Genomic DNA, 71,882 nt, shown 5'->3' on the forward strand with positions numbered 1-71,882 from the left:
GACTGGAGTGAGGGATGTTGGGGCATCTGGCATGATCAGGACACTCCAAAGAAAAATTGTCCTTGGGTGTCAGTGCGGAATGGGCACCACTAAATACTAAATCATGGCAGAAATATGGGGGGGGGGTTCTGACATTCACATGAATACCCCCAAAATTATCATCCCTAATCCCTGTAATTCCTGAAAAATATTAGCTGGATTATTTACTGTAGAAGGAAATTCCCTCTGCATGCATAGGTTCAAAGGTGCATGCCCCAAGGCTCAGACCTGAAAACAAAACGCTTCTGTCCTGGGGATTCTTGAGAATTAAATTAGTCTTGGAGATTCCAGCAAGGGAGAGGTGAGGCCATTCTTGTAATCCAAAACTGCAACAGACTGGCTAATGTGAGGCAAGATGAGTGGCACACACCCCTTTAGGGTCTCAGATTACCCATTCAAGGGAACAGAGTATGTATGATTGCTGGTGTTCAGCAGCAGCTGAGGGCAAATGGGTGAAAGTCTTTTTGTTCTCCAGAGATCCCACCAGAGATGCCACATCTCATTCCCTGCCAGCAATTTTGTTTGAGGAAAGAAGGGTTACATTCTCACAAGGAAATGGGCCCAAGGAGGAGCTCTGGGGACATCTTCATCATCACTGCTGGCAAACAGAACAAAAGCAGCTTTTACAAGGGAGTCACCTGGTCATGCTTCAGCACAACGTGCCACCTGTACAAATCTGATCAATCAAGCTGAAGAGCTTAGAAATTTGCTCTGGCAGATAAATGTCTGGAACAGGGGATGCAACGGCAGAAATGTTCCCAAAAAATAAACAAGGATTGACTGTTGTCAAATCTCAATGCCGGTTCAAGTTCCTGTTGCATGGAGTAGCCCTCCCACCCATAGGCTGTGATTGCCAAAGGAGCAGAGGGCAGGGAGGCCTGTTCCTTTCATAGAGATTGAATGGGCAGAAACTGGTAGCTGAAGCTTTCAGGGAATGGAGCTAAATAACGTATCCTGATCATTTCTTGCCAATCAAATTGATACCCAATGGAAAGCTAGAGGGGCCAGTTTGAAAGCTGGTAGTCCTAGGGATGACACGTCCGTCCGTCCGTCCGTCCGTCCGTCCGTCCGTCCATCCATCCATCCATCCATCCATCCATCCATCCATCCATCCATCCATCCATCCATCTATCTATCTATCTATCTATCTATCTATCTATCTATCTATCTATCTATCTGATTTATTTCTCCCAGAGACTGGCTCAGTGTGAGTTACAATATTTGGTCCCACAATAAGATAATAAAACACACTCATTAAAACATTCCTTCCCAGGTGACAAAAGCAGTCCCCATCCCCCTCATCACAGAATGCCACCTGCTGTGTCACAGGCCGTAACAGAGCCGTGTGTTTTCCCTCTGCCGGTGGTTACTAAGAATTGTTGCTATTATGTCAGTTTGACAGCAAGAACTCCATGCCACACATGACTTGTTAAATTCATGTTGGGAGGATCACCCAGAATGGCAAGGTAACATCAGCTAGCCAAGAAATTCCTCCCTTCCCTCCACAAAAATCTCTTCTTTTTCTTCTCCCTTTTCCCATGCAGCCACTGCCATTCTATATGATTGCCTCATCCCTGTGACTTGGTTCCTATCTCAGTCTTCATGGATATTACACATTGTATGTTCTTTACCACAGTGCTGCTTTTCATCTCCTGTCCTCAAATTCCTTAATCGGTTGCTCACAGTCCTGGCCTTAATATTAGTGAGATGCTCATTTTGTCTTCTCATCTTCCTGTTCTGGGACTGATATCACTTTTCTAGACATTTGCTTCTACCTCAGTTGATTCCATGTTGCTACCGGGAGGCTAAAGGTGAGTCCCAGGCTTTGAAAAGTTCAAGATCAGTGGCAGAGAGTTCAAAAGAGAGTCTTAGATCAATTCTGCACAGAGGGAAAAGGCTGGCCCAGCATTCATATGGCAGTCGGGCTAATCCCCGCTGCCACATGAAGTCATCACCAGCCCTGCCCCCTCCTGGCTCTGGCCCACTTTAGTTCCTCCATTGCCCCATGGGAAGGGAATGCAGATATTTCTGCATTTCCTTTTTCAAGAGAGGCACCAAGGGGACCTATCAAGGCACAGGCCCATGTGGATGAGGAAGAGCTGGGCCTTCCAGGTCCTCCCCACCTCTGGTGTCCCAGCAAGGACAAAAAGTACCCCAGTCATCTCCACGGCATTTCACAGCAGCACAGGGCCAAATGCAGCATTTTAAAAATTTGTATGATGGTGGGGTTATGTTGTTATGCAATCCCACCTTTGTGTAAATAAAGCCCCCCACCACTGCATGGCAGAAACTTTTCACCCCAGCTGCATTGCGGGGACACAGAAATCCGGGGTGGACAGTGTGCACCACCATAAACAGTCCCCCATAGGGACACAGGAAGTGGCAGGGCATGCTGCTCTGTCACAACAAACTGGTGGTGGCCCAGCATGGTACCACCAGTGCATAATTGGCCCTTCCCCTCACTGACTTGTTGAAAATGAAGGGTAGTGGGGAGGGGCTCAGAAGCTGGAGGCCAAGCTGCAATGCTGTCAGCAGGCATTCGGGGAACTGAAACGGTGATATATCACAGAATCCATTCTTCAATAAGGCAACCCTGCACAGCAGTTCATTGTACAGGTCAATTAAAGTGATGTGGATATGGGGGCAGTCCTCCTCCAAAAGGATGAGAAGGGTGCTTACGCCCTCTGCCTACCTGTCCAAAATGTTTAATGATGCCAAACAGAAATTGGCAATTTTTGGAAAGAGGAAGTGGCCATTAAGCTGGCCCTGACCACCTGGCAGCACTGGCTAGTGGGGGAGGCAGTACCATTGTGAGTCTGGACAGACCACAAGAATTTGCAGGCTCTAAAACAGGGGTAGTCAAACTGCGGCCCTCCAGATGTCCATGGACTACAATTCCCAGAAGCCCCTGCCAGCAAATGCTGGCAGGGGCTTCTGGGAATTGTAGTCTATGGACATCTGGAGGGCCGCAGTTTGACTACCCCTGCTCTAAAACAATCCCAGAAGCTGACAGCCCAATTTCCCCCCCACACTTTTCCTTTACTTTGAAACATTTGCCAGGTAAATGGCTTTCAGTGCCAGCCTGGCAGGTGGGGGATCAAGTGCACATTTCTACTAAACACCTAAGATTCCAGCAACCATCCCACAAGCAGGGGGAAGTGGTTTGTAGGACATTCTCCCATGTCACACATTGTCAATAACATCATGGTGAAAGTTCAGCTCTCTAAAACTTACGAAAATGTGCACCCTGTTTTCCACAGCTGTCTGCTCAAGAGGACACCACCTCCTGACCAGTGACACCCAAAGCCTGATGCTCTGATTCCTGTTTTTGTCAATAAACACACACACTACAAAATGGCCAAGATCCTGGACTTTCGAGCCCCTGCAGGGAATCTGCAGTACCTTGCAGACTGGAAAGAGTTCCAAGAGGGGGAGAGGGAATGGGTCATAGAATCATAGAATCATAGATCATAGAATAATAGAGTTGGAAGGGACCTCATGGGTCATCTAGTCCAACCACCTGCACTATGCAGGACACTCACATCCCAATCGCTCATCTACTGTAACCTGCCACCCCTTTGCCCTCACAGAATCAGCCTCCCCATCAGATGGCTCTCCAGCCTCTGTTTCAAAATTTCCAAAGATGGAGAACCCACCATCTCCTGAAGAAGCCTGTTCCACTGAGAAACCGCTCTAACTGTCAGGAACTTCTTCCAGATGTTTTTCTTTTGAATTAATTTCATCCCATTCATTCTGGTCTGTCCCTCTGGGGCAAGAGAGAACAATTCTGCTCCATTCTCCATATGGCACCCTTTTAATGCTAGTTATGTGTTGGCTCCCAGGCTGGCTTGGGAGTTTCACAAGTGACACCCCAACAAACCAATACCCAGCTGAAGGGGGGGGGGTTGCGTTGGAGAGGCTAGATGTCAAAACCATGTATCTTTGCTTTTGCCATTTGTTATATTCCTAGCTTTTCATTCGGTATAATTGATTACCTTAGGTGTAGATTGTATTGAAGTGTAGTTAGTGCCCAGGAATTCCAGCTGTGTTACTTTGATGCTTGGGAACATATTATCTCTCTCTTCTACCTTGGGGCAGTAGGTGCTGGTTGTGTCTTTCTAGGCAGCTATGGGGGTGGCATCTGGAAAGTTTCACATCCAAATGGACAGGCAAGGGGAGATGAGGGGATGAAGGTTAATACAGATTCTGGGAAGTTAGTCTTAGCAAAGGTTTTGAGATGTAAGCATCATTGTCTTCTTCAATAAAGAGATTTTTATCAACAAAGTCTGCTTATTGAGGAGAATGTTTTTATTCTTATGAGTGACGCAGAAGAAAATAGGATAGAAATAGAAGAATGCTGGACAAATCCCATGAGAGAATTAGCATCACTGGAATCACATGTGTCCAGGCCATTAGTCTGATAACCTGGAAAGAAATGAAAGCTAATTTGTCATTTGTGTCTGAGAAACATGGATCAGGTCTAATGATGCGAGTAGCCCATGGGACTCTAGAAGGGGAGGCCCATCTAGTTTTATGTGAAGAGGCCCCAGAAACTTCTGCCTGTCCCCTTCTCCATCCATTTCCTGGGTAACAACATTAATGGGGACGTATTTCCTCAATTTATCTGCTTCATATACAGATACTCCACCAAGGGGAACATAGCTCTTGGTGTAGTAGTTAAGAATGGTGGCCTGTAATCTGGAGAACTGACTTGATTCCCCACTCCTCCTCCACATGCAGCCAGCTGGGTGACCTTGGGCCAGTTACAGTTCTCTCAGAGTTCTCTTAGCCTCACCAACTCACAGGGCGTCTGCCTTGGGGATAGGAAGGATAGGTGGTTGTAAGCCACTTAGAGATTCCTTTGGGTAGTGAAAAGTAGGGTATAAAAACACAACTCTGTGTCTTCTGAAAATTAAGCTAGGTGCCCCAAAATTGGCTGCTTCAAAATAATCACGAAAGTTGCAGAGCCAAACATGAAGCGATTCCTGGGCCACACAAACTCCATAAACTCTCACCAATTCATGACCCCAAATTCCTCACCAATTTGACTGTTGGGCAAAGGTGCCTCCCCTAGACATTTCCCAGGCATTTAGTCCGATTCAGGGTTCGGGCCACTTAAACCTAACAACTGATCAGGGTGGTCATCTGTAAGGTTTACATGCCCACAAGCCATTTAAACTATTTTGCTTTTTTTTCCCCTCCTTCCAAGAGGAGGAGGTGAAATGGAAGGTTGAAATGGCTGCCAATCATTTAAACCTAACAGCTTAATATATTGCCCATCAGCTGTTAGGTTTAAATGGCTGCCAGCCATTTCTGCTATCAGTCTTGCTCCATACCACTCAGTAGTGGGGAGAAGTGAGATGAAACAGCCTGAACCTGCTGGTTTGTTTCTGAACTTTTGGTTTTGTTGGCTTCAGGGGTTCCGTTTATGAACACCCCAAACCCTGAATCAGACTTAAATTTTCCAGTTCGTGCCCATCCCTAATCCTGGCACAAATTAGCTCCACGATGCCTCTATACAATTTGTAATGGAAGCAAAGGTTTAGAAAGCATCAAAGGACACAGCATAGCCATTGGGTGCAAAATATCTCCTCTGTGATAAAACTAAAGGGGTTTAAAACCTCCTTGGCCTATCAGTCTGCATTATGCGGTGGATAGATTACTGGACTATGTTTGATAAAGTCCATTGTTGAACCTCCATGCTGCCACGGATGACCTTGGGTCAGTCGCATAATCTTAGCCAGGTCTGTTGTGAACACAAAATGGAGAATGGGAGAACAATATCAGCTGCTTTGGGTCCCCACAAGCAGCATAGGCAGGCAGGATGAAACTTATTCTCTCCTTTACAAGAGGGTTTAAGAACCTACCTCAGCTGTCACAGCCAGTGTGGGGTAGTGATTAGAGTGCCAGACTAGGATCTAGGAGAGCCAGGTTTGAATCCCACCGTGGGACACAGAGTGAACTTGGGCCAGTCACATGCTCTCAGCTGCATCCGCCTCACAAAGTTGTTTGAGGAGGAATTGGTGGAGAGAACAATGTGAAACACTTGGATCGTTTACGCACTGGAGGTTTCATGCTGGGCTGCAGGCTGGAGTTTTAGTCGCGGCAGGTTGCCCCACCTCTTCCTGCACCCACACGGGGGAGCATTTGGCCTGGTGCACCTCATCCGCCCCCGATCTGAGCTCCTGACAGGGGGGGTGGGGCAGTGAAGTTCCCAGTGCGCAAACGGTCTTGAGGTCTCCATTCAGAGCGAAAGGGGAGTAAGAGTTCTGGTATAAGTCTAAGTTTGCCTACAGCTAACCAAGGAAAGGCGATCGCCCTTGCTTTTGCCACATCAGCAACTCTTTTAGCAGGAGGCGGGTCTGCTCTTTTAGTATTCAAATAACCATTAAATATTGTGAGTGCAAAGACCTCCGGGGTTGACAAAGTGGAGCCAGCAGAAGCAAAACACCCTGTTGTGCTAAATGAAAAGAGTCCAATAAATGGAAATAAGTGAAGGAAATGAAAATACTTACTTTGCAGATTAAAATAGTGGAGATAGGCACTTATGACTTTTGTGAACATCCTTTTTTCCTATCTGGGGGGAAAATATCAAAATAAATTTTGAAAATTCTAAAAAAATACATGAAAATGAGGGAGAACATTAGGGAGTCGGCTTGTCCATTCAGTCTCATTCAATTGCCCTTCTCCCCTCAGCCATATGACTTTTTGTCTATGCAGATCCCATAATCCCCACTATAGCCTTGGAGGGGTATTCAAAATGGGGCCCCTCCTGCATTTTTCACCAGGAGAAAAACTGGCTGGATCCTAACCTGAAATCTGTAGGGGCTGGTCTTTTCCTCAACCAACCAAAGGGGGGAAATTAGAGCTCTTTTTACCCCTTCATATTCAGCTCCCACCTTTCTGCTCATCCAGTGCCTCTTCAAAGGACACCCATAAACTCTGTCACCTTTCACCTCCACGGCTTCTCCTACCTGAGAATTCACAATATTTCCACTTTCTGTCTGTATCGTAGTCGCTGGTCAGAGAGCACCATGACCTTTTCCAAAATGACCCATCTCTTGTACAGGATAAATAAGTTTTCCCCTTGTAGTTGAAAGGAAAGACGCATAGCTTATTAACTGGAACCCCTGGAAGAAGATAGAGAGAAAGAGCACAAGCTATACCTCTGGGGCCCACGTGTACATCTCACTTATCTATTGATTACACCAGGGGTAGTCAAACTGCGGCCCTCCAGATGTCCATGGACTACAATTCCCAGGAATGCTGGCAGGGGCTTCTGGGAATTGTAGTCCATGGACATCTGAAGGGCCGCAGTTTGACTACCCCTGGATTTTCTTCTGCACCATACCTAACATATATCACCTTTACTAAATTTCGATGGGCTTTTTCGAGGGCCCGGTTCAATGCATTTCCATCAGCACTGCTAAGTGGAAGACTGCAGCGTGTGCCCATAGAGGACCGATTATGCCCTTGCAATTCAGGTGTAATTGAATCAATTGCCCACATTATATTATACTGTGACTTTTATAAGGTTGCCAGAAGCCATTTAATCTTGCCCTTGTTATCAAGGTTTCCTGGATTTACAGATGATCATCTAATTAACATCTTGCTTGCAGATAAAGATAATTCGGTTTCTTACATGGTGGCCAAGTTTTGCTATACTGCCAGCAGAGTGCGGAAATCTTTGGCTATCGTTGATGCTGAATGACCTGACTGTCAAATTGCTGTATTCATGTTTTGTGCCTTTGTCAACTCCCTGATGCCAAATGTCCTGTTAATGTATGTCTGTAGATACTTTGATGCTGGTCAATGACCGTAATAAATAAAACAAACAAGACTACCCCTGGATTACACCATCCTTTCTCCAAGGAGATCAGGGTGACAGAATACGTACAATTTCCGCACAAGGAATTTTTCGTGTCGTAGCCTCCTAATGCGTCGGCTTATTGAGCCCCCTCCAAATGATGTCGACAACCTTTTAAAAGCGCAATGTGGTAAATCCAGGAAAGTGGATTTACCACCCCCTATCGTGCGTCCCAGGGGTGAGCAAGCAGCCAGTAGCCAGGGCTAAGAATGTATGGAGGGGGGAATGCGCTATAGACTGCTGAGCACTGTCCCACCCTCTCTGCTTACTCACCATTTATTGCATTAGTTCAACCATCATCTAAGTAACCGCTGCTGCTGTGGCCATCTCACCACCCAAGCTGTCAAACCCCCATCCCTTCCGCTCCTCTTCTTACCCCCAACCCACTCCATCCCGCTGATCCAGCCGGCTGTCACTCAGCCTTCCCCACTTGCCTTGGCCCTCTTCCTCCACGTGCTTGGGTGAACTTCGGAGGCACACGGACCTATGATTGGTTGCTTCCATTGATTGACAGGCTAAAAGAGCGTGTTGCTCTCACTAGTGCCTTTTTCACGGCCAGTGAGTAGGGGGAAAGGCAAGCAGAGTGTGAAGGGGAGAAACTGCTGAATTTATTATAATGGATTTGCAGGTAGGAGACATCATACAATTGTGTCCCATGTGTGGAAGTGGTTACAGTTCTTCCCTCTCCTGTTTTAGCACAGAGCTGGTAAGGGGAAATCACTGGTGGGAAATCAGCAGTTACCAGAGAGCTGTGGGTGAGCTGAGAGTGCCTAGATGAATGGAACTGTGGCTAGCAGCTGAAAATGGCATCCCAGTTCTCCTACCTGAATCATCACAGTATGTCCATTTTCCATCCTTATCATAGCTTGGTGTAGTGGCACACCATGATCTCCTATTGGGGTCATCTACACGGGTGCAGCCATTGTAGGTCTTCTCCTTGTATATGAAGGGTATGACACAGGTCTCACCATTAGCATTCCCTCCTAAATCTGTAGATGTGGAAAGACAAAAAAGTGCCAAAGGTAAACTTTACATCACGTGCCCTAAGCAGCAAAGTGAAAGGAATTAAAATGGTCTGTGTTCAAAGTAGGGTTGGCCGCCATCAGGGTTGCCAACCTCTAGCGATCTCCCAAAATCACGATTCATCTCCCTACTACAGAGATCAGTTCCTCTGGAGAAAATGTCTTCTTTGGAAGGTGGACACTATGGCATCCTCTCCTCCCCAAACCCCAGGCTCTGCCCCCCTCCAAGCCTTCAGGAGCTTTCAGACACCGACAAAGACTGGATAAAGGCAGGGAAGGTGACACTTGGAGTCATTTAGCCTCCCTCTGGAGTCAGTTCAGAAGACTCTTCTCTCCCAGTTGTAAGTCCTCATACTACTTCTTTTGTGTTCCACCCTCAGGATTCCACTGGGGGGAAGTAGAAGAAGAGTTGGTTCTTATATGTTACTGTTTTCTACCCGAAGGAGTCTCAAATCGGCTTACATTCACCTTCCCCTTTCCTCTGCCCGCAACAGACACCCTGTGAGAGAGGTGAAGCTGAGAGAGATTACTGCTCAGTCAGAACAGCTTTATCAGGGTTGTGGCGAGCCCAAGGTCACCCAGCTAGCTGCATGTGGAGGAGTGCAGAATCACACCCAGCTCCCCAGATTAGAAGTCCACACTCCTAACCATTACACCGTGGAGGAGGAAGTCCCTTTTGATCAACAAAAAAGGCTAAGCTGGGACCCTGGGATGATTGGTGAAACAGCATGTGTGACAGGAACTGAAATAAGGAAGGTAATTGGGCAGGACTGAATGAAAAAGCTGCCTGGTTCCAACATTCATGCTCATTGTACCTCCTGGGTTGTCTTCTCCCTCACTTTATATTCTACCCAAGTTTATTTACTGGCTTCCCCACAGATTCCTAATCACACGTCTTCTGCTTTTGAGACTTGGCATGCTGTGAATACCACCAATAGTTAGAGTAGTAGTCTTTTGATTTGATTTGGAATTCTCAGGGTGGGATATTTCTAGGTTTACCAGGCCTCCTGCTATAGCAGGAGAGCTCCCGCTGGCAACTCCTCACCCCATGCCACCAGCTGCCAAGATGGGGGAGGGGGGAGGATGTGAAGGAAAAAACACCATTATGTCAACAGCATGATGTCATTTCTGGGGTGAACCTGGAAGTGATGTCACACCACTTCAGGATGTCACACTGCTCTATCTAAAACCATGGAGTATCCACTGAAACTGAGAGTGGTATGATGTCATTTCTACTTTCATTCTAGAAATTATGTCACACAGTCAACTCAACAGTGACCATCATGCCATTGCTCCCACAAGGCACCAGCCACCAGCTGGCAACCTCAGTTGTTTCTTACCACCCAAGCAGAGTCTTATCACATGCAGATACCTCCTTACCTTCAAGGACACATGTTCTCCATTTCCTGTCTCTGTCATAGTTTGAGGTTGTAGCACACCACATTTGTCCATCATGACTTCCATCACTGGTGCATGAACAGTATTTTTTTCCCCTGTAAATGAATGGAAAGATGCAGCCGTTTCCTGAGGAGGAAAAGTGGGGAAGATTGCATGAAGATGGGCAACATTCAGAGGGATTGCTTCTATAAGATGAGAAGTAGCCATGCTCAGTTGATTTCTGCTACTGGAAACATCAAGAGTAGGATGGCTAATTCTGGCTTGGGAAATTCCTAAATATTTTCTGAGGAGTTTGAGGAAGAAGAGGAAGGAGGGAGGAGTTTGATGATGGGATGCAGCCCAACTGGGATGTAATTCCAGAGAGTCTTCCCTCAGAAGTTTCCTTTTCTTCCAAGGGAAGTGATCTCCGTAGTCTGGAGATTAGCCATAATTCCAGGAGAAATCCCTGCATGGAGGAGGGCAACCCTGTGTGCAGACCAGCCAGCTGCAATGGAAGTTGACCAAATGCATTAAATGATGCTAAAATATCTCCAAACTTCCATTGAGTTTGCCCAGAATTACAATTGATCTCCAGACTAAAGAGAATAGTTGGCCTGGAGGCAATGGTAGCTTTGGAGGGCAGACTCCGTGGTATTACAGAATCAATAAGAAAGAGGAGTCCAGTGACATCACATCTACACTGAGCTTGCTCCTTCCCCAATTCCATCCTCCTCAGGCATATCTCCCTAATCTCCAGCAGTTTCCCAAGCTGCAGTTGGCAACCTTGCCATCGTTTTCTACAGCAACTCCAGTTACCTTGACAATTTCTATTGTCCATCTTTTCCTTCAAGCAAGTAAAATCTGCCAAAGCCCAGTCTTGGGCCTTTTCTGTGGTGGGCCCACAGTCTAATTTTCAGAGGTCTTGTAGTTCCAAGCCAGGTTTTATTTATCACAGTAAATAAACTGATGCTAGGCAAGGTGCTTTGAAGGGCACTGGTAGCCCTGGTTGAATAAAGTTATATTATGTTTGCCTAAGAAGGCCCTTGGAAAGAAGGTGACACAGTATAACCTGATCTTGTCAGATCCTGGAAACTAAGTTGGGTTGGGACTTGGAAGGGAGACCACCAAGACAGAAAGCCATTCCTTACTAAAAATCCATAAAGACCACAAACAACAAATGACTGTACAACAAAACTTTTTGGAGCTTGTCAAAAAGGACAAGTATTAAAAACAAATAGCGAGGGGGGAAGCCTTTTTAGCCAATTAAAGCTGTTTCAAACTTATTATTTAAAAGAAATTAAGAAAGGGATAGAAGAGGAAGACTGTGAATGCAAAAACAGAATATTGTAGAGATCACAATCTGCAATCTGCAATCTGGATTTTCAGATAGTTAAGTGGATAGGGAATTGGTTAGAGAACCGCACTCAAAGAGTTGTTGTCAATGGTGTTTCATCAGACTGGAGAGAGGTGAGTAGCGGGGTACCTCAGGGCTCGGTGCTTGGCCCGGTACTTTTTAACATATTTATTAATGATCTAGATGAGGGGGTGGAGGGACTACTTATCAAGTTTGCAGATGACACCAAATTGGGAGGACTGGCAAATACTCCGGAAGATAGAGACAGAGTTCAACGAGATCTGAACACAATGGAAAAATGGGCAAATGAGAACAAGATGCAATTTAATAAAGATAAATGTAAAGTTCTGCATCTGGGTCAGAAAAATGAAAAGCATGCCTACTGGATGGGGGATACGCTTCTAGGTAACACTGTGTGTGAACGAGACCTTGGGGTACTTGTGGACTGTAAACTAAACATGAGCAGGCAGTGTGATGCAGAGGTAAAAAAGGGAAATGCCATTTTGGGCTGTATCAACAGGGGCATCACATCAAAATCACAAGATGTCATAGTCCCATTGTATACGGCACTGGTCAGACCACACCTGGAGTACTGTGTGCAGTTCTGGAGGCCTCACTTCAAGAAGGACGTAGATAAAATTGAAAGGGTACAGAGGAGAGCGACGAAGATGATCTGGGGCCAAGGGACCAAGCCCTATGAAGATAGGTTGAGGGACTTGGGAATGTTTAGCCTGGAAAAAAGGAGGTTTAGAGGGGACATGATAGCCCTCTTTAAGTATTTGAAAGGTTGTCACTTGGAGGAGGGCAGGATGCTGTTTCTGTTAGCTGCAGAGGAGAGGACACGCAGTAATGGGTTTAAACATCAAGTACAACGATATAGGCTAGATATCAGGAAAATATTTTTCACAGTCAGAGTAGTTCAGCAATGGAATAGGCTGCCTAAGGAGGTGGTGAGCTCCCCCTCACTGGCAGTCTTCAAGCAAAGGTTGGATACACACTTTTCTTGGATGCTTTGGTATGCTTAGGGCTGATCCTGCGTTGAGCAGGGGGTTGGACTAGATGGCCTGTGTGGCCCCTTCCAACTCTATGATTCTATGATTCTATGATTCTATCACAGTAACTGAACAGTACATTTTGAAGAGTGTGAGAAATTTCAACTCCAACGCTGTGAATAGTCCTTCCAGTGCCTGCCCACCAGTATATGATCCAAAGCATTTCCTGAGTTACTAAAAAACTTATCTTCTGTTTCTCTTACCTGAAGCTGCACAATAAATCCTCTTACGGTCCACATCATAGTTCTTGGTCTGAGAGCACCAGGGTTCCCCATCAGGGGAATTATCAATCACACACGTTGTGCGAGATATGTTTTCATATATATATGGAAAGACACAGGGTTGACCAGTTGATCCTGGAAGGGATGGAGAGAGGTGAGAGGGAGCTCTTGGCACTTTCCCAGTCCCACACTTGAACCCCATCAGAGAGCATCTTACATCTGATTTGACTGGGATCAAAGTGAAATATGAAAAACGAAAGAGACTGATTGGTCAGTAGTCAGCCGGCAGCTAAGTAGGTGTTAGAACCTGCATCTTCCCAATCCTCATCCAAGATTCCAGCCACGGCTATTCACTGGCTCTCTGAAGGGACATTTCCAGCTAATGTTGGAAAAATATCCTCCTTGTGCTCAATCCACAACCAAATCTCTTGCAACCATCCTGAATTCAAGCTCAGTATACTTACTGGTGTCAGCGCAGTAGCTCCATTTCCCGTCCCTATCATAGCTGCCCGTTGTGGCACACCAGGCATACTTAGAATTTTTAGTGGTACAGGTGTAGTATGTACGCCCCAGGTAGATGAAGGGGAATTCACAGGGTTTGCCATCAGAATTACCTCCATACTCTAGATAAAGGACAAGAGTAGAACTTACACATAGTCTTGTATATATTTACAATTTGGTTCCCTCCTTTGTCTACTTTCAGGGAGAAAAAAACATACTGCATGTAGGTGCTTCTTCTGTCTAGGATGAAAAATATTTTATATCACTGTGGTTTTTGTTCTAAAATGGTCTTTATTTATTTACGGTCATTTAGACCAAAATTTTATATGCACTACTATACAATAGCAGTTTTTAAAAGGGAGAGTAATACATTAAAAGGTTAAAAATGCATCAACAATAAAACTTAAAACTTCTCCACCATAAGAGCCAACATTTAGAAGCATTAACTGCCATTGACTATTTTACACGGATAAAATGAGCCATAAAAGCAATAAAACTAGTAAAGCTGTTAAAATATAAAACAAAAGACAAGATTAAGAGACGTGCAATAATATCTACTAATCAAAAAAACATAAGTTCTATGGACCTATTACGGCTATACATGAGTGACCCATTCTTTCCTAATTCTTAAAGCTAGCCACGCAAATTTTGCTACTTTGCTAATTAGCAGATTATCTGTATCTGATAGCAATATTTGCAGACGATGCTTTCTCAGGTCGTGAGGGCATTCTATAAGCATTGGTACTAATGCACCTGTGCAAATATGATTATACAGCTTGCTCTCAAATAAGACGTGTTCTGTGTTCTCTACTTGACCCTCATTGCAGATACAGAGCTGATCCTTGAGAGGGAGTCCATCAAATTTCCCACTCAAGTAAACAGAGGGTAGACTACCCCTGCTCTAAATCCTTGGGTAGTAAGAATGAATACCACTGAGACCACTGCCCCTAAGCCAAGATTTTGAGTGTCCTGGAAGGGTTTGCCAACTGCGGGGGAGTTAATTAATTTTTAATATATATATATTTTTAAATTTGTTAAACATTTATCAAGTGATATGGCTATGGATAGTCATGTCAAACTGGCCCCCCTCCCAAAATGGCCAAGGATGGGCCTGGAAGGGGTGAAAAGGAGAGGGGTCTCACTTGAGTGTGGCCACAGCTCTGCTTCCCAACCATATTCTGCATGATTGCCCCACTTCTGGGGTGTCTCGAAGCCTGAAGAATGTTTCAGGGGTTTCTTAATGGTTAAAAAGTTGAGAATATTAGTGGTCCATCCAGACCTAAAAAACGGGAAGAAATGTTCTTTATGGAACACTTGGACCGATAGGGGGATTTTTTTACATTGGAGCAATTGATAGACTGTGATGATGGGTTTTTGTCATTTTGTCAGCTGAATTAAAAGGGAGCTTGGTTCCTCTCCCCGAGGGTCTCTGATGCAACCAGTAGGGCACCCAACATCCAGGTGGGGACTAGAGATCTCCAGGAATGACAACTGATCTCCAGACTACAGAAAGAGAGCCCCTGGATGAAGTGGCTGCCGTAGAGGGCAGATCCTATGGCCATATGCTCCACTGATGTCCCTCCCCCCTGGTAAACCTAGTAACCAGATTGTTATGCCCAAAGGAGACCATTAGGATATTCGTTAAAATATTTATACCTTACTTTTCCTTTGGACTGGGGTTTGAAGTCATTTTACAACTAAAGTGGCTCTTCCATTCAAGGGAGGCTGTTTGGAAGATGGCTGGATCACTCCATCCTTTACTTCTGAAAGTGAGGGAAATCGCTGCAGTTGCTCAGAAATGTATATCTTGGGCGTCAAATGTCCTTGTTGTTGTTTTATGTTTAAGAATAACTTAGGGAAGAGCAATTGAAGGTAATGCAAAGTATTAGAAAGAAGGGATCTTTAACCTTTAGCAATTGCCTCCCTGAGAAGTCTTTTCCCTGCTGGATTCCAAATGTATTTTTCCTGTTGGGAACAGAATCACAGAATCATAGAGTTGGAAGGGGCCATACAGGCCATCTAGTCCAACCCCCTGCTCAACACAGGCTCATAGAATCATAGAATCACAGAATCATAGAGTTGGAAGGGGCCATACAGGCCATCTAGTCCAACCCCCTGCTCAACGCAGGATCATAGAATAATAAAATCATAGAATCATAGAGTTGGAAGGGGCCATACAGGCCATCTAGTCCAACCCCCTGCTCAACGCAGGATCATAGAATAATAAAATCATAGAATCATAGAGTTGGAAGGGGCCATACAGGCCATCTAGTCCAACCCCCTGCTCAATGCAGGATCATAGAATAATAAAATCATAGAATCATAGAGTTGGAAGGGGCCATACAGGCCATCTAGTCCAACCCCCTGCTCAACGCAGGATCAGCCCAAAGCATCCTAAAGCATCCAAGAAAAGTGTGTATCCAACCTTTGCTTGAAGACTGCCAGTGAGGGGGAGTTCACCACCTCCTTAGGCAGCCTATTCCACTGCTGAAATTTCCTGATATCTAGCCTATATTGTTGTACTTGTATTTGAAACCCATTACTGCGCGTCCTTTCCTCTGCAGCCAACAACTTGAGATCTGACATTTCCGGATTGCCTGGCCAATAATGCTTGGAGACCATGGTGGACTAGCTCAAGCAGAGTCAGCCAAATTAAATCCAGCCATGTGGAGAGACAGTTGATGCATATCCTGGCTCCTGGCAGAGTCCAATTAACATTGGTGCCTTCGATTAGAAGCCTGGGCATGATTCTGGATGCCTCCCTTTCAATGGAGGCCCAGATCATGAACAATGTTCACAAGGCATTTTACCATCTGCACAAGGCATGACAACTTTTTCCCTGTTTCTCAGCACTGGACTTAGCCAGGGTGATCTATGCAATGGTCACCTCAAGACTAAACTTCTGCAACTCTCTCTATGCAGGGCTTCCTTTAGCACTAATTTGGAAATGCCAGCTGATTCAAAATGTGGTGGCTCAGGTCCTCACGAGGATCCAATGGAGGACACCTATGACACTAGTGCTCTCCCAATTGCATTGGCTCCAGATTGGTGACCAGATCAGGTTCAAGGGATTGTTATTAATCTTCAAAGCCCTAAACATTCTGGGACCAGTGTATCTTCAGGATGGTCTTTTCCACTACAACCCCAAAGAGCATTAAAGTCATCTGACCAAATCTGCTCAGGATCCCTGGCCCAAAAGACTAGCCTCAACCAGGGCCAGGGCCTTTTCAGCCTTGGCCCTGGCCTGGTGAAATGCTCTGCTGAAAAAGAGATCAGGGCCCTGTGGCACTTTGTGGCACCACAGGGCCTGTAAGACACAGCTGATCCATCAGGTCGATGGTTGAGGCCCAAAAGAATTTCAAGAAGTTCTGGCCTCACTGCTAAAAACAGATGGAAGATTCGTCTTCCAAAGATTTTGAAGTTAATAGTTAAGGCATGTGAGGTCCTTTGTGCATGTACTGATTTCAGAATTTCTTGGCAGCCTGAAAAAAGGGGACTGTTGACCGATATATGGACATTTTCCATCTGATCCATTTTGATTGATTTTGCCATCCTAAAAAAATAAGTTCTCATAATTTATTTATTTTACTGGCCACTTTCTGTCGTTTATATCTTATCAATATATATTTGTCAAAATTAGGCCTCTGAGGAAGACCTAGTGAGGGTCAAAACATGTCATGTCTAAAAAGGTCTAAGATTGTACAATGCATATGATAATTTTCTATAATGGTCTATGGGCTTTGTGTGTGTTTATATCCTTAAAGAATGCTTTTAAAGTTGCACACAATACACGTTCAATACATTTTTGTAGCCTGTTGTACAGCTTGCACAGACATCCAACCTTTCAGCGCCTAACTAATTCCAGTTAGGTTTCTTGTGTTCTGTTCACACAAAAAGCCAACTCTGGATGCTTATGAAATTCTCCTGATCCAAATTCATTCCTGAGCCTATGGGTTCCAAAATCATGTTGTCTTGTTTCTGGAGCAGATATTAGCAATTTTCAAGTCATCTGCTTTTTTATTCCCAGGCTTTGTTCTGCCCACTGGACAGTCTACCATCAATGGAGGGTCTTCCCCGCCATGACCAGTCTTTCGGCTTCTAGCCTCAGGCGAGTACAAAGAAACTTACCAGTTTGGGTGCAAATGACAAATTAGGGAATAACAAATGACACATCTAGCTCAACGGCCTTTCTAGTGACAGTGCCTGGCTATGACTTCATTATGGCTCACAAGTGGAGCACATGGAACTCAACTGGTCGATCGATGTCGGTCCTGCCCACTCTGACTAGCAAGCAGCTAGGGGAGGGGCCTCGGTGCAGTGTAATGCTATGGGGTCCACCCTCCAAAGCAGCCATGTTCTCCAGGAGAACTGATATCTTTAGTCTGAAGATGAGCTATAATTCCAGGGGACTAGCTTTCCTACTGGCACTGCATTTTGAGAGGCCCTCACATTGTCACTGAACCCTTCCCAAAAGCCACCTTTGAAAGTTATCGATCTCTTGGGGCAATGATTCCTGCTTGCTGTGAAAAAATTCCTTCCTTTTGTTTTAAACTCATCTATACATTTCAGTAGAGGATTCTGTGAAAACTCAAGTTTGTCACAGTGGTAAAGAGATTGAAAGGCATGAAAATCTATCCCTAGGGGCAAGGTACAAGAGATCAGTAGGCATTCGTGATGTGCTGGCCCAGCTAAAAGGAGCCAAAAGAGAAACGTGGCATGATGGACCTTACCTTTCTTCGCAGCAAGTAGTGGCTGGAGAGCACAAGCGGACATGAGGAAGACTATAGCGGAAGCCATGTTTCTCCCTCTCTCTTACAATCTGGGGACTTGACAGAAATGAAGGAAGCTCTCCGCTCTGCTGTTTTTATATGCCTTGCCAGGCCACTTCTTCCTCCTACAAAAACAACAGAAGGAAATAGCTAGATTCTGCCATCATTAGGAGATGAATAAATAAATAATGGGCTTAATCTTGACCTTTCAAACAGCAATCAACAACTCCTAGATTCTTATCAGCAGCATAAACAAAAAAGCACAACTAGACATGAAGGCAGGAGATCCGCAGATCCATTATGGTGGACCCACGGTGCTGGATGAGGAGCATAATTTTTTTTTTCTCCCATGCCATTTGCTCAATTTAAAGTTTCTGGCAGAGAGACAGGGACTGGCCCACTTTTACCCAGCAAGCTTCCATAGCTAAGTGGGGATTCAAACTTAAGTCACTTCAGATCCTGGGTAGATGCACTAACCATTACACCACAGCAGGAACCATTGCCTTCATCAGGAACCATTATAGGGCAAATAGTTTTATCCAACACTTCCTCCAAGGAGTTCAGGTCAGTAGACATGGTTTCCCTTTCCTCATTTATTTATCAAGGTAAATACTGATGAAACTATTTAGCTTGAGCTAGTTACAAGAGCCAGTTTGGTGTAGTGGTTAGGAGTGCAGACTTCTAATCTGGCATGCCGGGTTCAATTCTGCACTCCCCCACATGCAACCAGCTGGGTGACCTTGGGCTCCCCACGGCACTGATAAAACTGTTCTGACCGGGCAGTGATATCAGGGCTCTCTCAGCCTCACCTACCTCACAGGGTGTCTGTTGTGGGGAGAGGAATGGGAAGGCGACTGTAAGCTGCTTTGAGCTTCCTTCGGGTAGAGAAAAGCGGCGTATAAGAACCAACTCTTCTTCTTCTTCTTCTTCTTTTTCTTCTTCTACTTCTCCATATACACTGCACTATTGCGTTTCTGAGACTTAGTTCAAATCCAGTTTAAAATTTCACTCGTTGCTGTTGCCAAATGATGAGAAAGGGAGTCCAGCATAGATTGCATAAAGCAGGGGTGTCAAACATAGGGCCCGTGGGATGGAACCAGCCCATTCAGGGCCTTTATCCAACCCACAAGCAACCTTTATTGCCATCTGACCAAGACTGTGTGTATTATGTCCCTGCATACTGTCCCAGTGCTAATAAGTAACAGGCAGTGGAAGTGGGAGGGTGAGCACCAGACCTTTTCTGCACAGAGGATGCAAAAGTCATGCTGCTGCCTGATTTTTGATCCAGCTGTAATTGCTCTGAGGTTTCCCACTTCCTAAGGGGAGCCTTTGACATGCTTGATCCCCTTGTCGCACCAGACTTGTGCTGCTGCAGGAGGCAGCTGGTGGATCGGGAGCCAGGGCTTCCTGCCGTTCATTTAACACGTCAATCATTGCGATGTGGCGAGAACTTCCCAATCACCTTCCAGCGCCATTTGAGCCCCCCCTCCAAGTCCTAAGTCAGTTGAAAAACATGCTCAACTGAGTCTCGGTGCATACAGGATTTTCTAACATTTCCCTTCCAGTACTGCAGAAGGCAGGATCTTACTTCTTGCTAATGGAAATGGCCTTCTGTTACTGATTCCACACTGGCAGCACTGCTCCAGACCACTGCCAGTTAATTGTGATGGAGCAGCATGCCCCACCACTTCCTGTGTCTCCGTGGAGGACCATTTTTAGCGGTGGACCCTGTCCGCCATAGATTTCTGTGTCTCTGCAACACAGCTGGGACAGAAACGTTCTGTTGCACAGGGGAGTGTGGGGGGTTATTTGTAAATTTTTAAAATGCCATTTGGCCCTGTGTCACTACAAAGCTCCATGGAGCTGAATGGGGCATTTTTTGTCCCTGCAGGGACACCATAGACATGGTCGTTGATGGCACCGACAGCAAAAAATGGAACGTGGAAATATCCATGTTCCCTTCCCAGGGCAACAGAGAGTCTAATGTGGGCCAGGGACAGGAGAGGACAGGTCAGCATCGATGTCATGTGGAAGCAGAGATTAGCCCCACTGCCTTACAAACACTGGCCTAGCCTTTTCCCCCTGTGTGGAATGGCACCCCTGTTCGTCAGAGAAATGCAAGCAGAGAAGTCATTAGTCTTGACCATTGTCTTGATCAGATGCGCAGGAGGCCTGGTTCTGGTATTAGCTTTCAAGTAATCACAAGCAATGAGCCTCTTGTGGCGCAGGGTGGTAAAGCAGCCAACATTCTGCCTGAAGCTCTGCCCATGAGGCTGGGAGTTCGATCCCAGCAGCCGGCTCAAGGTCGACTCAGCCTTCCATCCTTCCGAGGTTGGTAAAATGAGTACCCAGCTTGCTGGTGGATAAAACGGTAATGACTGGGGAAGGAAATGGCAAAACCACCCTGTATTGAGTCTTCCAAGAAAACGCTAGAGAGCGTCACCTCAAGGGTTAGACATGACTCGGTGCTTGCACAGGGGATACCTTTACCTTTACTTAATCACAAGCAATCCAATCCTGGATCAAGCTGTCCTTGATCCTGGATCAAGCTGTGTGTGTTTTTTTTTAATCTTCCTTAAAGGAAAAGGGGCTTTTTGGGATCATGATAATGGCCGCCCATTGGCTGCTTGACGGCCAGGGGCGGGACGAGCTCGGCAATATCGCTTCCTGGCTAGCGATTTTTGCCGAGACCGGAAACCTGTGGGAAACGATAGAAACGCAACTGGATTCCACTACAAAGGCAGGTATGCATAACGACGAATTCCACTATTTAAAATGGCGTTTTTTCGTTCTGCAACCAATTTGCCACATAGATCTTGGTGCGGAATGGCCCCTGGTGTTTTCTTTCCAAAGTTTCAGTGACAATCACTTTCTTGTCCAGCAATCTAGCATTGCCAACTGGCTGGAGGTTGTGGGGGGTGGGACAGGAATTAAGAGACATTAAGTAGAAAATCCTTATTCTGGAAAAGGTATTGCCCCCAAACTGTTTGAAGATGCAATGTTTTGAATATTTGTTACACTTTAGAATAGACTTCTTTGATCCTCATGGGTATTCTTGTATGTGTTCAACTAAAGAATAATAGAATCATAGAGTTGGAAGGGGCCATACAGGCCATCTAGTCCAACCCCCTGCTCTACACAGGATCAGCCCTAAGCATCCAAGAAAAGTGTGCATCCAACCTTTGCTTGAAGACTGCCAGTGAGGGGGAGCTCACCACCTCCTTAGGCAGCCTATTCCACTGCTGAACTACTCTGACTGTGAAAAATTTTTTCCTGATATCTAGCCTATATCGTTTTACTTGAAGTTTAAACCCATTACAGTGTGTCCTCTCCTCTGCAGCCAACAGAAACAGCATCCTGCCCTCCTCCAAGTGACAACCTTTCAGATACTTAAAGAGGGCTATCATGTACCCTCTCAACCTCCTTTTCTCCAGGCTGAACATTCCCAAGTCCCTCAACCTATCTTCATAGGGCTTGGTCCCTTGGCCCCAGATCATCTTCGTTGCTCTCCTCTGTACCCTTTCAATTTTATCTATTTAATTATATTTATATCCCACCCTCCCTGCTCAGGGCAGTTTATATTGAAAACCTACCCTCTCAACCTCCTTTTCTCCAGGCTGAACATTCCCAAGTCCCTCAACCTATCTTCATAGAGCTTGGTCCCTTGGCCCCAGATCATCTTCGTCACTCTCCTCTGTACCCTTTCAATTTTATCTACGTCCTTCTTGAAGTGAGGCCTCCAGAACTGCACACAGTACTCCAGGTGTGGTCTGACCAGTGCAATGGGACTATGACATCTTGTGATTTTGATGTGGTGCCCCTGTTGATACAGCCCAAAATGGCATTTGCCTTTTTTACTTCTGCATCACACTGCCTGCTCATGTTTAGTATACAATCCACAAGTACCCCAAAGTATCGTTCACACACAGTGTTACCTAGAAGCGTATCCCCCATCCAGTACGCATGCTTTTCATTTTTCTGACCCAGATGCAGAACTTTACACTTATCTTTAAGTGTAAAAGACATGCAATCCTGCATTGAATGACCTAGGTGCAAATCCAGTTGAGTTCAGTGGAATTTATATATAAATGTGCAGAGGACTGGAGAATCATGAGGACTAAGTATTGAAACCTTATAAACATCAACTAATAATTTTATTCTTGTGGCTCACCCTTTCCTAGTCAGGTTGGGTAACTGTGAGAGACTTGTATTTCTAAATAAGTAAACTCATGGAAATAAAGTTTCTTTATTAAGACAATGCAAGCATCTACTTTGAAGGCATAGTCAGAACTGATTCACAAAGCACAGAGTAAACAATATAGGAGCTCTTCCCCCTCCCTTGGAAACTCGAACCAGGCACAGTTCAAAGGAGTCAAAAACATAGAGATAACAATTTGGCCATCAAGAGACAGGATGGTCTAGGAACTACAGAACACTAAGGAAAGGAAGGGAAAGGAATGTGGAAGGTGGGTAAGGAGGCATAAAACATAGTGGCAGGAAATCAACCTTGGGGTATCAAGCAAAAGCACCTGTGTTATATCAGGGGGGAAAGGCCAGGCTAGATAAACATCATAAAAAGCAACAGAATAGAACAGAATGAAATCATGGCAGAAATAACTGGGATTTCTGACAGTAACATAAAAATTACAAACATACAATATCCATAATTACAATATATAACAAAACATTAAGATTAGGTTTTTAAATTAAGCTGATTGAAGTTAAAAGCCACCTCCTCATTATAATCAGAAGCTTACTGAGGCAATAATTAAAATCTTACTAAGGCAAAGACTGATCTTAATCTAATCATAATATCATAGCAAGTGAGTTATTTGTACTGGTACTGTTTGATGTAAACCACCCTGAGCCTTCAGGGGGGGTGGTAAATAAATAAAATAAAATAATATGGGGCAAGCAGTGGCTCAGAGGAAGAACATTTGCTTTGCATGCAGAAGGTCCCAGGTTCAATCCCCCAGCATCTCCAGTTGAAAGGATCAGGTGATACAAACCCCAAACATCAACAGCACTCCTCACTGAAATTCCTGAGAGTTATTAGACAGATTAGACACTGTAGACCAGGGGTGGTCAAACTGCGGCCCTCCAGATGTCCACGGACTACAATTCCCACGAGCCCCTGCCAGCGAATGTTAGCAGGGGCTTGTGGGAATTGTAGTCCGTGGACATCTGGAGGGCCGCAGTTTGACTACCCCTGCTGAAGACAGTTAGTAGACACTGTAGACAGAAATTCCCACTGCATTTGCTCAGAGGCACACTGTTCAGTAGTGTGCAGTGGCCCAAAGCTCAGCTCTGGAAGTGAAAACAGCTTGTCCTTGGTGCTTCATTAGAATTAAATTAGCCTTAGAGATTCCAGCAAGGGAGAGGTAAAACCATTCTTGGAATAGAGGGCTGAAACAGAGAGGCAGAGGTGAGGCATAATATTTCTCCTTATCCATTCAGGGAGCAGAATACTGTGCGTGGTTACCAGCACTCAGCAATAGCCGAGGGCAAATGGAAGAAGGTTTTTTTTTTTTTTGCAGATGCCATATTTGATGCCTTGCTAGCGATTTCATTTGAGGAGGGAAGGGTTACATTCTCACAAGGAAATTGGCCCAAGAAGGAGCTTTGGGTCATCTTCATCACTCTTGGCAAAGAGAACAAAAGTGGCTTTTACAAGGGAGCCACCTGGACGAACCTCAGCACAACATGCCAACTCTACCAGTCTGCCCAACCAAACTGGAGAGCTTAGATTTGCTTCAGCAGATGACTCTCTGGAACAGAGGGTGAAAAGGCAGAAATGTTCCCAAAAACAAACAGGAAAGGATTGAGTGCTGTCAAAACTTAGTGCCTGTTTATGTTCCCATTGCATGGAGCAGCCCTCACACCCAGAGGCTGTGATTGCCAAATGAGGAGGGGCCAAATATCATATTCCTTTCAAAGAGATTTAATGTGCAGAAATGCGTCGCTGAAGCTTTTCACGTGCACGGATCTAAACAAAGGCTCTTGATCATTGCTTGTCAATCAAGCTGATATTAGGATGGGGGAGACTTGTCTTGGCAGTATTAGGTGCAAAAAGTATCTAGGAGTCTTAGTAGACCATACATTGAACATGAGTCAGCAGTGTGACTCGATGGCTAAAAAGGCCAATGGGGTTTTGGGCTGTATCAAACACAATATCGTGTCCAGATCATAGAAGGTGATGGTACCGCTGTACTCTGCTCTGGTTCAGCCTCACTTGGAGTACTGTATTCAGTTTTGGGAACCCCAGTTGAAGAGGGATGTAGACAAACTGGAGCGTGTCCAGAGAAGGGCAACAAAAAGGGTGAGGGGTTTGGAGACCAAGATGTATGAAGAAAGGTTGGGGGAGCTTGATCTGTTTAGCCTAGAGAGGAGACAACTGAGAGGGGATCTGATAACCATCTTCAAGTATTTAAAAGGCTGCCATACAGAGGATGGAGCAGAGTTTTTCTCTCTTGCCCTGGAGGGATGGACCAGAACCAATGGGATGAAATTAATTCAAAAGAAATTCCGTCTCAACATCCAGAAGAAGTTCCTGACAGTCAGAGTGGTTTCTCAGTGGAACAGGCTTCCTCGGGAGGTGGTGGGTTCTCCATCTTTGGAAATTTTTAAACAGAGACTGGATAGCCATATGACGGAGAGGCTGATTCTGTAAAGGCTTAAGAGGGTGGCAGGTTACAGTGGATGAGCGATTGGGTTGTGAGTGTCCTATATTGTGCAGGAGGTTGGACTAGATGATCCAACTCTGTTATTCTATGATTCTATGAAAGGAAAAGCTAAAGGAGACAGCAGCTGCTGAGTCACATGTCCAGACACAGCTGACCTTTTCTCCCTGGCTATTGGTTGGAAAGACCATCTGCTAGTGTGTCTATGTCAACAGCAAGAGTGCCACACTTCTTGTGTCTGATTACATTCAAGCTGAAAAGAACTCTGGGGTGACAAGGTGAGGTCACGAACACCTGAATCTGCCTTATATCATATCAGACCCTTTGTCCATGGAGGTCAGTCTTGTAAACTCACTGGTTCTCCCCTATCTCATGGAAGAAGTCTTTCTCCTTACCTCCTGCTTGGTCCCTTTAACCAGAGTTACCAGAGATTAGACCTGGGACCTTCTGCATGCCAAGCAGATTCTCTGCCACTGAGCCACAGCCAGCGATGAAGATCTCCATCTCATCTCCACAAAATCTCTCCTGTCTCTTCTCCCTTTCCCCTCCCAGTCACTACTATTCTACATTTTGTCTTATCCCTTTGGGTTGGTTCCTAGTCTTCATAGCTCTGATCTTTTGTTTGTTCCTAACCACCATGCTGGTTCACTTGCATTTCCTGCCCTCAACTCCCTTGGTCTATTGCTCATGATTCTGGTCTTGATGTTGGTGAGGCATTCATTTTGACTTCTCCTTTCCCTGTCATGTGACTGATATCTTACTTCCTATCATTTGCTTATAGCTGAAGGTTAAAGGTGAGTCCCAGGCCTTGGGAAATTGAAGATCTCTAGCAGAGAGCAACTTCAAATGTGCATATAGCATATAATGTCCTGCATAGTGCAGGGGGTTGGACTAGATCAGGGGTAGTCAACCTGTGGTCCTCCAGATGTCCATGGACTACAATTCCCATGAGCCCCTGCCAGCATTTGCTGGCAGGGGCTCATGGGAATTGTAGTCCATGGACATCTGGAGGACCACAGGTTGACTACCCCTGGACTAGATAACCCATGAGGTCCCTTCCAATTCTATGATTCTATGATTCTATGACACAATTATTATTATATAATAACTCTGTGTAATGAGTAGGCATGCCATCTGCCTGGCTGTAATGGGTAAATGCCTATCTTCAGCACCAATCCCCCACCCTCAAGTGTGAGGATCTTCAATTACCCGGAAAAGCAAACTCCTGATTTGAGAAAAACATAATAGAAAGATTTGTCTGTATTTGCAGAATACATCCTGTAAGATTCAGATCTGGCAAGAGCTCTTAATATGTGGATCTAAACATAACATCAACCACTCATTTGAAAACATTTTAACGTCAAAATGCTGTTAATATGAGCTGATCCCCCCTAAGGCAAGCCACTTAGAGTGGCCTCAAACTCCATTTCCTGTGGTTTATGCACACAAAGTAAGTACACTATGCAAACAAAAAACATTGAGAACTATTCTAAACCGAGTATGAATGGAGTATCAGATCAGAACTGGGGAAACCTGGGTTCGGATCTCCTGGTCACAATTGTTTACTGGGTGACCCTGAACTCTCTGTCTCCCTTGAACTAGCATACCTCGTGTTGTGTATGTGACTCAGCAGAGGGCTGAGCTTGGGGTCTGGAACAGGATCCAAGCTGCCCCGTTGAACAGCCAATGAGTTTAAACTAATCAGGCGCGGCTGAGCCAATCAAGGTCCAGCCTAGGGCGTGTCCACCTCTGCCCTGTGTATATATTCAGGGGCTTGACCAGGCAAGCCCCAGTCAACGTGGTTGCTTCCATCTGAAATCACTTCTTAAATAAAAAGAGCTGTTTTGCACGACTGCGTCTCGCTTGTTCCTGTTCGAACTCACTATTTTACACTGGCGACGAGGATGGGATACTAAGGAAACGAAGCTGCTCCTGCACGCATCTGGACAGAGCCCGCCATCCTTGGGAACCCTCTGCCAGCTAACAAGCGTGAGTCCAGCAGCACCCGACCGGCATCACGAGCCACTGGAGTGGAGCCCAGCCGTCTGAAGGGGGGAACCAGCTGCCAGCTGAATCGCTCAAGCCGGGCCGACAAGCACCGAGATCGCACGCCGCAGCATGGCTACCTTGGGCCAGATCGAGCCGTTTGACTCCAGCCGCCCGAGCCAATGGAGAAGCTATGAGAAGCGCTTCCGCCACTTCCTCACGGCCAACGAGATCACCGGGGCCGCAAGAAGACGGGCGGTCTTCTTGAGCACGTGCGGGGCCGCCACGTTCGACCTGGCGCAGGACCTCTTTGCGCCCGATGATGTGGACGCTGCGGACCTGGACGAGATCCTCCGCCGCCTCCAAGAACACTACGATCCACAGCCAGGGGAGATCGCGTGCCGGTATGTTTTCTACCAGCGTGGACAGCGAGAAGGCGAGTCCATTGCAGAATTCACCGCCGCACTCCGCAACCTCGCCCGTGACTGCCAATTCTCCAATCTGGAAGAGGCACTCCGGGATCGTTTTGTGTGCGGCCTCAGGGACGAGGCCACCCAGCGCCGGCTTTTCGGAAAGAAGGGGCTGACCTTCAAAGAGGCGCTGGAAGACGCGGCCAACGCGGAGGCCGCCAACCGCAGCGCCAGGACCGTCCGCGGACACGAGGCGTCGAGGCACCCACCGGTGGAGAAGCCAACGACGGCCGTCCACCACGAGGACCTGGGCGGAGACCTCGCGGAAGAGGAGGCCGAGGTGGACCACAACGTGGCCCGACCGCACCGCCGTCCAGCAACCTCAACGGGGCCCTGCGCTGGCTGTGCAGGCCCGCATGTACGCAGCATGTGCCGATTCCGCGACGCGACTTGCCGGGTCTGCGGAAAGAAAGGGCACATCGCCCGGGCATGCCGCTCAGAGCCGGATTCCGCGTCCCACCCCGTGGCCGGCGAAAATGCCTACCGCCAACCGAGGGCGGCCCAAGGCAACAGAGGTCAGCGTGAGGTGACCAGCCGCCAGCGTCGCCTGGAGACAAACAGCACCCGGACCGTCATCCTAAACTCCACGAGGAACGGACCCAAGGAGAAGATACGGCTGAGGGTAAGCATAGAGGGGGCCCCTTGCACCATGGAACTGGACACAGGGTCGTCGCTCTCTATAATTTCAAACGCGACCCTCAAGCGACTTTGCCCGCACGGGGGACCCCCTCTCCGCCCTTTGCCCTACATAGTCAAGGATTACATGGGAGGGCGAGTGCCGATCAAGGGGGTGGGGGATTTTCATGTTTGCTTCCGGGACTTTGCGGGAAAATTGCCCCTTGTAATAGTGGAAGGGGAGCGCACCAGCCTGTTGGGGTTAGACTGGGTCGAGCCGCTGGGAATCACGATCGGCGGTATTACTCAAATCCAGCGGCTCCAGACCACCGCGCTAGAGGATATCTGCGGGGAATTCCCAACAGTCTTTGACGCGTCGCTCGGTCGCTACACCGGGCCACCAATCTCGTTGGCCCTCGACCCCCAGGTGGCACCCATTCGCCTCAAGGCCCGGCGGGTCCCGTTCGCCCTGAAGCCCCGGATAGACGCGGAGCTGGACAAACTCCAGGCGCAAGGCGTGCTCGAGCCGGTTCCGAACGCGCGTTGGGAGACCCCGATCGTGACGCCCATCAAGGCAAACGGGGACATACGAATCTGTGCGGACTACAAGTGCACGCTGAACAAGGCGTTGCAGCAGCACGCGTACCCAGTACCGGTGATCAGCCACCTCCTCGCGTCCCTAGCAGGGGGTAAGGTTTTCGCCAAACTTGACTTGGCCCAAGCGTATCAGCAGCTGCCCGTTGACACGGCAGCCGCGGAAGCGCAGACAATCGTCACTCACCGGGGGGCGTTTAGAGTTAAGCGTTTGCAATTCGGGGTCAGCGTGGCCCCCGGAATTTTCCAGAACCTAATGGAGGACCTTCTCAAGGGGATTCCGGGGGTGATCCCATATTTTGACGACGTCCTCCTGGCCGGGAGAACCGTCCCGGAACTCGCCAGCCGACTCCGGGAGGTCCTGCACCGATTCTCCGGGGCCGGGCTGAAGGTGAAGCGGGAGAAATGTCGTTTGGGCGTCCCCAAGGTGGAGTTCCTGGGTTTCCTTATCGACGCGGAAGGGGTCCACCCGACCGAAGACAAGGTGAAGGCCATCCAGAACGCGCCACCGCCGAAAACCAAGCACGACCTCCAAGCCTTCCTGGGCCTCCTGAATTTCTATCATTCCTTCTTGCCCAACAAGGCCACCGTGGCAGAGCCTTTGCACAGGCTCCTCGACAAGAAAACTCCCTGGGTCTGGGGTCCCTCACAGAAGGCCGCGTTCGCCTCGGTCAAGCGACTCCTCACGTCCGACAGTGTACTGGCACACTTCGACGAGGCGCAGCCGGTCGTCTTGGCCTGTGACGCATCGCAACATGGCATCGGCGCCGTCCTAGGTCACCGCCTGCCCGACGGCCGCGAGGCCCCGGTGTCCTTCTACTCGCGGACCTTGTCATCGGCTGAGCGGAACTACGCACAGATCGACAAGGAGGCGCTCGCTATCGTCGCTGGAATTAAGAAATTCCACGACTACCTCTACGGCCGCCGGTTTACGATCGTCACGGATCACAAGCCCTTGCTCGGCCTCTTCACGACGGACCGCCAGACGCCCCAGATCCTGTCCCCGCGGATGCTGCGCTGGTCCATTTTTTTGCATGGATATGACTTCAGCCTCGTTCATCGGCCTGGCAAGTCCATCGGGCACGCCGACGCACTCAGCCGACTGCCGCTACCACAGGTCGACGCAGACCCGGCCCCTGCTGCTGAGGTGTTGCTGATCGACTCCCTGCCTCAGCAACCCCTGCGATCGGCGGACATCGCCGCGCACTCGGCCAAAGACCGCCTCATCGCCCGAGTGCTCAACTGGGTGTGGAGGGGATGGCCAGCGGGCAAACAGGACCCAGATTTTGCCCCTTTTACCGCCAGGCAAACGGAGCTATCGGCACACAAGGGGTGCCTGCTGTGGGGACACCGAGTGGTGGTGCCGCCCAAGCTACGCCAGCGGGTCATGGAGGCGCTGCACGATGGCCATCCTGGCATCGTGCATATGAAGGCACTGGCTCGCAGCTACGTTTGGTGGCCGGGGCTGGACAAGAACATCGAGTCCTGGATAAGCGGCTGTCGGACCTGCCAGGAGAACCGCCCAGAGGCGCCGCGAGCACCGCCGCGGACATGGGAGTCGGCCAGGAAGCCTTGGTCCCGCCTGCACATCTACTTTGCGGGGCCATTCCAAGGGCACACATTCTTGGTCGTCGTGGACTCCTTCTCGAAATGGCTGGAGGTTGTTCCGGTCTCGGCCATGACGTCGGCCGTGGTCATCAGGAGCCTCCAACGCCTGTTCGCGACCCACGGGCTCCCCGACACGATAGTCTCCGACAACGGAGCCCAGTTCACGTCCGCTGAATTCCGGGCGTACTTGGGGCAGCACCTGATCCGCCAGGTGACCTCAGCACCATTCCATCCGTCAACTAACGGGCAGGCTGAACGGATGGTCCGGACGACCAAGGACGCGTTGTCAAGACTCCCCCAAGGAGATTGGCAGACGCGCCTCACGCAGTTCGTCGCCCGCCAGCACACCACGCCATCCTCGGCAACCGGGAAGAGCCCGGCGGAACTACTAATGGGCCGGAGACTCCGAACCCTCCTGGATCGTCTACACCCCGACCATGACGAAACCCGGGAGAAGGGCCACGAGAATCCCTCCGCGCCACGCGCCTTTGCCCCAGACGATCCGGTTTACGTCCGGAACTACAGCGACGGGCCCAGTTGGATCCCTGCAACCGTCACACACGCGACGGGACCCGTGTCCTACGGGGTCCAGGGCGAGGACGGCCGGATCCTCCGGCGACACGTGGACCAGGTGCGCCGCCGGGACAACTCCGTGCATCGGGAAGGCGACACCGCCAACCCCGTCCCTGACGCTACCCCCGGCGGGAGACCACCACTCTGCAGTCCAGCGGCTGAGCCGAGGGCACCCAGCTCGGAGCCCGCAATAGCCGACGCGGCGGCGGACCCTAGGAGCGCGGCAGTACGGACTGAGGTCAGTCAACCCGTGCCGTCTCCAGAGCCGCGCCGGTCGGGGCGGACCCGCGTGCCCCCCAGATACCTACAGGACTTTATTCACCACCTCCTGAGTGACTATCTAAGGGGGGAGGGGTGTTGTGTATGTGACTCAGCAGAGGGCTGAGCTTGGGGTCTGGAACAGGATCCAAGCTGCCCCGTTGAACAGCCAATGAGTTTAAACTAATCAGGCGCGGCTGAGCCAATCAAGGTCCAGCCTAGGGCGTGTCCACCTCTGCCCTGTGTATATATTCAGGGGCTTGACCAGGCAAGCCCCAGTCAACGTGGTTGCTTCCATCTGAAATCACTTCTTAAATAAAAAGAGCTGTTTTGCACGACTGCGTCTCGCTTGTTCCTGTTCGAACTCACTATTTTACACCTCGCAAGGTTGTTGTGAGGATAGAGGCAGAGACCACCATGTATTCTGCCCAGACCTCCTTGGAAGAATATTAGGATAAAACCGAGGCTTATCATCCACAATGGATCGAGGGCCCCTCCCCAAGCCAGCTAGCACATCAGTTTGCTCCCCATTAACCCCTGAGGCAGATTGTAGCCTGTTGAATGGGAAGGGTGGGAGAATACCGCTGTCAGCATATGCTGTAACAACTGGTTTTAGAGTGTATGGTTTTATGTGTAAAGGGATTTTAATGTAGGGTTATATTATTGTTACCCACCACGAGCCTGCTTGTACAGGAGTGGCGGGCTATAAATTGAATAATAAATAAATACATACGTTTATATTCTAATGAGCACCCCGGTAGTATCTGGACAAGAGAAATGTGAGTCTCCAGAACAGGAGGGGGCAACTTCTGGCCCCTTTGCCACCAGGAGCCCAAAGGACCAATTTGCTTGGCACCCTGCTTGGGTGGGGGGAAAGGCAGTAGCACAGCATACCTGTCATAGCCTCTCAATGCTGAGCTGGACATTATCCAGCCTCTTGGCTTCTAAGCAGCATTTGCTTGAGTGAGGAATCATGCAAAATCCATGTCACCAAAACTAAGCCTTTAGAGCAGTGGCTCTCAACCTGGCGGTCGGGACCCCTTTGGGGGTCAACCAACCTTTTCACAGGGGTTGCGGAAGGGCGAGCAGCTTGGCGGAGAGGGGGGATGGACACCACTGGGGCCACAAGATCAGCATGGTGGGACAAGAGGCAGAACTCAACTGAGAAACCCCGGGAAAAAAACCAATTTATGTACAATCATGAACAATAGATCTTCACACCATTGGTCAGTTCTGGTTTAATTTCTGTGAAAGAACACTTGCATAATTTTATGGTTGGGGGTCACCACAACATGAGGAACTGTATTAAAGGGTCGTGGCATTAGGTTGAGAACCACTGCTTTAGAGCAGGAGTAGTCAACCTGTGGTCCTCCAGATGTCCATGGACAGCATTTGCTGGCAGATGGGAATTGTAGTCCATGAACATCTGGAGGACCACAGGTTGACTACCCCTGCTTTAGGGCATGTTCATCCCTTTGTCTTTGTCTTTTTTTTTTTTATTCTGCCTCCAAAATCTCTTCTCTCCTATACCTGTTTGTTGTCTTCCCAAAGCCTATTAAGGGCATTCATTCTGGCCAGACTAAGGGGAATTCTGCACAAGTTAAATTTAGCGTTATACTTACCTTCCATGGATGCTTTTGCACAACGTTGTACACAAGCTGCCAACTCCTCACCAAGATCCCACTACATCGTTCCATTTGTAGCGGGACAGGGGAATTGCCAAAAGTGGATTCCCCCCCCAGAAAAGTATGTGCCTGCTGTGAGTCAGCAGAAGACATGTGCATTGTAAAAATAGCGCTATTTGTCCTCCGACTCATCACAAGTTCCCTACTTCCAGGTTACGGGACAGCCTGTTTTTTTGTTTGTTTTTTAATGCTGAGACACCTGGAGCAACACGGAGGTATTTACGTGGCTTGCCCTGGTGATCTCACTCAAAAACCACTACCCCTTTCAGAGTGGCTGAAAGCATTCCCCTCCAAATGTCCTGAGCTTGAACTGTGATTTTTGTAGCACAATTGTGATCTGAACTGGGCCACCATATGTCTGGTTGTAACTGTTTTTTTTTTAATGCTTGAGGATACACAGTCAAAATTCCCAGTGCACTGTGGAGTTATGGCCTGATAGAAACTTTTTATCCCATATGTTAAACTTACGGAGAAGAGCTGGATGCATTAATGTATGTTTCCTTCAGATTGCTCGGCCATCTCCCAAAGATCTTTCAGACTGGCTAGAATCAGGGGTATCCAAGGATTTCAAGGCAGCCAGCAAGTTGGTTATTTAACCCTTTGGGCAACATTTGGCAACCCAGTGAGTCCCCATAGCTAAAGTGTCATGCAGATGAGAATGGGACACATTTCTCACAATCATAGAATCATAGAATAATAGAGTGGAAGGGACCTCATGGGTCATCTAGTCCAACCCCCTGCACTATGCAGGACACTCACATCCCTATCGCTCATCTACTGTAACCTGCCACCCCTTTGCCTTCATTACAAGGAATCCAAATGTGAGAGACACCAAGACCAAATCCTTTTCGTAGCATCTATGTATGCATGTATGTTTGGGCAGCCCACGCTAGCCTGATCTCATCAGCTTTTAGAAACTAAGCAAGGTGGGACCAGGTTAATACTTGAATGGGCGATCATCAAGGATGTCCAGAGTTACTACACAGAGACAGGCACTGGCAAACCACCTCAGTTCATCCCTTGCCCTTGAAAACACTACAGATCACCCGTCAGGTTCCCAGTCAACTTCTCAAATAAACAGACTTGGCATGTCCAGGAAAAGTGGTTTATTGAAAAGAAACAAACTAAACTCACAATACGTTTTGTTAAGACTAAATTGCAATACCAATACAGATCAATTTATTCCCCTTCTGCCACCTCACTTCAATAGGTAACCTCCGCACGTTCCCAGGCACATTGTTACACCCAGGTGTGAACCCCAACCGCCAAGCCCTTTGGCTCCAAGGACAGGAATCTGGTGCTGCTTCAAGGACAGGAAACTGAAGCTTCTTCTCCTCCCAACACCCATCTATCCGTATAAAGTCAACACAGAGCCTACCTAGAGATCAAAGTGAAACTAAAACAATCCCCCACTCCCCAGACATTCCCAAATCATCAAATGATTCCTCCATCCCACTGCCTCCTGCAGAGCACATAATACAAAGAATGCACACAGGAAAAATTATGGCAGGATGCAGGTGCAGACCCAGATCCAGACATCACCAAAAGTAATTTGCGTGTGTCTGTTGCTGCCATCCTATTGGTTTTTAGCCATATGATGGTTTTCTATGTTCTATGGTGAATGGAAGGTGGCGTGGTATAGTCCTATCTTGTCAGATAGGAGAAACTAAGCAGGATCACTACCTGCAAGGGAAGCCACCAAGGAAGACTCTGCAGAGGAAAGTAATGGTGAGCCACCCGTGCTTCTTAGTTGCCTTGAAAGCCCCTTGCTGGGGCAGCCGTAAGTTGGCTGGGACTTAACAGCACTTTATTGTTAATGCCTATTTGGCCGCCATGTATCAGGGTAGAAACGTCAGTCAATCAGTCATCGCCAGATTCTCCTGGTCATTTGTTAGACACTGAGCTCCCTGCAAAGTCACTTTCTTTCCAACATGTTCTGACACAGATTCCCCCCCCCCCCCCCCGCTTTCTGAATGTACTTTTGGAGTTCAGTTGTATAACGAAGTTTGATTACATAACTGAACTCTAGGTTCCTGAAAGGTAATCGGCGTATCCTGAGAACAATCCAAAACTGAAAGATCTCCAGGCTGAGATAAATAACCCCCTCCCCCCCCTCCCAAAAAAAAAAAAGAGTGTCGATATTTGAGATTTGGCACTGGCTACTTCCTGGAAAATATTTTCTCTTCTGTGATTCTACAAGATGTGTCATCTAATGTTGCAGAGCCGAGAAGCCCAGTTGTGCAAAGAAGGAAAAGTCCCCCATGTCACCATAGTGACTCCTTCCTTGACAGTCCCTTACCCGTGTCATCACAAAGCAGCCACATCCGGTCTGTCTCAGGATTGCTTATGAGGGGACACGAGAGCTTCCCGTCTAGGTGTCCAGATGTGGTGCAGCTATGGTAAGTCTTGCCACGGAAGACAAACGGGAAGGCACAGTCCGATTCTGATTGGGAAAGAAGGGCAAGGAAGGAAGTAGGTTAACCACTTTTGCATGGCTTTTCCTCTTAGCAATGGAAGCAAAATTAATCTTTGCAGGAACCACACATGGCTAAACTTTTGATGAATCACCCCAATATTACATTAGCCAGCACCTGGGTCATGACATAGATCTTCAGCAAGGCCTGTGCATGCCAACGAAGCATGGGGTTGCCAACTGCAACTTGTGAAAGTTCTGGAGATATTTGGGAGATAGAACCAGGGGCAGGGGGGGATATGGTGAATGGAGCACACTGTAATGCTATAGCGTCGCCCTTCAGAATAATCCATTTTCACCATGGGTACTGATCTATGTAATCTGGGGATCAGGGCAGAGTCTGCACTTACTTTGTTTATTCCATTGTCAATCCTGTTGAATTCAGATCAATTTGAACTCGAGTCTACCTCTCCCCCCCCTCCCCATTGAAACAGGAAAGTGTTCTGCACGTGGTTAGGGAGGCTCAGAAGAGGGGAGAGAAGCAAATGGAGACTCTTTCTTTGTTTTCTTGAAGGGGGAGAGAGGATCGAAGAAGTCAGAGAAGGGAGGAAAAAATCCTTTCTTTTCTTGAAGGGGGGGGAGAGGATCTAAGAAGGCAGAAAAAAAATCCAAGACCGACAGAAGTTGAGAGAAATTAGGGGCTTCTCCTTTAAGGCAAGCTTGTCACATGGCCACCTGTGGCCAATCATGGGTTCTCTACCAAGGAGGAGAGCCCAGATTCAAAACAATGTGATTTTAAAATATATTGAGGATTAAAAGCACTCTAAGATATCGCACAATAAAGGTAGGGTCACTCCAGATCAATCCTTCTTGCTGAAGAAGGAAAATTTAAATTGCTCCAAATCCAAACAGAAATCGCATTCTGTGGAGAGGGCAGGGACTGAATTGACCTGGGATTGGAATAAAAGTTCCATGCAGTTTACACCCAGGTGTAATTCTGAGAGAACTCCAGGCCCCACTTGGAGGTTGTAGTAGTGGCTCTAAAGATCAAATAATAATGCCTCCAAAAGTGTGAAAAAATATTTTATAAAATACAAGTAAGCAAGCATAAGCAATAAATATGTAAATTTACAAGGTTGTATACAAAAGTCCTCTTTTATACAAAAGAGCCTCTTGTGGCGCAGAGTGGTAAGGCAGCCGCCTGAAAGCTTTGCCCATGAGGTTGGGAGTTCAATCCCAGCAGCCGGCTCAAGGTTGACTCAGCCTTCCATCCTTCCGAGGTCGGTAAAATGAGTACCCAGCTTGCTGGGGGGTAAACGGTAATGACTGGGGAAGGCACTGGCAAACCACCCCGTATTGAGTCTGCCATGAAAACGCTAGAGGGCGTCACCCCAAGGGTCAGACATGACTCGGTGCTTGCACAGGGGATACCTTTACCTTTACCTTTATACAAAAGTCCAACAGATTTAGTATAACAGTAAGATCAAAATGAAGGCCAAATGAGGATCCAGGAATACCCCATTTCATAAAATATCTTCTACAGTGGACTCAACAGGACAAATGTAATACTATCAAGTTCCTCAAAGGGAAAATAGAGACTTAGAATTCCCCCAAATGAACACATTTATTACATTAGCTAGTTCATCTTTCAAGCTGCACAGAGCCTGTTCAATTACTACCCCATTTTTCCTGTTGGGTCCACTGCAGAAAACATCATGCTACCTGCATGTGTTTTATCTAGGGTTGCAGTTGGAGGTGGGGGAATATTCTGCTTTGGAGCCTCTCCCCCCATTTCAGGACTATCAGGAACCAGGGGGAATTACCCCACTAAAAAAAAAAAAACATGCAAGAATCCAGAAATAAACATGACATGCGTACATCACCCATGACTGACATAGGGACGTTGGTAACATTGGGGACAATGTTCTGTTTTTTGGGCATAACTCTATGGTAAGAAGCTAATTCTACCATAGAGTTTTGCCCAAATACCAGACACGTTTATTTCTTCCCTCCCTGCTCCTGGTAAGTATGCTTCCATTCCCTGCCCTCTGGTCCATTGCCCTGGCAACATTCGTTTTATCCTCACAACCACTCTAAGATGCAGGCTAGGCTGAGAGCTTGTTTCCAGTGGCCCAGCCAGATTCCAAGGGGATTCAAACCTGAGTCTCCCTCATCCAACACTCTAGCCACTACCCACACTGCCTCGCAGTGCAGTAAACTGCACTAAAGTTTGCACTGCCATGCTGCTGCCATGATTCATCAGCAAGTGATCGTTGGTGTGAGAGGCAGCACAACAACAACAAAATGTTTTTCTCAATAAAGGGACAAAGCAAACATGGACCGTGCCCAGCTCCTCACTTCTCCCCTACACTTCCCACATGCTCACCATTGCAAAATCTCCATGTGGAACCAGTGTCCAAGTTTGGTGTGGTGGAACACCATGCTTTCCCATCAGTGCGGCCCACTGGGATGCAGCTTTGGTAAGCTCTCTCCTTATAGATGAAAGGAAAGACACAGCCAGTTTCTGGATGAAAAACCAAAAAAAAGTGAGAGGGAGGGAAGGAAGGAAGGGTGCAACTGAAATGCTTTTCAATATGCTGGACTGCGAGGTGCTTTTTTGTTATTTCAGGGAGTGGACTGAATTCCTGGAATTCTTTGCCATAGATCCCTTACTGTTTTCCCCCCTCCAAACTAATTCCCAGAATTCCCAATGGAACCACAGCACACTGTATGATAGCATGGCAGCCATGCACCTCCCTCCCTAATAGCCATTAAGAATGAGGGCAGGTAGGGGGGAAAGGGAGAGGCCATGGCTCAGTGGCACAGACAGTCCCAGGTTCAATCCCCAGCATCTCCAGTTAAAGAAGTTGGCAGTAAGTGATGTGAAAGACTACCTGAGACCTAGGAGAGCTGTTGCCAGTTTTAGTAGGCAATGCTGACCTTGATGGACCAGGACAACTTCATGTGACAACCAGAAAGAAATTATATAGAAATTATATAACACAGGGCCTGGATATTTCTCATAAGTAGCACTGATCTCACAGAAGAAATTATATAGCCTGACTAAATCCAAAAAACAGCTAGCCCTAACCAAACCTAACACAGGCTCTTCAAACTCGTGACAATCGGCTGTTCTGGGAACTTGTGGGAGAGGGCTTCAGAGGCACTCGATCTGCACCAAACTCCACTATTAATATGGAATCTTGGATAGATCATTTCTCTAAAGTCTTCTATGATTCCAACCTTCCACCTGATGGGAATGAAGAATTGTTAACACCCAGGTGTCTCTACTCGTCTCCAGACGAAGAAAATGAAATCAGAGAACTCATTTCCAAACTCCGATGTGGCAAGGCACCTGGCCCTGATGGTCTCCCACCAGAAATCTTTCAAAAATTTGCCAACTATTGGACCCCACTCCTTGCTTCACTTTTCACCAAAATAAACTCCTGTGGCTCCTTCCCTGCCTCCTGGAAAGAAGCGGTAGTCATCCCAATTTTCAAAAAAGGTGACCCAAACCTACCAGCTAACTACAGACCTATCAGTCTCCTTTCTGTCCCTGGTAAAATCTATGCTAGACATCTTAGATCCAGATTAGTGAAGTGGTCAGCTACCAAGGTGGGGCCAGAACAGATCAGTTTTATGACATGAAAGTCCACTCTCGATCACACCCTGACCCTCTACCATCTTGCAACTAAATACACCTGTGCCAAACAGGGCAAGCTCTATGCCGCCTTTCTTGATCTGCAAGCTGCTTTCGATTCCATCCCTAGAACTCGACTATGGAAAAAACGATTAGACATCGGAATGGATTCCAGACTTTTGCACCTCATTTGCAACCTTCATACAAATACTGGCTGCTGAATCCACAGTGCCAGGGATGGGAAACTTTCAGATAGAATATCTGCCAACAGGGCTGTGTTTTAGCTCTATTCAAATTTTATATATCCAATCTGGCTGAAAATTTTACGGTAATCCGTTGCCATGCTCCAACACTGGGAAGCTCTCCGGTCCCCCTCCTTTTGTACATGGATGACACAGTCCTCCTTTCTCGTACCAAGGTTGGCCTAAAAATCCTTCTCCAAGCTTTTTCAAGCTATTGCAATCAAAATCAACTCTGGATCAACTTCACTAAATCTAAAATAGTTGTATTTTCTAAATCCAGAAATCTCACCAAGTGGCAAATAAATGAACATTTCATTGAGCAAGTGCACCATTTTAAATACTTAGGAGTCCACTTCCACCACTCTTTGAAATGGACCCTACATTGGAACCAAACATTAACCTGCACAAATCTCAAGGCAAATGCAATAGCAAGAATTTACTTTTCTAAGTAAAACCTCCCTGCTGCTATTAAGATCTTTCAAACTGTGCTGATCCCAAAACTTTTCTATGGCATATCAGTATGGGGTATAGACCTCCCTGTAGGAGTAGAGAGGCTGCAATCTGCCTTTTTTCATCAATTATTGGGTCACCCCAAATGCATTTCTGCCTCCACAATATACTTGGAGATCGGTGTCATCCAATTGGCCTCTCTAGGCTGGCTCTGTATCTTTAAATACTGGCTCCGCCTGAACTTTAGAGCAAAAGCTGGAAGCTTAGTCTACCTTATGTTGTCCGATAAATTTCTATCACCCTAGTTTGTGAAGATTAACATCAAACTAGAGTCTTTAGGCCTGTCTATTGAGCTCTTGGGAAACCTTGAAGAGAACCAAGCTTACAACACCATCAGGCAACGAATCTTGGACATTGACTATCAAAACACTATTGCTGGAGCACGCAAAACATGCTTTCCAATCTTTTTTGATATCTATCTCCCAGCAAGAAGGATCCTGGAGTAAAATCGTCTTTCCTGAAGAAATTTTTTATGCTAGCAAGGCTAAACCTCCTACCAACGGCAGTGACTAAAGGTCGATATGCTAAATTCCAATATGCCAACAGACCCTGCTCATGTCCTGCCAAGAAACCTGAGTCAGTGGAACATGTTCTCCTCCTTTGTGAGCAACACAACCGTCTTAGAGAACGCTACATATATCCTCTCATGCGGGTGAACAAGATTCATGGTCCCTGGACAGTAGTGCACTCTCTTTTACTGGATCACAATCTTCAAATAACCAAAGGCATTGCAAAATCCCTCCATGAGATTTTCTCCAAGTGATCTGGGATTTGAATTGCTTTGTCCTTTATATAGATATTTTGCTATAATTATGCCAATAAAGGTGTTTGACTTTGACTTTGAACTTCCAAATTGATTTTGTAATCACTGCTACCTTCATTCTGCAGTAGATTTTCCTGTTTCACACAGGAAAATGGAGCTGCAAAAGCACATTGAAAGTGTATGAATGATAAAGGCTATGGACTGTCATTACTGGCACCTTGTAAAGAAGGTGGCGAAAGAAAATGGGACAACAAAGGACAATGCACTATTGTGGAGCATGGCAAATTTGAGGGAATATTCCAGGGCCTGGAAACACCCACCCCCTTGCACCAAAAATGCTCAGATGTGACCTTCAGCCCCTTTGCCAATCCTTGCTTGGCCTTATGAAAAGAGATTCATCATAGCCATGTCACTGGCATGCCTTGTCTTAGATCTCCCTTTGTGATGAGGCCACACAAGGAAAGGTGAGGTACCCTACACTGCTTAACCTCCAGGACAGCATTATGACTGATGATTATGCATATCATGATTGTGTTACAATGATGATGGTACAGAAAACCACCTGTCATAATAAGAGACTCAAATCCTCCAGGACAGGAAATAATGAAATCAACCCATAGGTTGTTCTCCTCTTGTGTCACAGAAATTATGACGGCCTAAAGTCACCAAGTCCTTGGGTCATGTCCTTCTCATAATTTTCTGCCACTATTCTGTCACAGCTTCGTTCTGCACCTGAAAGTGCTGCCATGCCACACATGTCAGCATTTGAGGGAGGAAAAGTGCTTAACAACAAGTTAGTCAGAGGTCTGTGTAACAAGATATGGAGCAAAGGAGAGGAGACATTGCATCAGACTTCCTAAAAATACAAGTAGACATCATGCAATAGAGACTTTTAAGGGACCAACTATCTGACTCAGCATTAAGCAGCATCTCATGTTCCACCACAAGTTCCCTTGTGTTCAGCTCTTACTTGTGACAGTGCAAAATGTCCGTTGCTTGTCAACATCATAGTTTCTGGTGGTGGAACACCAGAGCTTTCCATCTGCCTGTCCATCTTCTGTGCAGCTCCTGTAGTTCTGGCCATTGTAGATGAAAGGGAAGACACAAGAAGGCCTTTCCTGCCTTGTATCTGGACCTGGATTTTTTTTTAATGGAATAGGAAATAAGCATTTTAAATGGCAAGGAGATCCTCACACCTGAGGTCTCTATTCCTTTCTTCATTGTCAACGCTACCCAGTTTTACAGAAGTGATTATAGACTCCATCATTTATTTAAAACATTTGAATGCCACCTCTTCAGAGATACACTTGCAAAACAAGGCAGAAACATGAAAAATAACCAGCCATTTAAAAAAGCACAGAAAAACTCAGGGTATAAAACAGAATGTGACAGTTCCCATCTGCATATTCATCTCTTGTGTGAATGAGTTGCAATAGAATATACAACTTCTATGGTGCCATCTTAAGAACACTTTCCCAGTAGAAAGCCCCATTGAATAAACCTCAGTAGGATTTTGAATAGTCCTGCTTAGGTGTGTCCTGTAAGTCAACTAGCCACTTGGGTTACAAATGCATTGATCTGCTTTACAGTGGCCCCTTCTTTGGTAGCGATTTGCTTTTTGACCACAAGGAAGATTTTGTGGGGGACCGCATTGGCAAAAGCACCTCAGTTTAATCACTTGCCTCAAAAATCCTATGGAGTTGCCACAGATTGGCTGTGACATCACAGCACTTTACACACACACACACACAAGTGTGTAAGCTGCTGAGGCACATCAATGTAAAACAATGTACATGTATACAAACCAACTAATTCATAGGAAATTTAGGCTTGTGAGCCAGTTCATGCTCATCCCTACTCATCGGGTCTCAATCAAATTAAAGAGCAATAGGTTTAGAAGAGATAAATGAAAGTACTTCTTCACCCAAAGAGTGATTAACTCTTGGAATTTACTGCACAAGAAATGGAGGTGGCTACAAGCATAGACAGCTACAAGAGGGAATATGAATAAACATATGGAGCAGAGGTCCATCACTGACCATTAGGCACAAGATATAGATGGGACATTGTCTGGGGCAGTGATGCTCGGTATTGGAGGGCAACAGTAAGAGGGATCTGAAGTTCTGGCCCCACTGGTGGACCTCCTGATGGCACCTGGGCTTCGTTAAGAAGGGTTGTGATGACAACCCATAATGGTGCAGAAGTCTCTCCGGATGACCACACAGTTTGGAGTTGTCTAGCAAACTAATGTATAAAGAGTTTATTGTGCCTGCAGGGTCTGTTCCTAGAATATAATGCCCTCATCCAAATATCCCTCCTGATGCCCGTTCTTGGTAGAGAGCACTGTACTGTGTGACAAACCTTTGCAGGACAGCAGAAGTTGGAAGTCTCACCTGTGAGAGTTCAGGCACTGTTTTCATTCCCTTTGCAACTTGATTGCTGGATCCTAAATGGATGTGCACACTGAAAGAGCCCCTTGGGGATATCTGTTTTGCCCCAATATAGTAGTTAAGAGGGGAAGCTGAATTTCTCTCCATATTTGGTGTTCCACTCAATATGCAGAACACCTTCCCCTCCCCTTGCCTGGCCACACTGCATGGATTTGCTATCTACATAAGGACAGGGACATGCCTGTGTCACTCAAGATAGACACAGCTTCATTGGCATCTGGTGACATCAAGATATGGCCAGAACCTTTTTCACAACCAATACATCTGCCAGAAGCCTTTTTTAAAGAAGTCTGCTAGAAAGTTGCTTGTTGAAAGAATGCTTTTTGGGGGATGGGGAGAGGTCAATGCAGGGGCATGTAGTTAAATTAAAACAATCTCACCCCCATTTGAAGCCATCTTGTATAATCACCAAAAACATATATGCAATTCAGAAGCCATGAGGCTTTGGATGCAATGTCTCCTCCCCCAAATCTGGCTCAACCTTACGGTGAAAATTCTGAAAAAAACTATTGTAATGGATACAAAATGTCACATTCCTGCAACATGATCTCTATGCAGATGGGTGTAACCAACAATAACCCCATCTATTGTTCTCCTCTTACCTGTGATGTTGCAATAAATCCATTTCTTATCCACATCATAAGTGCTGGTAGTGGCACACCAGAGTTTCCCATCACTCATGCCCTCAGCAGTACACGCACTGTAGGACTTGCCTTTGTAGATGAACGGGAAGGTGCAAGGTGGACTTTCTACATCTGGATCTGGCCCTGAATTCCAAAAGAAGAGCGGGCAAGATTTGCAGACACAGATCATCCTCGATTCTACATCAGGACACCACCACACAAAGTTTCTCAGGAAAGCAATACTTATGGGCTGCCCAGATCTTTTATCCTCCAATTGGTGCTTTAGGGTAAAATAGAAGATACAGATTAAGAAGATGGTGCCAAAGGCTTCATGGCAAAGATGAGTTTTGAAAAGCAACCTGAAACAATTAAAAAGTAGCATTGCACAGGTGCTGAGGAATAAATGTTAGGAAAGGTGAATGGGGAGGTGATGGCAGTTCCATGGAGTCCTCTACTTTAACCCAATTTTTAAAATCAGATATCAAGTCCTGGATCTTCCAAGGGTGGGTGGGCAGACATTTCTACCTCCTCTCCTTGAAAACACATGAAGCTGCCTTCTACTGAGTCAGATCCCTGAACAATCAGGCTTATTATTATCTACTCTGAATGACAGCTGTTCCCCAGTAGGATCACAAGAACAATTCTTTCATGTCACTTATGACCTGATAAAAGGGGACACTGGGGACTGAATTCAAGACCTTCTGCATGCAAAGCAGATGCTCTCCCACTGAGCCACAGTCTCCATCATTACCTGTGATTTGACAAAATTTCCACTTCTTGTCTACATCATAATTACTGGTAAGGGCACACCAGAATGTCCCATCACTCCATCCATCTGTGGTGCAGCTTTGATAAGACTTGCCCTTGTAGATGAATGGGAAGACACAAGGTGGACTTTCCATATTCTCATCAGGCCCTGATAATTAATAGATAAATAAATAAATAGATAGATAAATAAATAAATAATACATTCTGCAAAATAAGGAAAAATCAGGCAGAAATGTCTTTGGAACAAGCAGTGGGACCTCCTGTCAGAAAGATTTAAATCTTCCCCTCTGGACATTACATGAAGTAAAGAGCAGTTTCTCCCTTCTTCCACATAGCCTGTAGGAGAACACACCAAGCGATATAACAGCACCACATGCAATATTTCCTTAAGCCCTGCCACAATGAATTGAGCAAGAAGTGACGGAAGCTGGTTACAGGGCTCAGATGCTCAGATTTACTTTTGCAACTGGAGCACCTGGGATTGTTTTATCAAGATGAACAATAGTGAGATGTTGAGTAGGATTGCCAACTTGAGGTGGGGCCTGTAGATCTCCTGGTATTGCAGTAGTCTCCAGACTGTAGAGATCAGTTCCCCTGGAGAAAAAAATCTACGTTGGAGGGTCATCTCTATGGCACTGTACCTTGCTGAAGTCCCATGGCTCCCCAAACCCTACTGCCCCCAAGGTCCTTCCACAAAATCTCCAGGTATCTCTAAACCCAGAGCTGGCACCCCTAGCTGTGGGGAGAAACGTAAAGCCTTTCTTCCATTGCTGGAAACCATCATTGAGCTCCTTGGACCCCAGTTGGGAAAATAAAATAAAAGTATCTGAAAGTTTTCCATAGCCAGAGGAAATGCAGCCTAAGGGTGGCAATCTCCAAAGAGAAAATAGCAGGGAAGAAAGGGTTAAAGTTTCCTCCCCTTCCTTCTCCTTGATAATGCAGTACCTGAGGCTTGAGCTGCAGAACTAAAAATCGTTTATGTAAAATAAACATGGAAGAAAAGACAAAAAGCCACATTTCTGCTTTAGTATATGCAAGATGGGGAGGACGCAGATAAGGGTGAAACTGAATTGAGAAGATTGCTGACTCCTTTTTTTTAGAAATCCATACGAGGAGACAAACTTCCTGTCATATATGAGAAAGAGATTCCCAAAATGTGCCCTCGAAGACATATTTTTCAAAATAAACTGTTTTTTAAATGTACAGCTGAAAGTAAAGCTGATTAAAATATTCAGTCAATAAAAGGTCATTTTATATCAACTATTTCATACCTTTTGTGGTTTGGCCAGGGTGTGCTTTTCCAGTGTCTAACGTAGTAACTCTTCCTGTTGTCAGCTCAAAAATCTCAGGTTCACTTTCACTTCCCCCTTGCGTAAAAGAATATGGTCTGATTTTAATAATAATCCTTGCAAAAGATTTTCCAAAACACAGTGGGGATTTCTAAATATACATATGGCTAATATTACTTTAAAGGTAAAGGTATCCCCTGTGCAAGCACCGGGTCATGTCTGACCCTTGGGGTGACGCCCTCTAGCGTTTTCATGGCAGACTCAATACGGGGTGGTTTGCCAGTGCCTTCCCCAGTCATGACCGTTTACCCCCCAGCAAGCTGGGTACTCATTTTACCGACCTCGGAAGGATGGAAGGCTGAGTCAATCTTGAGCCGGCTGCTGGGATTGAACTCCCAGCCTCATGGGCAGAGCTTTCAGACGGCTGCCTTACCACTCTGCGCCACAAGAGGCTCTTAATATTACTTTAGTAACTTTCAAAGAAATGTGTAATAAGTTAGAGGGAATTTGATATTTATTTTTCATACCCATTTTACCTGGACATGGGACAGCTTTCCCAGTATTTAGGGTAGACTCTTTTTCTGTCAGCACTTGGAAAATCCATTTTTCAAATTTGCTTCTTCCTTGGGAGGAAAAAGTATCGCCTGATTTTAATCATGTCTCTTGAGGAGGATTTTCAAAACACAGCAGGAATTTTTTCAATATGCCGACTGAAATTATTTTCATAAATAAAACTATGTTATAATTAAAAAAAAAACATTGGTGTTTGATATTAAATTTTTCAAACCTTGTGTTGCTTGACTGTGGTCTAGTTTTCCAGTGGTTGATGTGGCCCCTCTTTCTGTAGTTGATTTGAAAACTCCTGTTTCACGTTTGCTTTGCACTTGAGAAAACAGATAATTGTATAACATTCTGAGTCCCTTGAAGGAGACATTTTTACACCATGCTTCTAACTACAATTTTAAAAATAAATATATTAGTAAAAATATATATTAAAAAGAAAAGGGAATTGAATATTGTTTCTGTTTACCTTGTGTGACTTGCCTTTGATCTGCTTTTTCAGAGTCGAGTGTGGCTGTCTTTTCTGATGTCGTTTCAAAAATTCCCGTTTCAACTTTGCTTCTCCCTTTTGTTAAAAAGGAGATGGTCTAATTTTAATAAACTTTGAGGGAGGTTTTCAAAAACACTTTGAAGATTTTTACTTTTTTTTTTTAAGGTCACATAAATATTTAAGAAGTTTTATGTAATGCTGGGAGCGATCGAGGGCAAAAGAAGAAGGGGACGACAGAGAATGAGGTGGCTGGATGGAGTCACTGAAGCAGTCGGTTCAAACTTAAAAGGAGTCCAGGGAATGGTAGAGGACAGGAAGGCCTGGAGGATCATTGTCCGTGGGGTCGCGATGGGTCGGACACGACTTCGCACATAACAATAACAACAATGTAATTTGATATTATTTTTTAAATCATTGGTGGCATGACCTTGGCCTACTTTCCCAATGTCTAGAGTAGTTGATTTAAAAATTTCCATTTAAGTTTTGCTTTTCCCCTGTGGAAAAAATATTGTCTGATTTTAATATTGCCGCTTGAAGAAAGATTCTCAAAACACAATGGGGATTTTTACAACATAATTCTGGCTAAAATTATTTTCCGATATAAAACGAATGAAAATATTTAATGCATAAAAAGGGACTGGAGATTTATTTTTGTCCCTTTTGTGTCTTGACCTCAATGTTTCTAGAATCTAGTGCCATCCCTCTTTCCATGGTAAGTTTGTAAATTCCTGTTTCAATTTTGTTTCTCCCTTGTGAGAAAAGTATGTGTGAATCTTTATTTTTGTACCAGATTCTTGTTTTTTCTGCACTGAATTTTCCACGTTAAAATGAATATATTGCTGAAGCTATTTTTCTGTACAAATGGTGTTTAAATATAAATTATAATAGAAACAAAAATAATCAATGGCAGTAACATTGAGGGGAACTGAGACCAATATCAATGATAACATATAACATTAAAACAAACACAAGAAGCTGTCTTGGCTCCTTAAAACAGGCATCTCACTTCTACAACTTTGAACTACCTGGAAATGTCCTAAGGGCAAACATGGTGCCAGTGCCTGTACTATATATTTTAACAGTGAGTAGCTCCCATCATCTAGGAAAAGAGAGTGAATATCAAAGAGAACATGGCTGAGAAGTCCAAAACCTTTCTGCCACACTCTCTTTCCTTCTCTGCCTATCTTCAGTGCTCAAATATGGTTCAGCCGAACATAGGATTTTCAAGCAAAGAGTATGTGAAGAAGTAAGTACAGGGAGAATCTATGGCCCTTCATCCAACACACCCTATTTCCTGTTAAAACTGGCCCTTTCCCACAGAACCTGCTCATACCCCTTGTTTAAAACCCTTGAAACCACAGCCACCACATTTCCATTGGCCCTCAGGAGTCTACGTTGACAAAGATGGCTCTGGAATAGCTGTTATCAGTTACTAGGCTTCCTCCTGCTCCTCCCATTCTTCCTACCTGAGGGCTCACAGTATGTCCACTTCAAGTCAACATCATAGTTGCTGGTGAGAGAGCACCAAAACTTCTTGTTAGAAATCCCGTCCGTTGTGCATGAAGTGTAGGAAGTGCCATTGTAGAGGAAAGGAAAGACACAAGGCCCCTTGGGATTTGCATCTAGTCCTGGATAGAGGAGGGGGAGGCAGAGATACACCATTCCTCAGAAAATATTGGTATAATAAGTATGGTGAACAAAATACTCCACTGGACTGAAAAATGGGCTTGGATTTCAATGCATATCCCATTTCAGATACTTCACAAGGTCATAAAGCACATCTAGCCCTGTTCCATGCCAAGTCTGCTCTGTGCATGTATCAGTGACACACACCAATTGGGATTCAGCATGCTAGCTGAACTTGTAAATAGTTTCCATTGATACATGAAGCAGTTGAGACCCAAGAATGGTATTTGATCTGAATATGGTATTTGATCTGGTCTATGATATTTGATCTGAATATCCACACATCCCCAAAGTTGAGTCATCTGGTACTGGACTTGCCCATGAGTAGCATTTCAGTCCATCTCCTACAACATGGAATGTAAAGTTGGTTAAACTATCCAACTCAAACCAGGGAGAACTGGATTTAAAACTCTGTTCTTCCAAAGAAGCTCACTGGGTGGCCTTGGGCCATGAACATTCTCTCTGCATCACCTAACTCACACTGTTCTTGTTGTGAGAATAAAATGGAGGAGGAGAACTAAGTAAACTCCTTTGGGTCTTCCCGGGAGGAAACATGGGATATAAATAAATAAAACAAAAGCTTTGGCAGGTTCTGTATTGCAACAGGAAGCACAGGAAACGTCTATAGAAAGTTGCATCTCCCTGGTTCACCTGAGCAATGGGCTTACAGGGTGATAATATAAAGCTTCAATGCTCACAATACTAATTTTTAGTAGAAATCTGGTGCCCTTATCCTGAAAGTCTGATTTACTTGGTAATAAAGAATGAGACATATTTTCAGCTGATGTCACACTATAATCCTGTACAGTTGGCATGTACCATATTAGGCAGCTGAGATCTGTATTTGTCACTTATTTCAGAGAACTGCCCACCCTCCCTCCATTTTTCTTACTAGTGTCAGCACAGTAGCTCCACTGAGGCTCCAGATCAAAGTTGCTTGTAGTAGAACACCAGAATCTTCCGTTTGTTTGGCCCTCATCTGTACAGGTGTAGAATATCCGGTTCTTGTACACAAAAGGGAAAATACAGGGCTTGCCATTAGAGTTGCCGCCATATTCTGAAAATGTGGAAAGGGAAAAGCCACAGTGATGTTGGAGAGAAATGTAGGTGAGAGAGAGAATCTGGCCCAATGAGATCCATTGTTCAGTGGAGATTTGAGCCTAGCCTAGCATAACCCATTATGCACACATTGGATAATGCACTTTCAGTGCACTTTAGAGGTAGATTTTGCTGTTCCGCATAGGAAAATCCAGCTGCCAAAGCACATTGAAAGTGCATTGTCCAATGTGTGCATAATGAACTCAAGTCTCTGCAAAACTGGTCCAGCATTTTAATTTAACCCCTGACCTGTCACCTAACCCTTACTTGCTTTAGACACACATAAAACATCTACACAGGCAAGGGGCGGGGTCAGAAACTGAAGACATCTCAGGACATTATCTCTAACTTTAACACCAACACAACTGCTTGTAATATACACAGACACATCCAGTAGTCTAAGATTGCATTTGTAGCTCCTTCAAAAATCTGCTTGCTTGCAGAAGTGGCAAAGGACAGTAAATATCTAGTCATGCTAGTGCTGGATGAAATGGGCCTGATGTAATTCTGCAGCTACAGGCTAACACATTCCACAGGGAGAGGTGATTCATTGCCTCGAAGGGGGTTTCTGGCACAATTCTCCACTACTAACCTTCAAGCGAACAGTGTTTCCACTTGCTGTCCCTATTAAAATTGCCAGTTGTGGCACACCACAGTTGCTCATCAATAGTTCCGTCCGTGGTGCATGAAGAATAGCGTTTCCCATCAAAAATAAAGGGGAAAACACAATTTGCATTATCTAAAAAGAGAGAAAATTAACAACAGCTAATCTAAGATACAGTAGCTGGTAAAAATACATTACATTGATCAGTCAGACATTTGGTGTTTCTTTATGACTGCTTCCCCAGAGACATTTTTGGTCCTACCCAGCTCATAAACTGTATTGGAACATCCATACAATTCTGGCCACTTCTCATTCTCTTCTCCGACACTGCTCTGATGTTTCTGGAAACATCACAGTCAACTGGGCTAGGCCTCCTTTGGCTGTGAAAGTGTAGATTTTGGAACCTCTCTGCTTGCTTTAGACACCAATTTCAGTCTTTATTCCCTCATGGCCAGGGATCCTACTGCCCAGCTTCAAAAAATAATAATCAATAACATATCTACATAACAGTATAGCAATACGCTTACTACATTTTTTAAAAAAGAGGGAGGAAAGCCTCCTGACAGTGTGAGAGTGGAGAATGGTGGGTATGATATCCTTGGAAGGGGAAGCTAGAGAATTTCCTTGTAGATACACTCCGTGGCCACCACAAATGCCTCTGTATTCCTAGTGGCAATGAGTCATCCCCTCCCACCACGTGGCAGCAGGTCCTCTCACAATTTGATCCTACCCTTCTTCCAGTGGCTACATGCATGATTTCCAGTCCTCCATTTTAGAAGAAGAGGAATTGATTCTTATATGCTGCTTTTCTCTACCTGAAGGAGTCTCAAAGCGGCTTCCCTTTGCCCACAACAGGCACCCTGGGAGGTAGGTGAGGCTGAGAGAGCCCTGATATTACTACTCGGTCAGAACAGCTTTATCAGTGCTGTGGCGAGCCCAAGGTCACCCAGCTGGTTGCATGTGGGAAAGTGGAGATTCAAATCCAGCTCGCCAAATAAGAAGTCCGCACTCCTAACCACTACACCAAGCTGGCTCTCTATTAGACCAAGCTTTAAAGTAGGTGAATTAGGATTAAGGTAGGGATTATTTATTTACATTCCATCTTTCTCCCCAGTGGATCCCAAAACAGTTTACATCATTCTCCTTTCCCCATTTTTCCCTCTGAGGTAAATTAGGATGAGTGTGTGACACTGGCCCAAGATCCATAGCAGAATAGAGATCTGAGCCTACATCCTAGTCCAGGGGTAGTCAAACTGCGGCCCTCCAGATGTCCATGGACTACAATTCCCAGGAGCCCCTGCCAGCAAATGCAGTTTGACTACCCCTGTCCTAGTCCATTGCTTTAACTACCACAACCACACTGGCTCTCAATTCACTTAGGTTAAGATTATATTATTGGCACTAAATCCAGGCCCCGTGTTGGACCAAGTTGTGAAATTGGAGCTGCAGCACCTGAATGGGCTCTTCCATGGAATTCAATCAGTTCCTTCCCTCACAATTTTCTCAGTGCTAATGTTAATTAGCCCCACCAAACTTTACTTAGAGCTGGTTCTGACCATCTTCAGGGCTCCAACCCCTGTCAGCCTTTAAACTGCCACCTCTGATATCATTCCTTGCATGCCCCAGGGTTGGATATACCTTTTTCAATAAAGAAACAGATAGATAAATTGAGTGTTACCGTTGCCAGCTGTGAGGCAAGGGAGGAGACAGCAACCAAATACAAGGAAGGCCTGGAAGGTGAACATCTCTCCTCAGCAGGGTGGCAAATCTGTGAAAAGATGCCTGGTGCCCTTCACTATATAATCTCCATTTGGCCTCTCCCTTTATTATCATTGCCAACCAAAAGGGGCATTCCTACCTCCTGGAAGCACAATAGCAAAGAAATGTCTTTTCTCCCTCTACTCTCTGCCAAATTGCTCTGGCTCCCTGCCATGTGATCCAGATGCTGCCATGTCACCACGGACCAGTGGCTGCGGGTGAAATGATAGAATGGATGGTGATCCCAAACTTCACATAAAAGCTACCATAAGTTATTCTCTAGCTAGGCCTCAGTTCAGCCTTTGGTTATGAACCATGGACCAATAGGAAATGAATGGAAGATGGATAAAAGGCAGTACTTCTTCACTCAACAAGATTCTGGGATTCACTGCCATTGGCTGTAGTAATGGCCCCTCAACTTAGGGGACTGGAGAGATTCAGGGAGGAGAAGTTCATCGATGGCTACTAGCCCTGTGGCACCTTCACATCCATAGGCAGTCAAACTGTGACTGCTCATGCTCTGAGGAAACATCAGGGGAAGACCTTGGCCTCTGTGCCCAATTTAGTGGCTACTAAATCTGTAGGTTTGGTAGACACAGACTCCAAGTTCTTCAAAAACACAGTTCTTTATTCAATCCAAACACTAACCAAATACCAAACAAACAACTGGCGAAAACACGGACTTATATACAGTTTGGGGAGCCTACCAAGAGCCCTGATTGGCCCTTAATGTAGACCTCTGTTTGGTTCATCAAGTCAAAGAATTAGAGCCTCTGACTCATCCCCTTTAAAAGCCCTCATTTGCATGGCAACTCAAGCTAGCACCAAATTGTCTATATACATAACAGTGGCTTTCCAGGGCAGCTGGTTAGTCTTTATGTGAACCAGGACATTGGACTGCATGGACCACTAGTCTGAACCACCAAAGCCCCTCTTATTTCTTTGAGCAATTCAGAGCCAAAAAGTCACATAATGTGCCAACCCAACATAAGAATGCAAATTCCATTAGGTTACCCATCAGAAAGCTCAATGAAGAAGTCCTCATAAAACCGCTGGATAAGAGATCAAGACTTTGTTTTTTCTTCATTAAGTCGTATAATGTCATATTCTTCCTAGACAGAGTTTATTGTAACAGGCACCAGGGGCTCTCCACAAATATTTCCCACTATCCCTTTGGTTTCACCATCTTTTAACCAGAATGTTGTAAGTTCCGTAGTGTGGTAAACTCAGGGCCCTCAGGGACTTTACACAGTTCCAGGGGGCCTGCAAGATAGAGCTGTACTGCCTGGCCTTCAGTTGAGGCAAGGAAATAACACCTTACAGCCCAATCTCCAATGAAATCCCTCCACACGCTGACTAACACCTCAGAACAGTTTGAATTATCAAAAGGAGGTGAGTTTTTTTAATGTGTTAAAACTTCATTTTTGTAGGATTGTTTTAAGTCCTCTTGTTACCCACTCTGAGCTGATGCAAGATACAAGTAAAAATAATTATTATTATTATTATTTAAAACACAGAATGCTTGCAAGTGTGTAAAAACTTATTCACTTTCCTTCCACCCTCAGGAACAGCAGCAGCCACCAGCTAGTCCAGACCAACACCCTACTGATCTTGGCCTGGGGGCGGGGGGGGTCAAATAATTTCCCCTGCAGGTTAGATCCAGCAGTAACACGGTCTTCCACAGGAAGAGGAAATTGTATCAGGAGGCCCAGATGGAAAAATTACAACTAACCTGACAACACAAGCCAACTCTTCTGGGTTGCCAACTCCAGTTTGGGAAATTTCTAAAGATTTGGCGGTAAAGTCAAGAGAGGGCAAAGTCTGGAGGGGTAGGCAACACAGTGGGGTATAAAGCCATAGAGTCCTCTTTCCAAAATGCAACAGACTGGAACAGGGAAATAGCCTCAGGGTACAGATCTGTTCCTGGCCTGGTCCACCTCGACTCCAAGGTGGGTGGGAGAGGCAGGCCACCTGCCCTGCTCTAGCTCTGCCCCTCCAAAAGAAAAAGGAAGGGAGGGGGTGTCTGCCTGCTAAGCCAGCCTCCTTTTTCCAAGTCCTCCCCCAATGGTTTGGTAGGGGAGCATCCCCTATGTGGGGCTCAGGTGGGCTAGCTAGTTTTGTGGAGTCTTTTGTGCAGGGGGAAACTTTCAAGACCTGAACACCCAAACACAACTTTAATGGCAATGGGGTGAAATTTCAAGATGACCAGTAACTGTTTACATGTGTTAGGTTTTCAGTAATCCTTTATTTGTGACAAATTAACAAGACAAAAAAAATCAGAAAATTCAATTTCAGTTTATTATATTTTGATCTAAAGAATTGTCATACATAGTCTATAGAGTTCTTGGCTCTGCACCTATTTCTTAGTCCCATTTTTGTATTGTGGCCCATTGTACTAGTCTGGATTATGGTCAGTTTTCTCATTTACCTGCTTATGGTAGGAGACCTCCATGCAATTCCAGCCCTTGGCTCAGATGCTCAGATGACTGGCAGGGAGAATCTGGATATGGGGGTAGAATTCTCTCTTTTTTTTAAGTCCTCAGCCTCACCCACCCCACAGGGTGTCTGTTATGGGGAGAGGAATGGGAAGGCGACTGTAAACCGCTTTGAGCCTCCTTCGGGTAGGGAAAAGCGGCATATAAGAACCAACTCTTCTTCTCTTCTTCTTCTTCTTCTACTTAAAGGAAGTTCTGGCCATAGAATTCCTAACAGTTCCTAGAGCTATGCAGAAGTGGGAAGCTCTAATGATCTGGCTATCGATTTTTGGGCAATTGCTAGAGCTACTCCTGTCACTTCCATGTAGCTCTAGGAATCATCGGGAAATCTATGGTCAGAATTTCCATTAAGTGTCCAAGAACTTACTTTTCTTTTTAATTTTTATCCCCATCAGCAGGCAATGGCTGTAATTTCCTGAAGGTCTCGCACCAGAAGCAGGCAGGTAGGAACCCTGTTCTTGCCAGAATTCCCCATGACTCATACAATCAATTTCCCTCCCTCAAAATTCAGCTCTCTCATTCCTGCCTCATTTTGCTTCATTCATGGGCCAGACAGAGACCTCCTTCAAATACTTTACGGATAATATTCCAGTGGATGCCGAGAAAGTTCCAGAGTGGCTTGACTGACACACCAGCTTAGTAGAAATGTAGTTTCTTTTCTTGAAATTCATGAGGTGAGGGAAGTCAATGCGTTCCAACTTCACTGGTTTATTGGTCAGAAAACAAAAAAGGGAGTAAAAAGTGGGGTATTCTTGCTTGTAGAAGCCAAGCTGCTTGATGTGCCAGAAACTAATAAATCACCTCTTCAGAAACCTTACAGAATAATTAAAAAATTAGGCCCCTGCATACCATGTCCCAAACCAGCCATATTCCCATTCAGCAAATGAAGGTGACAAATGGGTATTGGCATTCCAGTGTCCTCTCCCCCACCGCACACAAGAACTGCTATTGTCTCATGTACCTACTGTGGGATGCAGTACAGCAGCATGTCTCAGCTCCATCTTCCTAAGGCACAATCTAACTTGAGAACCATGAGTCTCTCCAGATAATGGCACAACAGGCTTTCTGTTATGCTTGGGAGGCAGTGCAAAGACCCCTTGATTTTGCAACCAGGCAACCATCTTAGAACATCCCACAGTTAGGTGTTTGGACAAGAAGAAGTATTTTTTCTTTTTTTTCTTTTTTTGATGACCCATATACCATCTCTTATCACTGGAAGACAAAATCAAAAAACTCTGGTTCACTTACTTTGGCCCTGTCATGCAATCCAACTCAATGGAGAAAGCAATTATGCAAGGACTAGGAAAAGAGCCCATTGTAATTCCAATACAATGGGCGCTAGAATGGGAAGGGAAGGGTAGCAAGGAGAAAGGGCAGCAAGCAGAAAAGGAGCAAACCTTACTGGAGGCGTCATTGAGGGCTGGCGGGCGGCGGCGGGGCATCCTGGGCTGGGTGGAGGCGGCGGCGGCGGCTAGCTGGAGGCGGCGGCGGCCATCTGCGGAGGTCGGCGATGTTTGGCGGCGGCCATTTTCGGCGTCAGCGGCTGGCTGACGGCAGCGGCGGAGGATCTTTTCGGCCATTTTCGGCCATTGTCGGCGGCGGTGGCTGGCTTGCTGGCGGCGGCGGCTGGCTTGCGGCGGCGGCCATTTTCGGCGGCATCGGGGGCTGGCTGGCGGCGGCGAGGGCTGGCTTGCGGGGGCAGCGGCTGGCTGGCGGCGGCGGCCATTTTCTGTGGCAGCGGGGGCTGGCTGGCGGCGGCGAGGGCTGGCTGTGGGCGGCAGCGGGTGGCTGGCGGCGGCGAGGGCTGGCTGGCGGCGGCAGCGGTTGGCGGCTTGTTTGCGTCGTTTGCGGCTGGCTGGCAGAACGGACGGGAGTCCCCGGCAGCCGCACGCTGCCCAGCCGCTGGGGGCTCCCTGGGCGGCGGCCTGACTCTCGCCGCGTCAGGCCGCCTCCCAGGGAGCCCCCAGCGGCCAGGCAGCGTGCGGCTGCCGGGGACTCAGTAGCCGGCGGCCTGACGCGGCGGGAGGCGCTTCGCGCCTCCGGCCGCGTCAGGCCGCCGGGCAGGGAGCACCCGCCAGCCGCGCTATGCGCGGCTGGCGGGTGCTCCCTTGCCAGCGGCCTGACCCCTCGGGAGGCGCTTCGCGCCTCCCGAGGCGTCAGGCCGCCAGCCAAGGAGCAACTGCGAGCCGCGCTGCGCGCGGCTCGCAATTGCTCCAGCAAGGAATTGGAGGGACCAATCGGCAGGCGCTTCGCGCCTTCCAAGGGCTTACTCTTTTATTTAGTCCGTGGTGCCCGTGGCGCCACGGGCGGTGTACAGATTGGTCAGTGGAAAATGGAAACCAGGCCAACAAAGAACACGGTGGTTAGATACGATCAAAATGGACACTGGCCAGGGCATCATACAACTAAAAGTGGTGCAAGATTGAAAAATATGACAACACTTGATCCATAGGATCACCAAGAGTCAGAAATGAAAGAATGGCTATCGTGATCATCCCATCCTTCCCTTCCCCTTGCATCTCTTGAATCTTCCTCATGGCCTGCTGTATCCCTATGGTACAATTGGCCATATTGAGTGGTTTGAGCTCTCACCTCTTCCAAACTTGCCAAAATCATGGTGGTGGATGGTCTGTTAACCTTCTTCTACTTATGGTTCCTGGTCTGTATTGGAAAATACTATAAACTTAGTGGAGTTGAAAGCCATATCCATGCCCTTCCCAAGGCCTATGTTATAATACAGAAGGATTAAAGTCTGAAAGATTAATAGAATCATAGAGTTGGAAGGGGTCACACAGGCCATCTAGTCCAACCCCCTGCTCAATGCAGGATCAGCCCAAAGCATCCTAAAGCATCCAAGAAAAGTGTGTATCCAACCTTTGCTTGTAGACTGCCACTGAAGCCATAATTCATCCCGAATACAGTAGTGAAGAAAACAGCATGGTAACCAGCCATCCAATGATGAGCAAAGAAATCTGCCAGCTTCTCCTTACTTCGGGTTGGCTCCAAGTAGCTTTTCTCTCTCAAGCTCATCTTAGTGCTCTCCTTACTACTACCATGGTTCCAAATGGCTTTTGTTTATTCAGATCTATGATATAGCATTTTGGGATGGTCAAAGTGGATAGTTCCTTCCTCTTCTACCAGCAGACAAGCTGGTTGAATATAACTGTTGGTCCCTGAGTGCTTCACTTTTTATTGGTCACACTCTGTATTGTATCTACTCACTTTTGTGGTTCAAGAAAAACTTTGTACCCTGACCAGGATAGCCCAGGAAAGCTCAACCCCATCACATCTTGGAAGCTAAGCAAGACCAATCCTGTCTAGTGTTTGGATGAGAGACCTCCAAGGATTTGGGTGGTAGTTCCTCCAACGAACACTGTCATGAAGTTGAGGCAGGAAATGGCAAACCAGCACCAAACATCCCTTGCCTGCCTGCCAGACTATACTTCACATGCCATATGATAGATAAATAAATGTGGTCCAAGGGCAACCAGATTTGCCTCATTCCTAAGACCTTGTCCTCTAACTTGACAGGTGGTACATCAGACAACACATGACATTCACTTCAGGACACCTCAATTCTACTTGTTACAAAACATGTACAGTGTGGGGACTTGCATATGCTTGACTTCTTTGTTCCCTTTGGGCAGGTCCTTAGTGTACCTGCAGGAAGTTCTGCTCTCACATCTATGAAGTGATTCATGATTGCTTGACAGTGGTATGCCATTGTTCTCTGGTGGCTTTTAGCAGTGGGAGGTATCTGGAAGCAAGCCAGCATGCACAACCCCCTGGCACTGGTTTTAACTTTAAAAATTCCAGCACCTAACCAATTCCTTGTGCACTGAGGGACTCCTGATTCTCATATGTGATGCCAGAGTGACATCTCATGCAAATACAGATCTTTTTCAGTTACCACAAAATGGGTGAGCATGAAGTGGGAAGAGGTGGTAGAGTCCTGAGCTGGCAGAGTGGACCATACCACTTCCATCTCAGATGACCAATGCCATTATTTAATACTCCTTTGTGTTAAAAAGCTATTCTGGCAACTTTGCGCTGAGAGCCAGCTGGGCATAGTGGTTAAGACCAATAGCCTCTAATCTGGAAAACCGAGTTTGATTCCCCATTCTTCCACATGCAGCCTGCTGGGTGACTTCAGGCTAGTCACAGCCCTGATAGTGCTGTTCTGACCAAGCAGTCTTGTCAGAAGCTCTCTCACCCTCACCTACCTCACAGGGTGTCTGTTGTGGGGAGAGGGAGGGAAGATGATTGTAAGCTGCTTTGAGACTCTTTCAGGTAGAAAAAAGTGGCATATAAGAACCAATTCTTCTTCCTCAGTAATATCAGGGCTCTCTCAGCCTCACCTCCCTCACAGGGTGGGAAGAGGAAGGTGACTGTAAGCCGCTTAGAGACTTCAGGTAGTAAAAAGCAGGGTACAAACACCCAGCTTTTTCTCTCTTCTTTTCTCCCTGGTTGGATAGTTGCAAGGAGATATTCAAAGACTATTTATTTGCTTACAGACAATATTTACATCCTGCTGAACTTGGTGGCAGGCTCTCAATGTTACATACATCGAGCGCCATCTGGAGGTCTTGAAGTGTGATGTGGTGTAGTTTATAGCATTATGCGCTTATCTTATTGGGTTGTAATCAGCCAGGTTTTAAAAATTCAAATTTGTTCTATTCTCTTCCTTACTATAGCCCCACCTATGCATCCCAAAGGCCCCACACTCCCCACCACAGCCCTTTCTGAAGGTGTGCCCCCCTTCCTTCCTTTTTCACCAGCAAAAGTGTTGGTTGGATCCAGCCCATTGTTCACCATTTTAAGATGTTTTCTAGAACAGATGTTTTCTAGAACTTTCGTCTGAAGAGGGGTCAGTTCCATGCACCAGAATCCTAGATCCGGGACACTAGGGCCAATCCTGCTTAGCTTCCAAGAGTGGGCTAGTCTGAGCTAACCTGATCAGGACCCAGGCTCTACAGGTATGCTAAAACAACTCTGAAATGGGTCAGTGTTTCATGCCATGGGATGTTGCTTTCTAACACAACACTTTGTTTTGGCCCACAGAGTAAATTCACTTTCCCATTGCTTTTTAGAGAGAAGGACCGCTTGTGTGTTGTGTGGTTTGTGTGAAGATTATGTGAGCTTTCCATGTGGTCTCAGGGGTTACATTGAGAGCAGATAACGCTTCCAGAATGATACAACACTACTGACAACCGGATCAAGTTAGGCACTTTATTCCTCACACTACAGTCATATCTGTTCCAGGCTACTGCTGACAACACTAGGAAAGAATTAAGACAACACAGAGAAATGCCAGGCCCTTAGATCCCATTATTCCTTCTGTTAATAAGTTTCACCCTGCTGTTCAGATCAGGTCTTACTAAAATAATGAAGCACTTGGGAGAAAAAAAGCAGACCAGTATTGCACCACTGGAGGCTACGATAGAGAAGATCTCCACAGCTACCGTGTTTTTCCCACTGGTGCTCAGGTAAGTCGGAACAAAGGAGGCCCAAACGCTGCAAAAAACCAACATGCTGAAAGTGATCAATTTGGCTTCATTGAAACTGCTGGGCAATTTCCTGGCCACGAAGGCCACAGTCAAGCTAACAAGGGCCAGAAAGCCCATGTAACTCAAGGCACAATAAAACAGGAGGAAAGACCCTTCATGACATGCAGCTATTATTTCCCCATGGATTGAGCTAAAGTCAAGATGTGGGAATGGAGGTGAGGTTCCCAGCCAGACAGTACAAATACAAACTTGAATGAGAGAGCAGAGGACAACTATGGCATTTGCCAGTTGTTTCCCTACCCATTTTCTGATCCTGGTTCCTGGCTGAGTGGCTAGAAAAGCCAGGACAACAGTGATTGTTTTCGCCAAGACACAAGAAAGAGCGACAGAAAATACCAGGCTGAAAGTCGTTTGGCGGAGAAGGCAGGCCACCTTCCCTGGCTGGCCAATGAATAGCAGAGAGGAGAAGAAGCCAAACAGGAGGGAGATGAGGAGAGTGAAGCTGAGATTCCGGTTGTTGGCTCTGACTATGGGTGTCTCCTGGTGCTTTATGAAGATTCCTAGCACGACGGCAGTCATCAGAGCAAAGAAAAGGCCGAAAGTAACCAAAACTGTTCCCAGTGGTTCTTCATAAGACAGGAAGCTTAGACTTTTGGGGATGCATTGGGTTTGGCCTTGGTTTGGATAATGGTCTTCAGGGCACGTGTCACAATCATTCATGTCTGAAAATATAAGGCACAGCCATTGACTCACCAATACATATTAATCAGTGCCATGTCATACAGAAATCCTATGGGAAACCATCTATCCATGTTCAGAGTCAGTAATCCAAAACCAAGCAAAACTAAAAAGGGAACAGTAACCCAACCTAGACAAAGTCAGGAACTCAAAAGTTGAGTTATAAAACAATATTAAAAAATTATATCACATATTTATTAAAGTGCACCGATATTATGTTAGAAACAAATTAAAAACAAATGGACACACTCTTTATGCAGAATAAGAGGATAGCTGAGAGTGATGGTCCTAGACAATATATATCTTAGAAGGTGGGCTCCAAAATGACTAGAGAATAAAAATGTATGCAATGAGATCTTTGGAGGAAGGGTGTTATTCAAAAGTAATACTTCAAAAGAAGTAAACATTCGTATAACTTTCTGGGCATGCATGGGATGAATATATTGCAGGAACCAAAAAAGGTTAACAAAAAGTGAAGTATCTGTTGGCCTAATGAGGGTACAGCATAAAATTGCTAAAATATAATGTAGTTATAAAAATACCAGTATTTATTAATGATACAATTTAAATTCATAGAATCATAGAATCATAGAGTTGGAAGGGGCCATACAGGCCATCTAGTCCAACCCCCTGCTCAACGCAGGATTAGCCCTAAGCATTAAATTAAAAACACCCAAAGGCTCTACGCCTAGGCTTGGATAAAACCCAATCTTATAAACAAACTAATGTCTCAGCACCACTGACCAAACATGGTTCAGCGTTGCTGCCTTTATCAGTGGTCCAGCTTACATATAAGTACAGCATACAAAAATGTACAATGAATTAATAGCTCCTTTACATTGTTATTGTTAGGTGCGAAGTCGTGTCCGACCCATTGCGACCCCATGGACAATGATCCTCCAGGCCTTCCTGTCCTCTACCATTCCCCGAGTCCATTTAAGTTTGCACTTTTGTAAACGCACTTTTGTTGGCAGGGTGATGTCTCTGCTTTTTAGGATGCTGTCTAGATTTGCCATAGCTTTCCTCCCCAGGAGTAAGCATCTTTTAATTTCTTTGCTGTAGTCCCCAACTGCAGTGATCTTGGAGCCCAGGAAAATAAAATCTATCACTATCTCGATTTTTTCCCCATCTATTTGCCAGGAATTGCCATGATCTTTGTTTTCTTGATGTTGAGTTTCAAAACAAATCAGTCAGTCCTAGAGGAGATCAGCCCTGACTGCTCCTTAGAAGGCCAGATCCTGAAGATGAAACTTAAATACTTTGGCCACCTCATGAGAAGGAAGGACTCCCTGGAGAAGAGCCTAATGCTGGGAGCAATTTAGGGCAAAAGAAAAGGGGAAGACAGAGAATGAGGTGGCTGGATGGAATCCCTGAAGCAGTCGGTGCAAACTTCAATGGACTCTGGGGAATGGTAGAGGACAAGAAGACATGGAGGATCATTGTCCATGGGGTCGCGATGGGTTGGACACAACTTCGCACCTAACAACAACAACAGTCCTACTACTTCACTGTGATATCCCTTGTCTTTAATGTTCAGGCTCATCATTATGATTCATGACACCTCCATAGTGCAAAGCAATTTGTGTCCTACCTTCTTGAGCTGAAATCTTCCCATCTGAGCATGGAGCACAGTCGAAACAGCAAAATGGTTTCCCTTCCTGCACTTTTCTGCTAAAACCAGCATGACAACTGTCCGTACACACAGAACCGGGCACCATCTGACCATAACAAAAAGGGCAGCATGTTTTACATATATACATTTTTTTTTAATTCATTTCACTTGTTGGTCAACATGTTGACATGGGAAAATGGAAAAGAGGAGCTGTGTAAAATGTACAACCCAGGCATATGAACACAACTGAAATTGCCAAACAACAAGAAGGAAACATAGTGTGAAATAGTCAGACAACAAAGCAAAATGCCCCACTGTGACTTAGCAAAATCAATATTGATTAGGAGCAATTTCTGAGTCTGGTATATCAAGGTCTATGTTTTACTCTGGCTGGGCATGGCTCTCTGGTGAAGTCATTCTCAACTCCCCCCTGACCATCTTACCTGGAGATGCAAGGGGTTCAATCAGAGCCCTTCTGCATGCAAAGCCACAACTATTAGAGTTCACATTAGTAAAACCAAGCAATGCTTTACCATCTATTATCACAATGAAATACTCCAATGGGATTTCTTTAAACACTGAGCAAACTTTTAAAAACCATTTTCAAATCTCTCAGCGGGCTCAAAAATGACTTGAGGAGCTCACCTGCTTGAACCTACTATGCCAGGTGATCTTCTCTCTCTCAATAGTGAATTGTTTGCCTGGAGAAGCCAGTGGATCCATCCTTCCAACTTTCACTCTTTGGAAGGACTGGTTTGGGAAAGTGACCCAGTTTATTATGTCATAGCCAAAGTGTAACTCTCCATTCTTGAAAAAGACATTGTCCCCCATGGTGTTGTTAAAGGAAATGTTCTTCAGGAAACTGTGGAGCTAGGACAAAACCCAAACAAACAACAGCCCCCAATACATAGATGTATAAACAATTGTCCTTGAAGACCACCATTTTCTCATGAGTACAATTGTTTTAGTGCACTGGAATAAATGCATGTGCAATTCACTACTGGATTATTGGCAACTGTTCGCCGCTCACTTCTCTTTCAATAAACCATCTCTAAGTAGCTCTCTAGTCCCTTAAAAATCTTTGCTTGCTTCACAGATTTCTTATGTTAGCACACTACTACTCTAATACTGGGGGGATGATTTTCTTATACATACGGTCTTATTTGGTTCCATATTAAGTCCCATGTTGCAGTCTTCTGCACTGAGGGTTCAGTAAGAAGGAAGCTATTAATGGTGTGGCCTAGATCTGCATCCATCAGGGACAGACCAGGCAGTATAACAAAGGTCTCACTGCTGCTGACCATGACCTGTTGTAAGAGCAGCCATTTTCCAATGGGGACACAAGCCTTCATCAGTGGAAAAGACCAGGATCTCATGTGAGTCTTGCTTGCCCTCTTCCATGTGACCTGGCTGCTCTATGATGGGAATTCTCAGCCGGTGTGCTGCAGCACATTGATGTGCCATTCATGCACCCAACATGCGCCATGGAGTATTGGGATTTTTTTAAAAAATCCCTTATATGGGCATATCAACCAGTCTCCTCACAAATTAGCCAGTGATGGGATTGGAGGGGGTGGGAAGGGGGGGTTCAGTCATTCTTCCCAGGAGAGGATCCAAAACTTGGTTGACCTGTGTTGTTGGTTGCAGCTGGAGTCAAGCTATGTGAATCCTTCCTTGGGTTTGGGGAGGGGTGTCTTTTCGGGATGTTTTGGTTGTTGTTTTAACTCAAGGGGTAGCAGAGTGGCCTTCCATGAACTCCAGGAATTGGGTGGTAGGGAGAGGGACGATCCGTGGACTAGCGCCTGCCATGGCCTAACACCCATCCCGACAAGCTCTTGCCACTGAGTGGTGGGGAGTGAGGTCTTCTGCAAAAGCAAAAAAGCCCCGTTTTACAGTAAAACCTCCTTTCAATGGGTTCCCCAAGTGTCCTATTCCCTTATGTAGAAGAAAACTTGCTAATGGAGTAATGGTTCCAGCTGACATGTCTCTTGGAGGGGGGAGGGGGGGCTTGGTAGGTAGGTGTGGCCAGCTGGCATCACTCTTGATATGCCTCAAAGCCTGAAATAAGATTCAGCCATGCCTCCATGCTCCAAATGTCAAGAAAGGCTGCTGCATGACGTTCCACTGAGGGACTCAATCCATCTAGAACAACTATTGTGGGGCGATGATTCAAGTGTCAGACCTGGATCGAGGAGAAACAGTTTCAGATTCCTGCTCTGCTGAGGAAGTCTGAGGGATGATCCGCTGGCCAGTCACGCCCTCTCGGCCTAAGCTGCCTCACAGAGCTGTTGGGATGAGGGTAAAATAGAAGAGAGCAAAATAATGCTGGAAGCTGCTTTGGCCCCCTTTGGTGTGAAAAGTGAGGGGTCATTATACTAGGTACAAAAAAATTATATTTATATAAATGCTAAACTTATTTTATTATTTCAGTCCTACCGCTCAGGAAAACGGCAGTTAGCAATAACAAATTAAAACAATGGGTTCAGAAATACTTTAACAGTGATAACATTTTCTCAATAACGCAGCATCAAATCAGTATGAGCCACTGTATGTGGTGGGACATTTAAAACCAAAAGCCCGGGAGAGTAATCAGACTTCTATAAGCCATAGAGCAGGGGGAGTCAGACTGCGGCCCTCCAGATGTCCATGGACTACAATTCCCAGGAGCCCCTGGACATCTGGAGGGCCAGTTTGACTACCCCTGCTATAGAGCAATAATTCCAAGTTTCACCATAGAGAATATTTGATCAGTTCATATGAAAAACATTATTGATGAGTTAAATGCTAGTCCATAGTGGAATAGTGTTGTCATAGTTACAAGCCCAACCACTGATCATCTTCCATTGACAAAAGGGAATTCACCACCAAGAGTGTCCTACACAAAACCCCCAGAAAACAGATACCGCTTTGAAGAACCTCAATTGCCCAAATAGTAGGGAAAGCAAAACTGGAATATTCAAATGGAATACTTTTCGACTTGGGGCACCACTGCTGAGCTATGGGGCATCCTGATTCCATTCACAACCCTGACCTAAAAGAGATGCATCTCGGAGGGGGCTTCACCTGCCATGGCTGAATATTCCTAAGCAGCATCTTGTCTTCATGTGCTGTTGCTTTGACTTTGTCTCTGAGAGAGCACATGGCTTGCAAAGCATGCGCCACAGCATAGACAGCGTTGTAGACACTGTAGCTGTGGCCTTTCAGGCTCATTTCAAAAAGCAGCCCCGAAAGGGTCTCCAGCCTCTCTTCACCACTGCAAGCGTCACCGCTCCTCTCGCTGGGATGAGACTGTGGCAGCAGGCATCCAAAAGCTTGTTCCCAGAAGTCCCTGAGAAATCCGTCTTGCTCAAGCGAGTTGGCATTTCTCTGCCAGACGTATTGGTCAAAGCCAAGCATTTCATTTGTGTGAGCTGCAAACGAGATGGCCCCATGGAAGAGCTTGATGTCGGGCATTTTATAAAAGCTGTTTGACGACAAATCCCACTGGGCCGTTGCGATCCACACCTTCTCGATGGGGATCTTCGTGTTGAACAGGTTCTCCGCTAGCATCAGCTGGAGTCCAGTGGTGGACTGGATATCCCCGTAGAAGACCGTCACGTTGGATTTGCTTCCGATCAGAACGGAAGAGGCCTTATGCAGTTGGTCTATGAATTCAAAGACGCCGGAAACAAAAGTCACTTGGGGTGTTCTTTCCGTGAAGGCCAAACAGATGCCGTTCTCGGAAAACTTCGGCAGCAAAGCCTGCACAAATGTCTCCCCGTAATCGTCGTCCACGGCTAGAACCCCCACCCAGGTCCACCTGAAATGCAGAAGCAGCTGGATGATCCCAGTGTACTGGTGGGCTTCACTGGAAACCATCTGGTAGAACGAAGGGGACTGCGTCTTCCTGCCTGGCACGGCAGCAAACGATCCGTAGAGGAGCTAAAATAAAACACAGGGGTTCTTTGTTTTTTCTTCAGGACTTTGAATTGAATATTTGCAGACTTGTAATTTACCCCTCCTTTGAAAAAAAAATCAGATTCCTTTTACAGATATTTATAAATGAGCCTCACACGTCCCACACCTGACTACTGCGGACACCACCCCCACCCTCATGGCTTATGGCTTATGCACTGAACCTACCAACGGTATGAAACTCTGCATGTGTCCTCATCCATCCCAAATGTTTTGCAGCACCATAGCATTAATCCCTATAGGGCAGGGGTAGTCAAACTGCGGCCCTCCAGATGTCCATGGACTACAATTCCCAGGAGCCCCCTGCCAGCAAATGCTGGGAATTGTAGTCCATGGACATCTGGAGGGCCGCAGTTTGACTACCCCTGCCCTATAGGGATTAATTAGGGTTTGGAGGGGTTCTCATCACTGGATGTTTCCAGTGGAGAGGCCAGCATTTCCTGGTGCTGTTATCTGGCCTCAATGAGCAGCCTGGCAAAACAGTTGTTTTACAGACCCCGCAGAACTGCTTAAGGTCCCAAAGGGTTCTGACCTCTTCAGGCAGAGCATTCCACCAGTCTAGGGCCGAGGCCAAAAAAGCCCTGGCCATAGTGGAGGCCAGTTTAATCTCTCTGAGGCCAAGGACCATAAGCAGATTTAAACAGCTTCCTTTCTTACTGTTCTTAAGCATTCAACATTATCCTATTCACTTTGCAACGTAATGATGGAAGATCCTGCTTTCCTTAGACCATTTTCCATCTTCCAATGATCCATTATGCTCCAGGAGCAACGGGGAGGCACCTACCCACCCGCACTGAGATTCTCCGTTTCAAATGCTTGACTATGAAGATCTGGGTCAAGTCTACTTGGGGGTCATATATGAAGCTGCCTTAAATTAAACCAGAACCCATCTTAATAAGACCCTAGATGTTATATTCTCTACTCAGGCTGGCAAGAGTTATTCTGAAGATTCGGCCTTGTTGCTTAACAAACTTGTGACTCAATAGGCCAAGGGCTGAACCCACTAGCTGCAAACCATGTAGGCTTTCCCTGAGTTATGGTCCTTCCTTGACAGAGAAGTGGAAAAAAAAAACTAGCAGTGAGCACCTGCTGAAAATGCACCTGACCCACATCTTCTTGGAGAAACACATCCAAATAAATTATTCCTTTAAAAAAGAAATCTGGGTTTGCTTCTGCTTCTGCCTATTTTCTGTTCTCTGGACCACCTAAAAATAAGGGAAAGGGAATAAGGGGTTGCATGTGAAACTTCCATGTCTTGTGTACTACCTGTGGGACCATGTAGATGTTCAAGATGGTTGCTATCTGGATGGAGGTTTCTGAATGCAGACCACCAACCACAGCCATCAACTTCTGGCCATCGCAACAGTAGTTGGGGATCATTTCATGACGAGCAGATAGCAGTTTCAGGATGGCCTGATAAGTCATCCGGGCATCCAGGTAGCTATCATAGATGTGGAGTCCCAGAGAGACATTTGGCAAGAGCATGGGATTGCCATTGATTTCATTCACTGCAAATGCCAAGGCCAGAACATGCTGGTAGTTCTTAGTCATCATGCTGCAACAGAAGTTATGTATGATGTCACAGAAATATTCTGCCTTGAATGAAGCCATTTTCCCACAACTTCTAAAATATATGTCAATTATAATTCACGGGGGGGGGGGGAATCAGCTCTTACAGGCTGGATACATCTCAGTCTCCCCTGTCTCACCTGGCTGCTCTCCATGCAGGTGCCAAGGTCCCTGCATGAATCTTCTATGACACATGTCACCCACGAGAACTCCTATTCTCAAATACAAGGATTGTCATTAATAAAGGGCTAACAACCACTTTGCTGTTCTAAAGGTATGAAATAATAGATGATCACAGGTGATTGTTGCTTTTTTCATTCCTTCATGTGTCATTGCTTTTTACAGCCCAGCTGTGTGCTGTCGGTGCTATTATCAACAAATGGTTGCAGCCTTTTTGGTCCCAAAAGAGAACTGTGTTTTTCATAAACAACTCATGTCTTCTCTCTGACTTGAAACCTAGCAGTTGGATCCAGTCAACTTTTGACTCAATTTTGCCTAGCTTGCCATTTTACTACAGCCTCCATCCTACATGACTTTTGTCTGGGCAAAATCCACAAGTTCCCACAGCGTAGCCTTTTTGGTGCTCAAACACCACCACCACCCTCTTTTCATGGCTAGATCTATACTCAAACAACTTGCTGCAGTGGTTAAGAGCTGCATCTTCTAATCTGGCAAGCCAGCTATGATTCCCTGCTCCTTCACATGCAGCCAGCTGGGTGACCTTGGCCCAGTCACAGTCCTAATAGTGCTGTTCTCACAGACCAGGCTTTCTCAGAGCTCTCTCAGCCTCATCTACCTCACAGGGTCTCTGTTAGGGGGAAAGGAAGGGCAGGCGAGTTTAAGCCACTTTGAGACTCCTTAAGGTAGCAAAAAAGCAGGGTGTAACAACCAACCCAGCATAATATGCCATAGTACTGATTTTGAGCACAAACATGGTAGATTAAACCTAAAGAGAATCAAGGGACTCTTATGGCACCTTTGGGGATCTTTTATTATTGAACGCCCACGTGGCAGCAGATGTCTATCCTGGACTGGCACGATTTGCAATTGACCCAGCCAATCATAGCCCACCAACTAACTATGTATGGTGCCCTACAAGATGTTGAATAAAACCTCCAGGGGTTTTGTTGTCTGCCTGACAAAGTGCATGGCTGGGGGCTGTATTTTACTCAAAGAGTCACAAACTAGACTGGCCCATTTCAAGGAAGAAAACAAGAAAGAGTGAGGATTGCAGACAGAAATCCACAACCACACAAGCAGTCAGTAGGACTATTGCTAAAGTAGTAAAAGCCATTTGAGTGAAACAGAACTGCAGGCAACTGTGAGGATCTCTGCCTCACTCTTAACCAAGTTTGCCAGAAGTAAAAATCCACATATATCCACCATGGGGACTGAGGCTCTTTCTGCACATGTTGGATAATGCGCTTTCAATGCACTTAAGAAATAGATTCTCCTGTTTCACACAAGAAAACCCAGCCACAGAAGAACATTAAAAGTGCATTAGCCTAAAGTTGACTAAGGCTACAATTCTACAGGGAGTAAGCTCCAATGAGCCACAGGGGACTTACGTCGGAGTGTCCATGCTGAGGAGCACTCCACTAGATCACCAACACCCACCCAGTTCAGTGTGTCTTATTCGAATAAATGAAAATCCTTACATGGGATGGTTTAAAAACCAGTTGTTAGGAAATATGGTGAAGTTTTCCTGTTCCCAAAGGACAACGTACTGAGAAACAATCCCCCCTATGATGATGTCACCAGGTTCGTAATACTCATGCAGATGCTGGAGGGAAGGCTTTGTGGCACACGTAGAAGACTGCGTCACATGTATAGTCTGAGGCATGCAGATCAGCACCGGCAATAGGATTTTGAAACCAAACATTCTCCTGCAGACACTGTCACCTTGGCCACAGAATGTTTCTGTAAAGGGTTTTGTTTTGTTTATTTAAGCAGAAATCCCAGTACATCGACAGAGGCATCCGCCTGGTTACAAATGCTCCAGAGGATATTTATAGCAGATGACACAAAGTTAGCGTATTATCAGGTAACTCCGTTCTCGAAAACCCTGAGGAGGCCTTGGCACCAGGAAAGAAAATGGTAGTGATTTAGGTAACTACAGGGCAGGGCACTCCCTGAAGTCTTCACATCTCTGCTGCTCCTTACAGAGCCGCAGAAACGTTTGCTCGGGTCTCTCCACAACACATTTGTTGATTCGCCAGCCACAGGAAAAAAAATTCATTTTAGTTTTGCCCTCTGGCTGTTTTCCAGAACTGCATCAGTAAAGCAGTATTATGGACGCTACCACCACCACCACCCCCAGCACTCCAAGAAGCAAAGTTTGGAGCAAGGAGTCTTCCTCCATTGGAAGAGTAATTTAGGCTGGAGGAAGTTGCCTTAAGATGAAGAAACTTCTTTCAGCCTAAAGTCAGATCCATGTCAATATTTTCACGCACTTACACTATGCAAGCCCGATGTGCACATCCAAGTTCTGCAGCTCAGCACACTGTTACATGTGAGACCATAGCAAGATGCATGCAGTTACTAAGTAGCTACCCTCTACAAGGGAACGAATGCTAGTAATGGCTGAGGAAATCAGCCAATTTACAGACAAGCTCCTCCCAAATGAACCCTGTGGGTGTTTCCGCACAAGGACTAATGTTGCCAATTGGTCCCACAAAGCGGAAACACTATTTTTTAAAGTGCATTGACTAGCAGGTGGCGACTATACCAGAAACAACGCGAACCCAGCTTTTGGCAACAAAAATGGCCGCAGCCGTTTATTAACCCCGGACCCCTCCTTCCGGAGGGTTGGCCCGAATGCAGGAAAGGGAGCCCAACCTCGCCAGCCGTCCAGCTGACCACCTTAAACCGCGGCGCTCCAGCTCCACGCCTCTCTCCCAGCCGGGAGGATGGGACGCCTTCCGCCGCGGGATCCCTGGGAAGCGGCCTTGGGGAACCCGACGGGCGTCCGCCTCCATCAGGTCCCCTGTCCGCTTGGCCCCGGGCCCCTGGCCTCCCAGCCGATCTCCTTAGCGAGACCCCCCTTTTTCCAGGGAGTCCCGTGCGCAGACGGGCTCCCCGCCAAAAGGCTCCCTTCCTGGCATAACCCGCGGCTGCGACGAAACACGTAACGTAGGGAGGGAAAGGGAGGGTAGCTGTCCAGGCAGCGTGTTCCAGGCGAAGAGGGCAGGCTGCCCGCTCCTGGCCTATATAAGGCCGGCAGCCCCCCCTCGCCACTGGCCCACGGCGCGGCCCGATGACGCGGCTAGGTCCGCACCATCTCTGCCGCCCCCGCCGTGTCAACGGCGGCCGCGCTCAGTCGCGGCCGTGATATCTCGGCGTTACACATACCTGCTTTTTTAGTGGAATCCAGTAGTGTTTCATTCGTTTCCCACAGGAAACGACAGGAAGCGATTTTTTCTGTGCTTTGTCCCGCCCCTGGCCATCAATCAAATGAACAGCCAATAGGCAGTTGTTATCATGCTCCGGGAAAGCCCCTTTCCCTTTAAGCACAGGTTTAAAAAAAAAACACATTGCAACGAATCTGCGTTAATTCATTGCAACGGAGAGACCCACCTAGCTGGCAGCTGGCGTGTGAGCTGGTGATTCATCGTTACCATGCTCCCCCAAGTGAAAAGAAAAATCCCCCCCCTAACGGGCGCAATTTTCGGCCGAAAAATAAAGGGAACTTGCAAACGGGGCTGTGTTGTGCTTGGGGACTTAGGGGAGCTTTAAAGCACTTCTGTGGAGGGACTGTAGCCAGAGAAGCCTCGCTGGGTGAATGAAGGCTCGCTGGTTTGTTGCTTTCCCAACTCGCTTCGAGAAAAAAAAATGGCAATCGCTTCGCCGGAAGTTCGGAGGAGAGAGCCAAGGGGAGGGACTTTGTTGGAACCGCAACAATGGGAATGCACAAGTCTTTTTCACTAGTATTGCAGATTGTTTGCAAGAGTGTAGCACTTTTCGGAGGGTGAATCCACTTTTCCCGATTTCCCTTTAAGCGCTACAACAAATCGCTTTTTGCGGGACTGTTTCAGGAGTGTGGCAGATTGTGTGCGACATCTTGCGGAACTGCAAATGAGTAGCATTTACAATTTGCAAGCCTTCTGCTACATTAAAGTTGTGCGGAATGGCCCTGTGTATTTTCCATTATCAGAAGCAAGTAAATAAGGATAAGGCATGGGTCCCAGAATTAAAGAGCCTCTTGTGGCACAGAGTGGTAAGGCAGCAGACATGCAGTCTGAAAGCTCTGCTCATGAGGCTGGGAGTTCGATCCCAGCAGCCGGCTCAAGGTTGACTCAGCCTTCCATCCTTCTGAGGTCGGTAAAGTGAGTACCCAGCTTGCTGGGGGGTAAACGGTAATGACTGGGGAAGGCACGGGCAAACCACCCTGTATTGAGTCTGCCATGAAAACACTAGAGGGCGTCACCCCAAGGGTCAGACA

General features: G+C 46.3%; 2 protein-coding genes across 8 annotated transcripts in view; both read right to left on the reverse strand.

Annotated features, from left to right (window-relative positions):
• Positions 1-4,336: 4,336 nt before the first annotated feature.
• On the reverse strand, positions 4,337-51,587 carry LOC143825514 (uncharacterized). Its single transcript, XM_077313541.1, has 21 exons — positions 51,487-51,587; positions 49,797-49,943; positions 48,999-49,163; positions 47,887-48,048; positions 46,400-46,495; positions 46,157-46,252; positions 45,897-45,992; positions 45,352-45,447; positions 44,064-44,228; positions 43,292-43,456; positions 41,210-41,374; positions 37,471-37,608; positions 34,939-35,114; positions 18,164-18,185; positions 13,397-13,555; positions 12,915-13,067; positions 10,309-10,452; positions 8,731-8,895; positions 7,014-7,169; positions 6,555-6,616; positions 4,337-4,464 (listed from the first exon to the last, which is right to left on the reverse strand). Exons 1-20 carry the CDS (start codon positions 51,551-51,553, stop codon positions 6,585-6,587), a joined length of 2,565 nt encoding a protein of 854 aa, XP_077169656.1. The 5' UTR covers positions 51,554-51,587; the 3' UTR covers positions 4,337-4,464; positions 6,555-6,584.
• A 7,712-nt stretch (positions 51,588-59,299) lies between these two features.
• LOC143826418 (vomeronasal type-2 receptor 26-like) overlaps positions 59,300-71,882 on the reverse strand; it is a 17,953-nt gene continuing 5,370 nt past the window's right edge. For 2 of the 7 annotated variants that reach the window (XM_077315206.1, XM_077315205.1), the window contains 2 exons: positions 67,139-67,427; positions 64,215-65,839 (listed from right to left, as the gene is read on the reverse strand). In XM_077315206.1, coding sequence (XP_077171321.1) covers positions 64,937-65,839; positions 67,139-67,427 — 1,192 coding nt within the window. In that variant the 3' untranslated portion in view covers positions 64,215-64,936. The other 5 variants (XR_013227062.1, XM_077315209.1, XR_013227063.1 and 2 more) reach the window with 5 other exon arrangements.

This window comes from Paroedura picta, chromosome 16, assembly GCF_049243985.1.
Source record: "Paroedura picta isolate Pp20150507F chromosome 16, Ppicta_v3.0, whole genome shotgun sequence".
Classification (NCBI taxonomy): Eukaryota; Metazoa; Chordata; class Lepidosauria; order Squamata; family Gekkonidae; genus Paroedura; species Paroedura picta.

Bases quoted from the DNA above. Each gene is read 5' to 3' on its own strand.
- LOC143825514 (XM_077313541.1), bottom strand. From the start codon at position 51,553: ATGTTCACCTTCCAGGCCTTCCTTGTATTTGGTTGCTGTCTCCTCCCT. The intron at 46,496-47,886 runs GTAGGAAGAATG...TTTTAACAAAAG, and splicing joins GACATACTGTGAGCCCTCAG to GGAGAAGCAAAGTTGAAACG. The intron at 45,993-46,156 runs GTTTGAAAAATT...TTTCCTCCCAAG, and splicing joins CCACAGTCAAGCAACACAAG to GAAGAAGCAAATTTGAAAAA.